This window comes from Diadema antillarum, unplaced genomic scaffold (genome assembly GCF_040938485.1).
Source record: "Diadema antillarum isolate AM-2024a unplaced genomic scaffold, OU_Dant_1.0 seq00001730_RagTag, whole genome shotgun sequence".
NCBI classification, from domain to species: domain Eukaryota; kingdom Metazoa; phylum Echinodermata; class Echinoidea; order Diadematoida; family Diadematidae; genus Diadema; species Diadema antillarum.
The window spans coordinates 274933-347021 of NW_027272416.1; the positions used below are offsets into that span (position 1 = coordinate 274933).

General features: G+C 38.8%; 4 protein-coding genes across 4 annotated transcripts; all 4 read left to right on the top strand.

Moving 5' to 3' along the window:
* Positions 1-14999: 14999 nt before the first annotated feature.
* LOC139711927 (heat shock 70 kDa protein IV-like) lies at positions 15000-16999 on the top strand. Its single transcript, XM_071623773.1, has one exon. It carries the CDS (start codon positions 15087-15089, stop codon positions 16680-16682), a length of 1596 nt encoding a protein of 531 aa, XP_071479874.1. The 5' UTR covers positions 15000-15086; the 3' UTR covers positions 16683-16999.
* Positions 17000-22358: 5359 nt separating this feature from the next.
* On the top strand, positions 22359-30848 carry LOC139711914 (heat shock 70 kDa protein IV-like). The gene is made up of 2 exons (XM_071623759.1): positions 22359-22705; positions 29105-30848. The coding sequence occupies exons 1-2, from the start codon at positions 22518-22520 to the stop codon at positions 30846-30848; spliced, it is 1932 nt and encodes a 643-aa protein (XP_071479860.1). The 5' UTR covers positions 22359-22517.
* Positions 30849-35518: 4670 nt separating this feature from the next.
* On the top strand, positions 35519-39212 carry LOC139711915 (heat shock 70 kDa protein IV-like). The gene is made up of 2 exons (XM_071623760.1): positions 35519-35706; positions 37544-39212. Exons 1-2 carry the CDS (start codon positions 35519-35521, stop codon positions 39210-39212), a joined length of 1857 nt encoding a protein of 618 aa, XP_071479861.1.
* An 8202-nt stretch (positions 39213-47414) lies between these two features.
* LOC139711916 (heat shock 70 kDa protein IV-like) lies at positions 47415-57168 on the top strand. Its single transcript, XM_071623762.1, has 2 exons — positions 47415-47602; positions 54517-57168. Exons 1-2 carry the CDS (start codon positions 47415-47417, stop codon positions 56180-56182), a joined length of 1854 nt encoding a protein of 617 aa, XP_071479863.1. The 3' UTR covers positions 56183-57168.
* The last annotated feature ends 14921 nt before the right edge of the window (positions 57169-72089 follow it).

Below are 72089 nucleotides of genomic sequence, written 5' to 3' on the forward strand. Positions count from 1 at the left end.
TTCAACATTTATTTGATGAAAATTGGTCTTGAAATGGCTGAGAAAACAAAGCAATCCTACTAGGATCCCTTTGTTTTTATACTCTGTTTTTGGATATCTCACCCACTTCAAAACTGATTTCCATGAAATAAACTTTGAATTCCTCTCAAAATTGTATGCACTTTTACATATCATACAGAATTAATACATGTAGATATCTTGCAAAAAGTGCGTTTACTCTAGCTGAATCCTTGACTCAACTAATACTGTACCATCCCTTTAAAGAGAGAGAGAGAGATTTGGAAAAGAAGAGATAGAGAGGGGGAGAGAGAGAGAGAGAGAGAGACAGACTGATAGATAGGCCTATAGATAAAGGGTGGGGGACATGGAGCAATGCAAGGAGTAATTATTCTCAAACATCTCCCAAACCTAGGAACCAGCCCCCCCAAAAAACAAAAACAAAAACAAAAACCAACAACTAACAAACAAACAAACAAACATCAAACAAACTTGCCAGTCTTAAGCTGAGAATATGTAAATTACAGTTTGGTGCCTCAAAAATAAAAGTACAACTACCAGGTACCTTGCCTCTTACCAAAAAAACAACAACAAAAAACAACAAACATACAGTATTTAAATGAGTAGGCACCCTATTTCCTTTTTGGGATAATTGTAAAACTGTATTCCTGTAACCTATTTCCCACACATTGACTACTGCCTCACGAATATATTGAACTCTAGATATTTGGATACAATCACTAATTCTCAATCCCTTCAGCTCATTCACCACTAGATTCATTATTCTTTTTGTTTCATCAAAGAAATAACATGCAAACCCAGAAAAATGGCAGATGCTACTTATGCTAAGTCATCATCATGCAATATTCCAACAGCTTCAAAATTGGGAATGTATACTCACTAGGATCCACTGCACTGCACAGCAACTAATTACTGTAGGTCCTATACAAGTCATTCCGAGTTGAAAATAGGGAAAAGTCTTCAATCAAAATGAACGAGGTTCTTATTCTAGCTCCACAGTAGAGCAGCCCTACCTTCTTTTCGCTCACAGGTGACAGAGAGTACACACAGTGTGATGTATAGGTCTTCAACCGCGGCAATGGAAAGGGGAAGGGTCCACAAAATCAGAAAATCACCTCAATTCAAGTCAGCGGATTATTCCTTTTATCGAGAAAATGCAGATTATGATGATGTGATGCTCCTCAAAGTAATCCTCCAAGAACGTTGAAGAAAGGACGAAAAGAAAAGAAGGAGAATTTCACATTCTCGAAGTCCACGTCGCGACTAGTGGTTTCCCACCTCCCTATATCCAGGTTTTACGGTTCATCCAAAGACGTCAAACTCCCCTCAGGGTCTCTCTTGGTGTGAATGGTGCCGATACCGTTTCACTGTCGCTGTAGGGCCTACACAAGTTTCGCACGGCGTCTATAGTCGGGCAAAACAAACGCGAATGTTGTCAATGCTAGCAGTCTCAATCCAGAATCCAGATTTAAAAGATAACAGAAGTTTCGTTTCACCAAAATGTTGTAGACTCCCCGATCACATATAAACGTTTTGTTGTTGTTGTTGTTGTTGTTGTTTCCATTCAATCTACCGCGGGCTGCAATTGGTTCGAAGTTTTCCCAGGTAACTCAGTCTCACCACGTCGCATCCACCACTGCACCAGGATCGAACACGGTCGTTCGATTGATTGATCTACCTAGAGCTCGGGGCTAACTTCTTCCCGATTCTCTGTGTAAGCACACTTTTTTTTGAAGGTGACTGTGTCACTGACGCCGCATTAACAACTAAAGTTTTCTCCGTTGGAAAAAAAAAAATCGTCCAATCACTCGGATGGTAAGTCACCTCATACACCGCCTGTCTAGAATGGATCCATTAGAATACGATGCGATGTAATACTAGTCGATGTACACATGCATCACCAGACTACTCAGTACATGCAGCTGTACGGGTCAGTCCTTTACCTCGCCACCCTACCTCCCACTGAAACCACAGCACAAGTTTGAAAGTACAATACCGTGGGCCAGTGTAACACGTGGGATGTAACACGAGTAATCAGGAAGGTGGGAACAAACCTCCCTGATATAGGGCCTACAGACAGATGATGAAGAACTATCCGATAGATCTGTGCACACGGGAGAGGCGATCGAGGCACCTACCAGGCTCTGGTGTCGGGTGACCCCTATGGCATCACCCAGAAGCATGGCAGGGATGAGGGGATACAGTCTCTGCGTACCGGTGCCACCAATAACTTTGGCAATCAAAACACTGGTGTTGGGAGCCAGCCGACAGCCAATGAGATGGCGCTATACCATCTTCAGAGTACGAGACCAAAGCGCCGTGATCAAAAGTGTCATCCTAAAGCTAAGATTAGGCAATAAAGATCTATGTAGGATGTCTGCGACCTTGCCAAACTGCAGCCAGGAGACACAAACAAGAGTAAGACCTCGTGCTTGATAGTCGGTGACCGTATGCAATAAGTCACAACTGTTATGACACCTCAAATGGTCCTCTTAAATAATTCACTTAATCCTGTTGTATGCTTTACATTGTTTACATTGCTGGACATTTATACACTCTATAACAATTTCAGAAAACAGTAGAATCAAAGGCAAATTGAAATCTGCAATAATGTCATCAAGTTTACCTCCATTCGTAATATCACCCTTGCAAAATTTTATAACATTATTATGTCAAGGTATGCCACCTTGGTTGATTCTGAAGGCAAGCTCTGTCCACTCACAAGCGTTTTCAAGCCACAATACTTTTTTAAAATTCGTTTTATATTTCATATTGCCACAAGCACAGGCTGTGAACATATAATATCTTACGCTCTTAATATGTTGCGTCAACTGCGAATTCAATATGAAGTCGCTGCTCACATCGAATGTAGCGTGACTATTATGTCATAACGAGGAAAAGTGGAAATCCTTTCCATAAAGTGACTTTTTTTTAATCACTGGAATACAGTCAAACATGTCCACTCGTAACAGTGCAGACTTCACCACACGGGACTTTTTTTTTCTCTCTCTCTTACATGAATGTAGAAAAAGGAATTTATGTCACTTATGTCACAATTTACAAGCATGCTTTTCAGTAGACCTCTAAATTCTTTTTTTTTCTCCCAACATAACTTTGCATTTTGCCGGTATGCATGTATAATTTTTATTTGCTAACCATTATCTATATCATGTAAAGTTGAATACATGCCCGTGTTATAGCTCCTGATTTATTCTGTGTTATGCTTTGCTGACAAAAAAAAAAGAAAGAATGAAATGAAATGAAATGAAATGAAATGAAATGAAATGAAATATACGATCCTTTCATATTTCCCCATACCAAATGAGTAACAGTCACACTTTTTTTTTATCTTGGCCATTGGCGCAAGAATGATTTTCGATTTTAGTGTGTAAAGCAGCAGCTGTGAGTTGTGGGTTCATGTTCATGGGGCCAAGGCCACGTCAGATTGTGAGGACGACCATAGTCTTAACTTAAACATCATTCAATTCAAAGCCAGAAAAAGCGTGAGATTTACTTTTCATTGATACAATCATGCCAAGGAAATATGTGACCGTGCACCTCAAAACGAACATAAAGTCGCACACACTGATTTTGCGTGAGGACTGAAAATAAGTGAAATGGGTCAACCCAGCCGAATTTGACTTTTTTATATTTTCTGAAAGAGCGGGTCTTCTTTTACATTATGCTAAAATTTGGTATCATAAAACGGGCAGGAAAGTGTGTGTGTTTTTTTTTTTTGCAGTTTATCTCGGACATTTTTGGTAGAATAGTGTGATTAGGTGTGTCTTTAGAATCCCTTTTTCATTTCTGAAAAACCTTGTACACACTCTTCACTTTCAACTCTAATAACTTTTGAAATGATAATGCTACTGCTTTGAAAGTTGGCATTAATTATGGACGGAATGTGTTAACGAGGCATGCTTAATTTTAGTTTAATCTGATAATCCCTTCATTGTATACTCTGATGGTTTACTTCCTGTTTTTTTTTCCCATTCATCACACAGCCAGCACGGTTTGGTAAAGATTAAGCCCTTGAATAGACACTGTACTTCAGAGCCTCTTTTCTCAGTTCACACTTCTCCTGAGTTTGTGCTTTCTTTCCAATATTTAGATAGGTTAGGAGAGTCCATTTGATTTGGGTTATACATCATTTTAAAGCTTAAAGTCTGCTCTTTCAGAATATGGTCTTAACTAAAAATTCATGTCTGGCGACTTTTTGTTTGTTTTGAGGTGCAGGGTCACATCATATAATCATGTTCGTTGGTGTCACTTTTCCGTGCCAAACATGCACCGCAAACTTCCTCAAAGCCTGTAATAACTACAGATATCCGGGTTAGTGCCAACACACACCTCCATATAGGGCTCACACCTGTAAATAAAATGGACTGTCCCAGACCCCTGCACAAATTCGTACCAAAGATACCAAGATAAATGAAGGAAAAAATAATCAAAAAATCAATGATGTAGTTTGGCAAAAAAACTGAATAGATGTAGATATTGAGTATGAATTCTTCTACAAACTACATTTTGGTTGAAAGATGAAAGCTTTTCTGATGGAATTTGAGGGGACTATATTTCATTGGGTACGTGTACGGAAAATAGGTGATTTTTTGAGTGACAAGAACTCGTAGTCTGGCTTTGCGGACCCTTGGACAGAATTTGAACAGAAGAACCTGCCCTGCAAATTTGATGGATGACAGGGTATATCTCACTTATCCAGGTTAGTGAAGATGAAACAACTCATTTCTCCTAGCTATTTTACAGAATTTTGTGACATTTGAATTTTAACACACGTCTCTATGGGGAATTATTTACGCGTGTGAGTCCTATTCTGTTCAACTTCGGCATTCGAATTGTTGCGGGTCTGTTCATTTCAGAGGGCGCTGTTTCGGTTATTGGATTCGATCCTTTCATAATCATCAGCAGCCGATAGTATCTATAGGATAAGGTCTCATCGACCTAGACAAAGATCATCTATGCATGGTTATTTTCCTTTTTTTTCTATCTAAATTTGACGTCACATGTAGACACATCTCCTTGCTCTGTCATCGTTTAAAGGTAGGGGATACCTTTTACAGAACTCCCAAAATGCAGCAAAACATTAAATATGAACCTCAGGGGACTTGTTTAGGCCACTACTTAGAAATTTGGAAGTCAACAGTTATCTGCAATTTGAATAATGCACAAAACTCAACCACTCAGTAGTTCTGTGTGTCAGCCACACTTAAGCCTTTTTGTTGCAGTCTTCTGTATTTTTTATCTATAAACACAAATCTAAAAGTATAAGAGCTGATGTAATAACATATAGAGTGTGTGGCAAGAATGTATATAGAAATGTTTGTAAGTTTTGATGAACTTTATTCACAAAATATACATGATGGACACACATGCAGTGCATGGGTCTGCAAAGGTAGCCTAGTAATGTACAGGAATTTACGGTGAGCCCCGAAAAGAATTCAATTCAAAATCTAACGGTCAATAAAAATGTACTAAATGTTACCTTCCACTTTCAATCCTTTATGGGAGTTTCTAAAATGATACTCTCTTCAACATACCACTGTGTTTATACAACTCTTCATTTAAGGCATGCAAATGGGATTCCCTACCTTTAAGGGGGGACGCAGTTGTCTCCATGAAAATGAAATGAAGGGAATTCCTGAGCTGGGTTTGGATGGGTTAATAATAATAATAGTTCACAACATTTATGTAGCGCATTATCACGTGAAATGTCTCTAAGCGCTACGGGAAAAAATAGAATTTTAGGGAAGAAGAAGAAAGGAAGAAAGAAGAAGAAGGTACAGTTTCAGAGACGGTAAGACATCATTCATAGTCATAAAACTACTCAATAAACAAATAAGTTTTTAACATGGATTTAAATTTGTCTAGCGAGTCTGTTTGCTTCAAACATTCAGGCAAACTGTTCCAGAGTTGAGGCGATGCTGACTGAAAATAGGGAGTTGGAAAGAGAGCTCTATAGAACCATAAGATTGTGTATTGACAGGAAGAGGTATTGAAAGGGTTTAGGGTGATCGGTCCCGCAGTCTCAGCTATACCAGTGCACTTACAAGGCATCCTGACCTGTTCCGTATCATTCTATCGATCATGAAATAATTATGATTATGGTATCGTTCAATTTGTATCAATGTTAGAAATATACTTCGTGTATCATGTACAAAAAGTATTTATGGATTACAAATGTTTCGCAATCGGTTATGTATTTTTTTTTGTTATCATTGTTTAGGATATCTAACAGGTCTAGATATTTCCCATGGTTTGTTATTTACGTCAGTGTCTACTGCCTTCTTTTAGGAAGATTGTATACAATATTATTGAGAAATAATTATGATTGCATTGATTGATGTCTTACAACGGGAGCTTTCAAAGAACTGATGCTATGAGAGAACGCTTATTAAGAGACCAAACACCGGGAGCCGATAGTCTTATTCGAATCAGGAAGACGCGAGTGCATAACATACAAACTGCGACGTCATCCTGGGTTTAGAAATGTGATTAAGATTGGCTAGAGACCTCTGTCCCTTTCCTAATCACCCCTCCCCTCCCCGAATAAAAAAGAGGAAGAAGAAGAAGAAGAAGAAGAAGAAGAAGAAGAAGAAGAAAAAGAGGGTTGGCACGGACAGCCGAAAACTGTAGTCGCGATATACGCACTGATCTCCACGGTAGTACTGACTTCAGCGTAGACTTCTTTGTAAAACCTTGCAGTTCGCCTTTAATATAGCGCCATCTATCGGAGAATCCCTGGAATGGACAGATTACGATTTGCGTGCTTCAATCTGTAATCATCTTCAGTGAACATGCATCGTAAAATTTTTGCAAAATATTGATGAAAGTTTTTCGTGACTGATTAGAGCCAGCTGTCCTCCAGTTCCTATACTGGAAAGAACGCAGTGTTCCACAGTGTATTCACAATGATCCACAATGACGGATTGTGTTCACATAGTCGACTATGTGAAAAGGCTCGAATTTAACAGTGTCAGTGAGTGTGAAGATGATTTTACTCTGGAGTGTGGTTTTGCACAGAGCGTTCACATAGTACTGCTTTGTTTCACACTGTGAAATGACTCACATGGGTTCACATTGTTAAACAGTGTGGAGGGATTACACACTACGTTCACAGTGTTTACACCGTGTTTCTCACAAGCAGGGGTGATCTGGTCTTTAAGTCCTACACAAATGAGCATTATTTCCCTGTTATGGCATTTATAAATCACATTTTAGTACATTGTATTTCATACTTCCCTCGGAAGAGATTCACCAACGGAGTTTACATGCAATGACACACAATAGTTATACCTCAGAGAATGGGATGACGGAAGAAGAATCAATTCATAGTTTGTATCAATCGACGCAGCAATTTGTTTAGATAATAAGGTACTAAAAGTAAACATTCAAACTTTGTTTTGCAAACCAGATTATCGCCTGTCTTTACTTTTTAACATAATGAACATAATAACCGAGTTCCATCATTTTGTGAAAATGGAAAAGACCAATAATCTATACGAAAATACAATGTCGGATGAAGTGATATGAAGGACATCGTGTCTGAAAGTGTTTGCTCATTGCTTTACAAGCACCCCACTGTCTATTCATGCGTATTTAATTCGTCAAGTGTTATTTATTGAGTTTTACAAAAAAAAAATGCTTTAAAAAATCATCATATTATCATTAAACTTTTGATAACTACTGCAACAATTGCTAGTAAGGATGTTGATTACGAAAAACAATGGAATTTATATTACCATTGTCAGGACTGGAGCCCCCTGACATATTATGATTATCATATTCGACGCACGAAGAAAGACAGACAAACAGACACACAGATTTGTGGCAGGATAGTTAGATGTCCCTGCTGGAAAAAACATTGTGTCTCACAGTGTGAAGCAAAATGTGAAATACAATGTGAACACACTGTGAACACACTGTGAAATCTTTTCACATTGTTAGATTCGAAAGCTTTTAAATATTGTGAACACATTGTAAATCATTCATTCACAATGTGAAACAGAACAATATACTGTGATGAGAGCACTGTGAAAAATCACACCACATCATGAAACCATCTTCTAGCGCGTTCACAGAGCTGACTATGTGAGGACATTGTTGACACACTAGTGGGATACTGTTACTTCCATCAAGGATAAAATGATGCATTCATACTGTTTTGGTGGATATGTATAAATAATGTTCGATTATCTTTTAAATTTCTTTTTACACAGAGAGGCAGATGAGAGCTTGATGGGTGTAACGGTCACCTCCGGAAAAACGAGGTCATGCATCAGGCCCGTAGCCAGGATTTTTCAAGGGGGGGTGCGGTCACTAAAAAAACGGACCTTCGGTACCAATACCAATGATGACACACACACACACACACACACACACACACACAATTATATATATATAAATATATATATATATTATATATATTCTTTGGACGACCGAACTATACAAAAGTTGTATAAGAATTTGCGCGCGAAGCGCGCCGCAAATTGTGAATTTTGACTGTTTTAATGACGTTTTAAAGTCTCGAGGAAATTTGTATTTTTGTCTGTTGCATGCAATCGCGTTACGGTATTTCATCTAGGAAATAGTAAAAACTCATTTTGCCAGGAAGTTGCAAAGTTTAATTGTGTTCGAGACTCTGCGCGCGTAGCGCGCCGCAAAATTGAGAATAGTGATTTTCCTGGTGTTGTTTTAACTTTTATTTTTTCTATTGTATACCCGCGTTAGCAGGCCTGAAGCCAGGATTTTTAAAGGAAGGGGGGATTGCGTTAATTAACAAAACGGTCCTTTGATACTGTCCCGGGAGGGGTAGCGACAATTAAAAGGTGGACACCATGCTCATACATGGACTTTCAAAATGGCCCCTAAACGAGTAATGATCATATGATTTTTTCGGGCCTTAAAAACAAGTATTCCTTAAATGTTTCCTGCACCCTAAAGAAGTACTTCATCATGATTGAACAATATACCATTTTCCCAAATTTCGGCCTTTTTGATACCCTTTGATTATATACGCTCGTACATACCACTTTCCATCTAATCCGTGAGAAAAAACGACCCCTATTACGCGTTTTCTTTAGCGAGTATGGTAACGGTGTCCACCTTTCAGTTGGAGTTTTCCATCCCATTGGATGCTGTTTGGAAGATGAAACATTCACTTTACTATACAGTATATCAGCCGTTGGTATGCGAGTTTGTCAAAAACGAAAATAAATAAGAAAATTTTTAAAACAAAATGAATTGTAAATGTGAACCATTTATATTTTGCCTCCTTGTGGTAGGATATTTCCAGCATGTCCGAACTTTCAAATAATCATTTTAGATTTAATAATATTAAAGGTAGTAGATCCGATTCGCAAACATCTCCAATATCAGTCAAATGTCATATTAACCATCATGCTAAGAAGGTTTTCTTTGTGAAATTTGGAAGTCAGTGAAATTCAAAAATTAAACATCCGTTAGCCATTGGAAGAAGTTGAGTGCAAATTCAGACCTCAGGCTTAGTGCTCAGATGTTTTCCTATTTGATTTGATCTGTCTTACTGTGCACACTAAGATACATACTGGAATGGTTATTTCTTATTTATTAAATCATAGTAGCATATTTGGTTACTAGCTGTCTCTAGGCATTTTCGAATTTGGGCTGCAAAGAGATCCACTATAAGTTAGAAGAGAGATAAGTAAATAATGATAAAATAAACAAACAAAAAAGAATGAGTTTCTTTTATAATACTATCTGACAAACTTTTTACTTTACCATTTTACTTCATAGCTCAGCACTTTCCATTCTCTCTCATACCCTCTTACCCATTACATTTAAATGAAATACAACTAAAATGAGTTTGCGTGCCTGCATACTCTTTGGAAATTATAAGTGAGAATGTTCTTAGGTTTTGGCTCACTTTAAAATGAGAACCAATAGAACTGTCACAACATGAGAAAATGTATAAGTAATAATCAACAGTACATTTCCGAATTTGGCCTGCAAAGAAATCCGCTACCTGTAAGTTAGAAAAGAGATTAGTAAATAATGATAAAATAAACAACAAAAAAGAATGAGTTTCTACCGCCGTATCCAGAACAGAGCCTGAAACGGTGCAGGCTCAAGAAATCGTTTGTACTAATACGTCTTGAAGTACTGTGTGATACTGTTGACTCAGACTTCTACAAAGCTGATAGTGAGAATTTTAACCCAATCCGGCTCATAACCTGTGTTTTTTATGAAAAATATGAATAAAGAATGTAAATTAAATAACGACGCGTCACAATGCAGTCTAACGCTCTCACAATGTTATCATACATAGGGTTTTTCCCTGACTGTTTTTACTCCGGAGCTCTTGCAATATTCAGGCTTTTGTAATACTATCTGACAAACTTTTTACTTTACCATTTTACTTCATAGCTCAGCATTCTCTCTCATACCCTCTTACCCACACATTTAAATGAAATACAACTAAATTGAGTTTGCGTGCCTGCATAATACTCTTTGGAAATTATAAGTGAGAATGTTCTTAGGTTTTGGCTCACTTCAAAATGAGAACCAATCGAACTGTCACAACATGAGAAAATGTATAACTAATAGAGAACTGGAGTAAGACAGGCCTTTCATTTTGTTTTGTCTCTCCTGATCGTTCGTAAGAAATGTTAATTCATGACCACCTTTTCACAATTTGATTGGAGCATGCATTCATAATGGAAAATAGTTGACATAATAATCTATCCCCAGGCATTATCATGCCAACATGTACTTATATATACATGTACTATATCTTTAAGAGACGTAGATATAAAATGTCTCAGGTTTTCGATTATAGTAATTTCGAGGAAATTTCTTTAATTTTTATCATATATGTAAACTTGAGGCTATTAGATTTTCATCCACTTACCTCTGTTCCTGTGAAAAAATGCAAGTGTCAACCTCAATGTCATCCACGAATCGCACGTACTCGGGCGGCCAATGGAAAAAAAAAAAAAAAAAACACCGGTCACACGCGCCAAGGGCCATGGCATGCAGTGCCGATATAATAGCTCGCACAAATTGATACATAACATTTGTGTTTGTGTACATGGGGACGATCCGGTGGTTCATACAACAAAAGGGTTTCGTACAATTATTTTTAACATTGTTAAACGTACTCTTCCACATTTACGTAGCATATAATGTGTCTTTATATTTATTTGGATTGTTATCTTGAGAATTGCTAAAAACCGTTATTATGAAAAAGTGGACCTTTCAGAATTTGGGGGGGGGGGGGGGGGTGCGTACGCACCCGACGCACCCCCCCTGGCTACGGGCCTGTGCATTGAACTAAGCGAGTATTGAGAGAGATTGTAAGATGTGAAAAATATATATCTACCTCTTGTCTGCTATGGATGCTGCCTCTATAGGGGTTTCTTTTTCCATTATAAACGAATATGGTTGGTACATGCGAACATATCACATAGTGCAAGAATTGATTAAAGTGATGAGAACTTTAATAGATCAGGGTAGTTTCCTGCTTGGCAGACGTGTACTAGTATGTTGCCTAGGTCTAGGTTGTGTTATGGTTGTCTGTGGCGGGACGAGGACGAATCCTGTAATATATTTAGAGGAACGGTACAGTTTCGGTTGAGATTGTGCTGCACGTTTCCAACGTTTTTTTTTTTTTTTTTTTTTTAAATGATGATGACTTTTTTTAAGATCATGAGAAACCTCTTACATGAAAGAACACAATGAGTCTAAATTCTAAGAGGAATTCAAAGTTTATTTGGTGAAAATTGGCTTTCAAACAAAGTAATCCTTATGAAAAGGTGGAAACCATGCACGTTTTATTTGGATCACTTTGTTTTACTCTGTTTTTGGATATCTCAGCCATTTCAAAACCGATTTTCACCGAATGAACTTCGAATTCCTCTCAGAATTGTGTGCTCTTTAACATTTTATAAAGTGGTTTCAAATTATCTTGCAAAAAAAGAAGCTAAACTCTAAATTCAATACCATACTAACCCTTCAATTCTTCTAATAATTATGATAAAAATGTTCGTTATGCCAATTGCATTCATGCCCATTTAACTGTCTTCCATCGTTTTATGTTTTGATGTCTTTATTTGTTTATTCATTTATATATTCAGTCTTATTTTAACAGGGTATAGCCCCATCAATGGGCCAAAATGTCGCCAAATATGTTCGAAAACTGTTATGTGGTAATCACGTTCAATCCATGATGTTCATTTTATCTTATTCTATCCTGCTTATTGTTTCGTGCAATGCTCAATATCTTTGCCCGATAAATGCACCTATCTATAGGTTAATTGTTCTTCTTTTTACCATGTTTATGTACAGAAAAACAAAGCTGAAGAAGACCAAGTGTCGAAAGCTTCAACTAATTCAGCTGGCATCCTGCGACATCTCCCTGTCAATTTGTCACGATTGTATTTATGGTTAGCTGGCTCAGTCGGTTATGGCACGTCTGCCTCACGATTTAAAGGACCCGGGTTCGATTCCCGAGTCTCACTGAGCAATGTGTGTGTAATCATACCGTCCCCTCTAGTAAGAAGCAAAACAATCTGTCCATCAAAAATGACATGAAATAGTGGTCCCGTGTGTGAGAGAGTAAAGACTCATGCACGTAAAAGATCCCACTTCATTAATTTATTCATCGCAAAGAGCAGGGTATTTAACCCGGTGAAGTGGCCTCACACCCACCTTGACCCAATGGAAGATCAGCGAGTGTAGCTGAATGTGGGCTATCCAGCCATCTTCTCAGTTGGAAAATAAAACAAACCAGCAAACAAAGAAACAAAAAAAAAAACGGTCCACAGAGGACAAAAGCGTCTAGTACTCAGTATCATACGATATAGAGTGGAACAGAAACTCCAAATTGTAATAACAAAAAAGAAGAAAAAAATATATTCCTTTGTGGCTCACATTTGAAGTTCACTTTGAATGAAATTGGCATTCAAGATGATTTACATAATTGCACATCTTATAAGGCATAAGTTAATAGTGCCATGTATCGATTTGTGAGTTTGATTGTGGTCCTTGAGCAGATAAACCAATACTCTAAAGACCCAAAACATAATACACTGAGAAAGGGTGATGGCATGGGAGGCCCATAAATGAAGCATGGAATTCGATGACATGTTAGACCATCACTGTAGGATTTATGCAGCGCTTCCTTCAGTACTAAGGCATGCATTCCACTGTAAAGCTGCTATATGTCATCATCCTCGTACATTATGATGTGTCATGAATTCTGAAAAACATTCGTATCCCTCTTTTCAAACACTATAAATTTTGAAACTCTGTAAAGTAGTACTAATGGTGCATGGCATATAGATAGATAGTTGTTCAAATGCATAAGTCAGCTAATCATCCGGAGGTCTCCTTTAACGGATGTCATTACCCACGTTCAGATACAAACGTCACAACCAATTAGTGCAGATCGGTGAAAACAAACAAATAAACAAACAAACAAAAAAACAAACTCCCACATATTAAATCCAGAATTACCAAAATCGCTATTGAGGCCGAAGGTTGAATTTTTGAATCGGTAGAGGAGATATTTTGCATTATTCAGAGCTGAATCATTGAGAAAAAGGGGCGTGGGGTCAGACTACCGGCTCGTGATAATAAGGATGCACACTCTGACATTCGTCGATTTGAAAATGCCCTCGCTTTGATTATCTGCATGTGTTGATAGCTTATCTATGACGTGGGGGTGGGGGCGGGGGCTTATAAAACAAACAAACAAACAAACAAACAAACAAACAAACAAACAAACAAAAAAGCTATCATGATAATGTCGCGAAGTTCAAGTCGCTCTGTCGAACATGACATGACCTGCATATAAGTGTTTTGTTACAGACACTCAAGCTTCTCGCTGTACCGGGGATTTCCACAGTCCTTATCGAGGCCTTGTTGACATTTCTGCCTCTGCGTCGCCAGAGTTACCTTTACGTGCTCGTCTACATTGCGGTTATCCTAATTTGTTCATTTTCTCTGTCGAATGTTCTCTCACAGCTGTTATTGAGCAAGATTGCTTTGGCAGCATTTTTATTAAATAGGTGGCAATTAGGTGGGTGACATAGTCCTTTTGTTGTTTTCTCCTTCTTTTGGCTTTGTTGCGTTGTTGATGTGTGTGTGTGTGTGTGTGTGTGTGTGTTTGAGAGTGATTGTGTTTGTTTGTTTTTCGTCGGGACCTATCCCGCATGCATCTGCGTTTCTGTATAGGTTCCTCTCCACATATAAACTTAATCATCTCATCTATGAATGGAACGTACATCTATTTAATCTGACCTCATCCATTTTTCTGCCGTGAACTATCATTCACAGTTTGTATTCAAGGACTTTTCAAATATGTGTTACTATTCATTGATCTCTTAATGTGTGTTACATAGGTAATCTGTGTGGAAATTCATGAAAAGTAATGACTTGTAATGAAGCTAACCGGTATGTTAGAATGCTACATGGGACACGCATAGGCCTACAAATCAATAACTGCATGACGCCAACTGTACACATTAGAGAACAGGTACACTTAACTTGAAGAGTTCCATGTTTGATGAACTCTTTCATTGACGAATTGTACTTGAGGGTTCCATGACATTGGCTAATGCTACAATATTTCTCCAATGAAATATCTGCACGCTAAGTCAAACATAAAACCAACCCACAAACATAACCCCACCCTAATCCTAATCCTCATACCAAAATGAAGCTAACACCCTATCAAAACCCTAACTCTAAGACCTTGGAAAAGATCTGGCCGGGCAATTGTCGCAGGATCAAATGTCGTGTTAAGAGGAGATATTGTAACATTATACTTGCAAGTATATTACGACAAACCGTTCGTTTCCACGAATATTCTTATCAAATACCTCAGGTCAAAATGGGGAAGGGGACAACCTCCTGATGACAGAAATTCTAGATATTGCAAACTGATCGGATTTCCTTCAATTTTCGAAATCCAACTTTCATTTTTCCCCCGCTACAGGAACCCCAAGAACACAATCTTTGATGTCAAGCGACTGATTGGTCGGCGATTCACAGACGAGAGTGTGCAAGCTGATATGAAGCACTGGCCGTTCAAGGTAATCAACCAAGGAGGCAAACCTTTGCTGCAGGCCGAGTACATGGGAGAGAATAAGACCCTCGCTCCAGAGGAAGTCAGTGCTATGGTTCTCACCAAGATGAAGGAGACGGCCGAGGCATATCTGGGTCAGAAAGTCACTGATGCTGTCGTCACCGTTCCCGCCTACTTCAATAACGCCCAGCGACAGGCCACTAAAGATGCGGGTATCATTGCGGGCCTGAAAATCCTTCGTATTGTCAATGAGCCAACGGCAGCTGCCTTGGCATACGGACTAGATAGGAATGTGCCAGGCGAGCAGCGTGTCCTGATCTTTGACCTCGGTGGAGGCACATTCGATGTGTCCATCCTGGCGATCGATGAGGGTATCTTCGAAGTCATGTCAACTGCTGGAGACACCCATCTTGGTGGTGAGGACTTTGACAACAGGCTTGCCAACTACCTTGCAGAGGAATTTGAGCGCAAACACAAGAAGGACCTCAGAAACAATCCACGAGCACTTCAGCGTCTCCGAATAGCAGCTGAGAGAGCTAAACGGACACTGTCTAGCAGCTCCTCAGCTAGCATTGATGTCGAATCACTCTTTGAGGGAGTTGATTTTTGCACAAAAGTCACCAGAACTCGCTTCGAAGAACTGTGCTCCGATCTCTTCAAGAAGTGCCTTGACCCAGTCAGGAGGGCCATCGTTGATGCAAAGATTGACAAGAACGATATCGGCATTGTGGTACTAGTGGGAGGATCAACCCGCATTCCCAAGATTCAGAAACTTCTGCGGGATTACCTAAACGACAAGAACCTCAACAAGTCCATCAATCCAGATGAAGCGGTGGCCTACGGTGCAGCAGTCCAGGCAGCCATCTTGTCGGGTGATATGGGCAAAGAACTCAAGAATGTAATCCTCGTCGACGTTGCTCCACTCTCTCTTGGGATTGAGACCGTTGGCGGAGCAATGACGACCCTAATCAAGAGAAATACGGTAATTCCAACCAAGGTAGCTGAGATCTTCAGTACAGCCTGTGACAACCAACCAATGGTGGAAATCAAAGTGTTTGAGGGAGAGAGGGCGCTCACCAAAGACAACAACCTGCTTGGAGATTTCATGCTGAGAGGGATTCCTCCTGCTCCCAGACAGGTGCCACAGATCAAAGTGACCTTTGACATCGACGCCAACTGCATCATGAATGTAACAGCCAAGGAACAGTTCACCGGACGCAGCAACAATATCACAATCTCCAGTGACAGTGGTCGTCTCTCCACAGAAGAAATTGATCGCATGGTCAACGATGCTGAGAAGTTCAAAGCTGAGGATGACCTCCAGAGGAAAAGAATTGCAGCCAGGAACCAACTGGAGAACTACGCCTTCAGCGCCAAAACCGTTGTCAACGAACCATCAGCTGAGAGGAAGCTGACTGCTGATGAAAAAGAGGCAATCATCAGGGCTGCAGATGATGTCATTCAGTGGCTGGATTTCAACTCCATGGCAACCATAGAAGAGTTCACTCACCAACTGGAAGAACTTCAGAAGACGTGCTCACCAATCATGTTTGAGGTGCATGCCTGGAGTGGACAACTGTAGCTACCATCCAACAAGCCTCACTGTGGTAGCACTAGACTCCCTGTGGAAGAGATGGAGTAAATTAGCCAAATTCATGAAAGAGAAGTCGATAGCGATATGTATACCGGTGTTGTTCAGGTGATACAGCAACGCGCGAGCCAAACAGCTTTGCTAGCATCAGTGTGAATGTATTTCACGCTGTCATAATTACAAAGGGTACTGATAAACATGGATGAACGAGTGCATTGCATTGTTGGTCAAGAGCAAACCAATGGCCACCCTATGGACGTTGTATGATCTATAGTTGCAAGGGTTGGAACTAACATTAAGCAAGAATTTTCATCAATATATTTGGCTAAGTTCTACAAATCACATGATAGAGAATATCAAACGATGAGTTGACATTAGCCTAGTTACGTTATATTAAAGAAAATGATGAAAAAAGCAAACTTGCATGACATTACATTTGACACTTGTTAGCTTAGAATTTGGACTTTTTGTGGGATACCAAGAAACCAATAGTACAAAGCATACCATTTAAAAAGGAATTCAAAGTACATTAGAAGAAAATCGATTTTAGAATCACTGAGACATCCAAAAACAAAGTAATACAAAACGATCCTAATAAAAGGTGGGTCCCGCTTTTTATTCGGAATGCTTTTTATTTTTGATATCTCAGCAATTTTAAAACCAATTTTTATCAAATAAATGTTGAATCCCTGTTGAAACTAAATTCTCTTTCATATTCCAGGCGAGGTTTCTCATTATCTCACCAAAAAAAAAAAAAATAATAAAAATAAATAGAAACCTGCAGTTAGGTCTCAACCAAAACTATACGCTCCCTTTAACATAGACTCGTCGTTTAGTACTATGCACCTCAGTAATTCAATTTGTGGCTGATTGCTTCCAGCTGGTTAAATTTTCAAGGGATTATACAGTGAAAACATTTGTCGTTCTATACCTGTACATACTCTATATATTTATACTGCATGTATATCCCGAAAAACACACAAAAGAACCATAAATGATTTATGATTACAGTTGGCTGGAAACCTGCGTTTCTTTTCTCTATCTCAAAAATATTGCAGCTGAAATCATTGATCCAGGGTAGAGTCCCACTTTTAATCACAGTCGATATAGTTTCGGATTTATAGTCAACCGTTTCTATACTGAATTCAGTCATCCATTCTCTTTTTTCTTGTATCATAAATTAGCATAGATGTTTCTTTAAGCAGTTAGAGCTTGTATGCTGCTCCTTCGATTTAAGCACATTTCTGTTGTTATTGTTGTTGTTGATATTGCGAAAAATAGTTGGCTTTGTATGTCCAGTCCGTTGGCTATAGTTACCTGTTTGTCCTGTGTATACGAATCTCCACGAATTTGCACAGACGGTATATTGCGTCATGTCACCCATTGATTTTTTTCCCCCCTTGGATATGAATGGGGTGTAATGTCACATTTTTCACTTTCTTCTGTTTGGCTTTCTTTTTGCCCCTTATTTACCTAAATTTCTCTTGAGACAAGCAGTCAATGACAAGAACAAGTTGTAGTCCGTTTGCAGATTCGTTGGTATTTTCATGATCTTATTTCTTGTTTGGTCAGCGATTCTTTTCCGTTAATAATCACTATAAGCTGCAAACTTAGCGTATTTCTCTTGTCATTATTATTTTTATTATTATTTCCATTCTCATCATCTCAATGGTTTACAAGTCTTCTCTGCTTGTTTTTCTTGAATTTGTGTGGCTTGTACATATTCTGAGAACGTGAAATACGACTCGAAATAAACTAAACATACAAAGTAGTATATAGATCCCTATCATATTGAGGGTTTTCTTTCATACACATAAGAAAGGTATACTGTGTAAAAGTTTGTGTTCTATATGCGCTTTGTATTGCCATTGAAGCGGCCTATACACCGGAATGCAATAGGAACATCTATTTCTTTACTTTGCCTTATGTATATTTTTTTATCCTAGTCTAAGATCCACCTTCTAAACCTCTCATCCTATCTTTGGTAATCGGCAAACTTGCAAAGACAATTACAGGAACAGACGTGATAAGCATTAAAACCCACACTTTGCAGTGTACAACTGTAACTCTTTTTCAAAACGCAACAGGCGGACAGGCATTCTAAGTTGTGCACTTTTCTGGGACATAAGTAACGACTGATTGGTATTGTTTTAATCAATTCATTTCCATGAATACATAATAAGAGTAGGGCGAGAGAGAATTCATTGTACTTGCTGGCTATATCAAGCATTGATTCATTGTCATGTTGTGTTTTTTATTTTCAATTTGCTTTTATTTTCTTCCTCTCGTGAACCAGTGTTGGGAAAATAATAAAGAAGAAGAAACTGACTACTCTGAGGGGCATAGTTTTCTCATCCATTGAGTTTTGCATAGATAAGATTCGAGTGATAGACAAGACGTTCAGAAGTCATTGTTCGTCCCCCACCCCACACCCCCTTTTTTTTGGGGGGGGGGGGTGGGGATAAGGTACTCTAATGCAATGGCAATTATGAATACAATACATACTGCATTATACATTGTGTGAATGACCCTTTCGAAATCACCGCAGGAGATGTATTGTGTGGGGGTAGAAAAGAGTGGGACCACTGATGTCTTTGCAGATCCTTCCCTCCCGTCTTTCGGGCATAATAGGGAGCTTTAGATTTTAGACGCGCGGACGTTCAAAGGGAAAAAAAAAACATGGTCTGAGCGTGCGCAGAAGAGCGGCGTCAACTTGACGTGCGCTTCTGCGCACGCTCAGATCATGTTTTTTTTTTTTTCCCCCTTTGAACGTCCGCGCGTCTAAAATCTAAAGCTCCCTAATGATATACCGGAGAGTAATACGACAGTCAAGAGTAATAAGTTTCATGATGTGACAAAATGACAGGTTTTAATCGATTCAGAAGCAGTCAAGGAGATAGAATTAAACATTTTGTTTTGTGATTGCGTATATAACTCGGTTTGCGAGAGAGCGCAGCCAGCGAGCTCTATTAACATGATTAAAGACCTTTGTTTTTGCAAAAAGCAAAGTAACCTTTTCAGTCCTTTATTAACCCACTTGTGAAATATAGTGAGGACTGTATGAAAGACATTGAGGCAGCGTAGAGTTTGAGACAGAGAGAGAAAGAGAGAGAATGATAAAAGAACGTGTTATAGCCCTATTTATCACAATGATTTTTCTATATGGAAAAAGTAAACAACACTTCGAGGGAGGGTCACACACACACACACACACACACAAACACAAACTAATTCCATTCACGACATTGGCATATCAAATCCTTAAAGGGAGCAATTAGCGAAGAAATGGGTCTCTTTTTTTGGGGGGGGGGGGGGGGGGGGTAGCCCCTCTCTCCCATTCCTTTTACACGACCGGGAAGGGGGGGGGGGCATTTCATAAAGCATTTTGTCCGACAAAGTTGTCGGACAAATTTGCTCTAAGCCAATCAGGTGCGATGCAGGGATTTCGGTATAGCTTGTAACAGTTTGTCAGAAAAATATCCGACCAAAATGCTTCATTAACTGCCCCCCTGGTTGATAACGATAAATCTGCGTAGAAACAATTCCTATAAATCACAGGACTACTGTAGTCCACAGAAGCGGATCTAGAGGGGGTGGGGGTGGGGTTGCAACCCCCACCCCCCCCCCCCCAAAAAAAAAAAAAAATCAGGGGACCATTTTTTTTTATCTTATCTTTTTTTAAAAACTTTTTTCTATTTATGTATTGCACATGGCAATGACCTCTATACCAAAAATAGTGGTGTTTTAGATGCAAGAAAACGCCATTTTCACATACGGATTTTCAAAAATTCTCCCTACTGCGGGAGGGGGGACACCCCCCTCCAAAACCCTCCCCCCCCCCCTCGCTCGCTCCGCTCGCTCGGGCTCGGTCGCTACGCTCCCTCGCATACCGCTCCCACCCCCCCTTTACAAAAAGCTAGATCCGCCCCTGGTCCATAACGAATGTATTCCCTGTTTGCACCAACTGTAACCTCAATATTCCCTTATCAAACGAACAAACAAACACGACCCGCTACGGGCCCCATCACTTCGCCTTACAAAGTTTTTCTAAAATATAGGTTGAAAGCCAAAGAGAAGTTTTATGAAAAGAAGTAGGTTCGAGTCTCATGAGTTTAAGTTGTTGTTGTTGTTGTTGTTGTTGTTGTTGTTGTTCATTTTCCATCTGTGAAGATGGCTGGATAGCCCATATTCAGCTACACTAAGCTGGTCTTCCATGGGGTCCAGTTGGATGTGGGGTGGGACCACTTCACCGGGTTAGACACCCTGCTCTTTGCGATGAATGAATGAAGCGGGATCTTTTACGTGCATGGGCTGTGACTCTCTCATACACGGGACCTCCATTTTATGTCCTATCCGAGGGACAGAGTGTTTTGCCTCTCGCTAGAGGGGACGGTATGTTTACACACAACATTGCTCAGTCCAGACTCGGGTTCGAACCCGGGCCGCGTGATCGTGAGGCAGACGCGCTACCGACTGAGCCAACTCACCACCGTCTCTAAAGAGACTATACCTTTAATAAGTGAAACGGTTGTTTTTATACTTTCCTAGAAAACAGTAAATATACTCTAAATTATTCTTGATTAGCACACTCCTCTCTGTCACGAGAACTATATCAGTAAAACTCGACGCGCCTTGTGTGTAATTCTGAAAATGTAATAAAACAGATATACAGAAACACTGATGTGTCCTTTCATTTTTTTTTATTTCGTTACGATGGTTTATCCCTGTCACGGATGACTTGGTCTGTGGTGAGCTGTCGATGTGCGCGACCCTATACCGGGTGTCCCAAAAAAAGCGGAACGGTGGATTTTCAGTACCTTGCGGTCTAAAAGTTATATATCCTTTGACATCATTAGAAAGAGCATCTCCCGCAGAAGACTATGATACCAAAATCATTAAATTTGGTTCAGTACTTTTTATTCTACGCCAATTTCTGAAAATGCAGTCATTGTCAAATTTCGCCGGATTTTTGCGACTTATGAGATAATAATTTGAGTGCGACAAGCGATCCATACGGTGAATATTGTGTAAGCTCGGTGATCCATGTCAACAAAAGATACAGCTTTCACATTGTGTGTGTGTGTGTGTGTGTGTGTTTGTGCGCGCTCCCAATATGAAAGCGTTATCTTTTGCTGACATGGATCAACGAGCTTACACAATTCACCGTATGGAACGCGTGTCGCACCCAAATTATTATCTCATAAGTCGCAAAAAATTGAAAATGACTGCATTTATAGAAATTGGCGTAGAACAAAAAGTACTGAACCAAATTTAATGATTTTGGTATCATGGTCTTCTGCGGAAGATGTTCTTTCTAATGATGTCAAAAAATATATCACTTTTAGAATGCAAGGTACTGAAAATCCACCGTTCCGCTTTTTTTTGGGACACCCGGTATAGCTATCGCATGTTTCTGGACTTTGCCTTTGCACTGACTTACTTGTTATTCCTGCCCCTATAAATGACGATTATTCGATGGCAAGTTTGTCTAATAATCGGTTACCTTCATTTCCTCATCTTTTGTCTGCTGGGTTCTCTCAGGACAAATCTTGCGCAAGATTCCATTGGCGAGTTGCCATAAATTGAAATATTGTTGTATGTGAGGATTTAGCTGAGTGTTCGAAGCTGCTAATCAAGTTAACGGCTCAGAGCAGAACAGAACATCAACTTTACAAAATAACCAGTGAAGGAAGAAAGAATGTTGTTGAGTATTAATTAAGCAAGCAGGAAAATAAACAGTGAATTCCTTGTAGGCATAACACCATCAAGGGTGACTATTTTCCGGAATTGTTATAACTACTGCGAATTTGGACGATAAGCAAGAATATGGAACCAGGAAAAGTACCAGCTATTGGAATCGACTTGGGAACGACCTACTCGTGTGTCGGTGTCTTCCGGAACGACAAAGTCGAGATAATCGCCAACGAGTATGGAAGCCGGACCACACCGAGTTGCGTCGCCTTCACCGACGCGCAGCGGCTCATCGGAGAGGCTGCTAAGAACCAAGTAGCCACGTAAGAAAACTTTCAACGCCAAGATAGTTTGAGTGTGTTTGTGTGTGTCTATATTTTAACCTCAACCAATGAGGTTATGTTTTTACCGGCGTTCGTTTGTTTCCCTGTTTGTTTGCGAAATAACTAAAAAAAAGTAAAGGGATTTGGATGAAATTTTCAGGAAAAGTTGAGAATGATACAAGGAAGAGATGATACAATCTTTGCAGTAATTCTCATAATCGTCTGGATCCACGATTTTTTCTCACTTTGCGATTTTCCGCTACCATACGAAGACATAAACTCCCCAACGATCCGACTTCGCTGCTCAAATGTTCGTAAGAATTCCGAAATTTACGTTTAGGCCTATTTGAGGGACTATGTCCTTCTAGATTTATGAAAGTTCGTTCTCCGTCATCACAAACTGGCCCGTATTTTGATGATTTTTCATTGATTGTTTTTTTCGTTGGAGGAGCATTTTGCTCGGTCACAGTCACACTGCACGATATGCGTGCTCAATGTCAATGCGTGTGCAAGGCCGCTGAAAATGCATCGCGCTCTACACTGTTGGTGCAAAATTGCACCGGGGACGTTGCGGCGCTCGTTGGTGGCCGAATACTGGTGCAGTAGACATTTGCATTCAACCCTTGCATTGAATAATTCCCGTAGACACTAATCATAGGGGTAATTGCCTTGGGGGTACGTAAATTTTGTTTTTCTTTTTTGCTTTTGTGGATACCATCAAAGATCGTACACTCATACGACCTTTGATATTTGATGATTTTTCAAATTAACATTGATTGTTTTTTTCGTTGGAGGAGCATTTTGCTCGGTCGCAGTCACACTGCACGATATGCGTGCTCAATGTCAATGCGTGTGCAAGGCCGCTGAAAATGCATCGCGCTCTACACTGTTGGTGCAAAATTGCACCGGGGACGTTGCGGCGCTCGTTGGTGGCCGAATACTGGTGCAGTAGACATTTGCATTCAACCCTTGCATTGAATAATTCCCGTAGACACTAATCATAGGGGTAATTGCCTAGGGGGTACGTAAATTTTGTTTTTCTTTTTTGCTTTTGTCGATACCATCAAAGATCGTACACTCATACGACCTTTGATATCATCACACTCTCGGCTTGCTATAATCAAAATATCCCGCAAGAAAACGGCGTATTTCTCGATTTTTAGCGCTTTTTCCGCGACCCGTCGCTGCTCAAATGTTCGTAAGAATTCCGAAATTTACGTTTAGGCCTATTTGAGGGACTATGTCCTTCTAGATTTATGAAAGTTCGTTCTCCGTCATCACAAACTGGCCCGTATTTTGATGATTTTTCATTGATTGTTTTTTTCGTTGGAGGAGCATTTTGCTCGGTCACAGTCACACTGCACGATATGCGTGCTCAATGTCAATGCGTGTGCAAGGCCGCTGAAAATGCATCGCGCTCTACACTGTTGGTGCAAAATTGCACCGGGGACGTTGCGGCGCTCGTTGGTGGCCGAATACTGGTGCAGTAGACATTTGCATTCAACCCTTGCATTGAATAATTCCCGTAGACACTAATCATAGGGGTAATTGCCTTGGGGGTACGTAAATTTTGTTTTTCTTTTTTGCTTTTGTGGATACCATCAACGATCGTACACTCATACGACCTTTGATATTTGATGATTTTTCAAATTAACATTGATTGTTTTTTTCGTTGGAGGAGCATTTTGCTCGGTCGCAGTCACACTGCACGATATGCGTGCTCAATGTCAATGCGTGTGCAAGGCCGCTGAAAATGCATCGCGCTCTACACTGTTGGTGCAAAATTGCACCGGGGACGTTGCGGCGCTCGTTGGTGGCCGAATACTGGTGCAGTAGACATTTGCATTCAACCCTTGCATTGAATAATTCCCGTAGACACTAATCATAGGGGTAATTGCCTAGGGGGTACGTAAATTTTGTTTTTCTTTTTTGCTTTTGTAGATACCATCAAAGATCGTACACTCATACGACCTTTGATATCATCACACTCTCGGCTTGCTATAATCAAAATATCCCGCAAGAAAACGGCGTATTTCTCGATTTTTAGCGCTTTTTCCGCGACCCGTCGCGTAGACAATACTCTTAAAACTGGACTTAATTCGCGCGCGCTTGGAAAAGTTCCGATTCTGCACTTTTGACGGTGGAATTTGGGATTTTCGATGGATTTTTGGAGGAGACTTAAGGACTTTCCTGTACGTGAATGAATGTTAATACCGTATGTGTAATTATGTGATTTGCGTGTGATGTGACTGTAGAACCAAAGATCGTACACTTCAGTGTACGATCTTTGGTAGAACTCACTGGCTGGTGATAAAGCACACTGGCAATTAAGTGGCCGAATTCTGGTAGATGACCGAATTCACATTATGTTTACCCCGACTTTGTACTCAGGCGTGGGTCTGCCGCCTTTGACGGCCCCTCTCTAGTTTCTGAATTAATTTGATGAAGGATTATTTGTCATAGAAATTTAGGGCCACGTGTATATAACTTCCCAATAAATAACCAGATAACCAAGCATTTTCATCATTCGTAAAAATGTGTACACAATATCATCATGATAACCGTTGTTTATCTTTGTTGTTGTTGTTGTTGTATTTGCGCAGTGAGAAACTTCATTGATTTCCACCACGCTATGCTAGACGCAGCAGACAGTGGGGAATTCCAAAGCGGGAAAGATGCCGTGGGGAAAACCCAGCATTTGCATATCGCCGTTGTAGACATAACAGACACTATAGCAATCGAATGATATGAATGAAGGACTATGGTGATTATGGGGTGAAAGTCAGCTGTTCGGCGGCGGGCTGCGCTCTCAGAGTGCTTTTCCAGTCTATAATACTAGTCTACACTTTATACCCTATTTTACATGTTTTCACAAGGGGTCTTTGTCATGATCAGTGTTGTTATTTTTCATCCACGCCCTTCCGAAATCTTTGTAGATTCTTTCCTTTATATTTTGTTTGCTGATGACTCCAAACTGTTTTTGTTTTATACACTTTACCTCCATTACTACCATCATTACAATAAATTAAGAACTGAAATTTGCCTTGTATGACAATACTTCATACACGTCGATAGATTATCACTCACTATTGATAAAACTCATTGTAGGTCTATGTTTTTAGTATAACATACTAGAACAGTTCCTTATTGAATGATAGCGCATTAAACCAAGTTGAGCGTAAAAATTTATCGTTGATGGTGTATCTTGGAAATCCCATTGGTGTATATCCCAACTAAACAAAAAAAAAAATGTTTTTCCTTGTCAAACTCTTCTCAATGTTAGTTTATTCTACCTTAATAGCTCCTACCGTAAAAATGAAATTTCTTGTGTGGAAAAATGTTTCTCTCAATGCACGTTTTCTTACCCATAAGGCAGCTGTGAGAAGAACCACAGTTTATAGGCTACCTGCCTCATTATACCAAGGAGGCCTCACCTCCCTGCTCATACCAACAACTTATTCTTTTATGTACAATGAAAAAATAGATTTGTTTAGCTACAATGTCGGCACAAACATGTGTCAGTTTTTCTGCCATGGTTACGGTATAATTTAACTATAAAGATTATGATTTGGAGGTCATTCATATCTACGTGAATCCTACATGCCAACATGACGCATTCCACCTTCCCTTCTGCTTAAATTAATCCATACGTGAATTAAGGCTTCATTCCCTGTAAAGACCTAGTCGCATGGGGATCCGGGAAACTTAAAGGGGATGGCTAGTAACTGATCAGTGGGAATCAGTGGGAATGCTGGGGGACGATTGTTCCAATCCTTGTGGGATTCATTTAAGAGTCCATTATATACCTATTGTTGTGTGAAAATTATTTGCTTCAGAATAGTCTCAGAATAATCAAGTAATGTGCAGTTCAATCCAGGTTAGCATGCGATCGGTAACGGCCCGTTAACGATCGCCCCGTCACTGTACAGGCATGCTAACCTTGAAACATTGAACTGCACATTACCTGAACATGAGACCATTATGAAGTAAATAATTTTCACACAACAAGTACTCTTAAATGAATCACACAAGGATTGGAGCAATCATCCCCAAGCATTCCCACTGATTCCCACTGATCAGTTACTCGTCATCCCCTTTAAGGCTTCATTCCCTGTAAAGACCTAGTAGCGTGGGGATCCGGGATACTTAAGTAGCCATGGAGTGGGGAGGCTGGCCTCAGAAGTGGATACATCTGGGAATCCCCGTTATGAACAATCTTCAGCTTTATCACTGATCTCTATGTACGTACTAGTCTGGTTTCCAGACCCTTTGTCAACTGTACCCCCCCTTTTTTTTTATAAAATGCGCCCTCCATATAGGCAAATGGACCATCCAGCTAAACCAGCTACTTCTTTTGTCGTAGAGGGCGTTAGTAATATTCTGGGAGGAAAAATTAGCACTAGCAGAAGGTCTGAAAGCCAGACTACGTAAGCACAAACACAAACACACAGGCGTAAATATTCATAACTGAATGACATACGCCTTAAAATTAAAACAACAACAACAACAACAACAACAACAACAACAACAAAGACGAAGCATCTCGCCGAAGTCGCCCATCACCGATGAGCACGCTTCGATGCACATTTTCGCTGCTGGCGCTGTTCGTGGTTTTGCACGTGGGTGGGGGGGGGGGGGGGGCAGCGTAGGAAGATCGATTCAATCGGGGGCCCGTTTCATAAAACTTGTCATTAGTGACAACTGCCACATTTCTATGAAAAATTTGCTGTCAGCCAATCAGATGCAAGTAATTCAGTAGCTTGTCACATCTATGACAACTTGTCACTGATGACAAGTTTTATGAAACGGGCCCCGGGTCACCCATCCCTACCTTCATGATAGGCCTACATTTGAATTGGGAGAAGACAATACTATTAACAGGAGACGCCAGTTACAGTTTGAGAAAAATTGGACAATCCGTTCAAAAGATACGAATTTTTAAAGTTTCAATGCTGTCATCGTTGGATAAAAAGACTACTTCGAATTGTGACGTCGCACGCGTAAAACGATATACAGTTAGTATAAAGAAAATTCAACATATTTTGACTTTCTCGCAATTAAAGAACACTTGACCTGCCTCTTTCAGAAGGCAGAGGCAATAATATTAACCTCACTATACGTAAGTGACAAGTAAATAGAATGCATACTTTGCAGGGTTTGAAATAGTAAAATTTACTTCAAACGTCAAAGAGGAGGTACTGGTTGATGAATTATCGATCCAAAGTTCATTTTGTGCTGACGTAAGTTGTAAGGTATTATCACGTCACTGTGTTTGCTTACATGCTTATCAATCGATATCGCTGCCTTGTGAAAATATGAACTGTGTGATTCCCCAGCATTCTTTCTATATGTGTAATTTAAGGCAATCTCCGCATTCACGTGAACGCCAACTTAAAAAAATTGAATTTTACTGTCACGTCAATAAAGAACACAGACTAACAATGCATCGTGAACACGACAAGTTCCCATAGAGCTCGTTCAACAACAACAAAAAAAAAAATAAAAAATAAAGATTACTACTCGGTAGTCTTAACTACCACCTATGCTAGTGAATATCTCAGCATAAATATCTAGAAACCGAAAATTGAGACTCATTTTTTTTTTTATCATTGGTATGTCCTGCTATTCCTATTTCTAATAACGACACCAGCATATTGTGTGATCACCCCTTCTCCAAATTTCATATTCCTCGCAAATTATAATGCTATCTATTGCGTTATTGCGCACAAAGGCCTGAATAGGGGAAGATGACACGTTCTTTGAGATATCTAGGTTGGCCCGTTGGTTAAAATGACCGAGTCATTTCCTACAAAGTGCATTCCGATGAAATTGGACAGGAATGGTAGTTATGGATATAGATTGGAAAGTTATTCAAAAGACACACGGGGTCCGCATACCCTACTGGATTGAGCACAATGTCGCACAGTGTGTTCACAATGTGTTCACATAGTCGGCTATGTGAAAACGCTCAAATCTAGCAGTGTGAAGATGTTTTCACACTATGACGTGCTTTTTCACAGAGTGTTCACATAGTAGGTCTGATGTTTTGTTGCACACTTTCATACTACAGATTGAAAACATCTTCACACTATTAGATTCGAGCGTTTTCATATAGCCGACTATTCGATCACATTGTTAACACACTGTCAGACTGTGGGACACTGTGTTCTTTCCCGCAGGAAGGGTAGAGACTGACCTTCATCCATCGAGTATAACGATTAACTTGAATTGTATGTAGTGGATATTGCCTATATTTGTGCAGAATAATACACTGTAATTGTTTGATACGCGGTCCTCAACGATTCAAGAGAAGGAAGTTGTATTGAGGTGAAAATTATGTTTGGAGTAATTATACAATCAATAAAATTAATGCCATGTCCATTTCCTGTCTTTATACAGAAATCCAAAGAACACAATCTTCGATGTCAAGCGACTGATTGGTCGGCGGTTCACAGACCAGAGTGTACAAGCGGACATGAGGCACTGGCCATTCAAGGTGATCAACCAAGGAGGCAAACCTGCTCTAGAGGTTTGGTACATGGGGGAGAATAAGATCCTCGCCCCAGAGGAAGTCAGCTCCATGGTTCTCAGTAAGATGAAGGAGACGGCCGAGGCATATCTGGGTCAGAAAGTCAGAGATGCTGTCATCACCGTTCCCGCCTACTTCAATGATGCTCAGCGACAGGCCACGAAAGATGCAGGCGTAATTGCAGGGCTGAATGTTCTACGCATCATCAACGAACCGACAGCAGCTGCCCTCGCATATGGACTAGATAAGAAGTTGCAAGGTGTGCAGCATGTCCTGATCTTTGACCTCGGCGGAGGCACATTTGATGTATCCATCTTGCTTGTCGATGATGGACTCTTTGAAGTCAAATCAACTGCTGGAGACACCCACCTTGGTGGTGAAGACTTTGACAACAGACTAGTCAACCATCTTGCGAGGGAATTCAAGCGCAAACATGAGAAGGACCTCAGAAACAGCCCACGGGCACTTCAGCGTCTCCGCGCTGCAGCTGAACGAGCTAAACGGATTCTATCTAGCAGTGCAGAAGCAAGTATTGAATTAGATTCGCTCTTCGAAGGAGTCGATTTCTGCACAAACATCACCAGAGCTCGCTTTGAAGAAATGTGCTCTGATCTCTTCAAGAAATGCCTTGATCCAGTGGAGAGGGCAATCGTCGATGCAAAGATCGATAAGACAGGCATTAACACCGTTGTAATGGTTGGAGGTTCAACCCGTATTCCCAAGATCCAGAAGCTCCTGCAGGAGTACCTGAATGGCAAGGACCTCAACAAGTCCATCAACCCAGATGAAGCTGTGGCCTATGGTGCAGCTGTCCAGGCAGCCATCTTGTCTGGTGATATGAGTGAAGAAATCAGGGAGGTCTTACTGGTTGACGTTGCCCCACTCTCACTTGGAATCGAGACAATTGGTTGCGCAATGACAGCTCTGGTCAAGAGAAACACGAGGATTCCCGTAAAGGTCGCTGAGATCTTCAGCACATGTACCGACAACCAACCAGGTGTGGACATTCAAGTGTACGAAGGAGAGAGGGCGCTCACCAAAGACAACAACCAACTCGGGCAGTTTAGATTGAGTGGCATTCTCCCAGCTCCAAGGGGTGTGCCGAAGATAAAAGTGACCTTTAATATCGACGCCAACGGCATTATGAATGTAACAGCCAAAGACCAGAGCACAGGTAGCAGCAACAACATCACGATAACCAACGACAGCGGTCGTCTATCCAAGGAAGACATTGATCGCATGGTCCACGATGCTGATAAGTTCAGAGCTGAGGATGACCGCCAGCGGAAGAGAATCGCAGCCAGAAACCAACTCGACAGCTACGCCTTTGGCATCAAATCCGCTGTCAACGAACCATCAGTTCAAGGTCAGCTTACCGCTGATGACATAGACACTGTCATCAACGCCGCTGATGTCGTTTTACAGTGGCTGGATTTCAACTCCTTGGCTACAGAGGAAGAATACACATACCAACTGGAGGAGCTTCAAAATACGTGCTTACCAATCATGATCAAGATGCATGCTGACTATGGACAACAAGATAACTGCAATTCACCGGGACTTCAGGCGGGAGCCAGTGACAAGACTAGTCCTTCTGTGGAGGAGATGGACTAAATTGGTAACAGTACTTAAAGAAGAAAAGTTGAAATTATACATTGTTATTCATTGGTACAGATACCGGATATTTTAGCAGCTTGAGTAACTTGTATCAATGTTAGCTTTTAATTTTTGTATTACAAGGGCTATGATATTGGAAATAATGATGCCTACTGTGCGCACTGTAATATGTCTTACATTAATGGGGGGGGGGATACGTATAAATAAAAAAAATTGTATCATTTTAATTTCGGGTAGTTTCTATGTATATTGAACTTTGATTGATTGATATTATTCATAAATAAGTTTGGTCGAATACACAAGAGGAGAATAAATAGATATGAGGATATATAAATTAAATGCTAATGGCACTCTAAATGAGTACAATTTGAAAATTACCAAATCCTATTGTATATGATTTTATAATCATAAACTAGCATTCATTTTGTACTACTAGCTTAAATTTTATGCAATATGGTCCATTGAACACAGAGATATGAGCCTTCTTTCAGCACTCATCAGAAAACCTCTCAATCCAAGTTTCGTTATCACGTTGAATAAAGTACGTAGTCCAATTACGTGTGGAACGTTGTTTCTCCTGCAACTTTGTCGGGGTTTTTGAATGAGGCTTTGCCTCACGTGGTCCATGTCAATGTTTTCTTGTGTTCGAACTGTTACTCTTCTCCCGATCTGCCCTTGCAAAGGTTTTTGCATGTACCCGTTTCCCTGTATTTGAGCACATTTCTGAGTATTGTCACATTGCATGGTGCTCGTTGATTGAATTCCACCTCGAACTTATCTTAATTGTACCCTGTTCAGATTTTGATCAGATTTCGTCATGTTTCTCTGAACGTATGAGGGAGTACTCATCTAGAGCGCCATTAGCATTTTTTTTTTTTTTTTGGTGGGACACGCTGTATATTATATTGTGTGTATAAATAATCTAGTATGATGTATAATAATCTAGTATATTACTCCACGTGGTGACCATCTAAGTTGTGACTGTTGCGGGTCCCGAAGCTCCCTTTGTTTTAACCTGTACACCACCATCTGTCCTTGGCCATAGCGTCCCATACCAAATCCACTGTCCAGGTATCTCATTGGAAAGGTGTGTGAATTGATGATGCTTTGTTTCACGCAGGTGATAAGTAAGCAATGAATATATGCAATCCAGCAGTCGGATTGACCGTCCAGTCCGACGAACTAGGCATTGAGTATAAAGTGCCTTACCTTGGGGCACAACCTGTCTTGCTTCAGGACTCGAACTTGTGCCTATAATATGTCTCAAGTTTCCATGTTTGATATGCTACACACAGAATCACAGTCGGGAATTCATGGGGAATTATTAGCCACCATGTTACTCCAAAAACTCAAACTCCAAATTTTATTGTCCGAAAATGGAAATTCTTTTTTGCCCAATTGATCGTGGGCCCGGCAGTCACTGAGCAGCGCCAGATCGACGTTGCTCTAACCTTTTCAACTGTTGAACGGCAAACAAGGTAGCAGCAACTCCCATCTTTAACGTCTTTTGGTATGACACGGCCGGGGTTCGAACCCACGACCTCCCGATTGTGAAGCAGCCGCTCTACTTTCTGAGCCAACACAACACACTGAGCCAACTTACATTCGTAAGTCTCATGGCAAGAGAGTTGCGACTTGTAAATTATTTCAATTCAGTTTGCTCACCCGTTTGCTCATCATGTTACAAAAATATGTACACATCAGGGGCGGATCCAGGAATTCTGTAAAGGGGAGGCGCCTTTACAAAATTATAGGGGGCGCACGGCCCCCATTTTTTCTTTTTTCTTTTGTTTTTAATAACAAGATGCGCCCCCGATGCGCCCCCTCTGGATCCCCCACTACACATGAGTTGTTAAACGTATGCATTGGTTTGTTACTGTGCTCTTAAACTTATTTTTACATTATGTTGAACAAGTGAATCCATATAAGTTGCAATGTATGACCTTTGACCTTTAATGTTAAAGTGAACGTAGTCTGATGATGTAAGTAGCGTTTTACATCACCAGCTGTGTGGCTAATTGCTTCTGGCTTTGAATGAAGCTATGACTCATACAAAAACACTCGACTATACATTTACGCGGCACATCATACAACATAGTCCTTTTCAAAAAAAAAAAAAAAAAAAAAAGGAAAAAACAAACAAACCCCAAACCCAAGATATAACAACCCCCATGAACAAACAAGGGTGAAACAATCCAAACGACATGATTGCCGGTCGGAATATTATGTGGTATTTTTTTTATTTTGTTGTTGCTGAAAGGAGTTAAAAATTGAAAATAAAGATGCGTTTATGCAGCTGTCTGTTTTATGTTCGATGTTTTAGTGGTTCAATATCACCTAACAAAGATCAGTCCTATAATTCGACATTTCTGACATTATTTTGTCCAACACACTTATAATGAGGATTTTTTATTGAGATTCATACGCAGAACTTCATTATTGTAAAGGCCGAAGGAAATAACAATATGTTTCTTTTAGCATCATCCGAACCATATCTGTACTTTTCGTTTCATTTCAGAATATACGCATACATCTTTTTAAAAATATCTCTGTATTACATAAAAATGTATCACGGTTCGACACAACTTTTTTTTTCTCTGGTGTCCAATTCCGGCCATTGAAATTTTTAAATCTGAAGTTTTGGTGGTCCCAAAAAGAAATGTGGCCTCAAAATAAACGGAAACATAACAGCCCATTTAGAAACTTATGTGCCCAATTGGGCCATAATATTATGATAACCTTTTTTAAATTTGGTGGCCCGACATGAATTTTTAATAGCCTTGAGGCATCATTAATATCGATTTCAGTATGTATATATAGGTATATATATATATATATATATATATATATATATATATATATAATATATAAACAATCTGGTATAGTCCTTGTGAATTTTTGGCCAATAAACTTTATGTTAAAACTCCTGAAGAAGTCATGAGACACCTAAAATTTGAGTCAAACATAATTATAATTCATCGGCCAAAAAATGCATTTACGGTACCACTTTCTTTTTAAATTTTTTTTTTTGTGGAGCCAAGTGCAATTACAATGAAATTAACATAATATATATAATATATATACATAATATATATAATATATACATATATATATATATATATATATATATGTGTGTGTGTGTGTGTGTGTGTGTGTGTACTGTACATATATATATATATATATATATATGTATATATTTACATGTATACATATATATAAACATGGGCTATTCAACATGTATATAGTCGACAAAAGTGACATGGTAGAATAGCATATAGTGCTGAAGTTGCACATTACTATTTTCAGCAGGTCAGATTTATTCATATGTATACACAGATAGGTCCAAATTTTGATATCCACAAGCCACGCATATATGCCCTATTATGTCAATCGAACGGAAATAAAAACTGTTGAACTACGTTAATACTTCACTAAAAACTTGAATAACTCAAGGGAACACGTGACAAGGGAAGAGTGGCGCGACTTCCTGAAACTGGTGAAAGGATGAAGAAGAATAGTAACTTCCTGTCACCATGGTAACCATGGACGGACGTGAACAAATAGTAGGTAGCGACAGGAATCTGGCGACACGAGTTGCTTCTGTACCATCCAGTATGATACCGTAGCTGGAGACAAACAATTCAAAAAGCAATTTGCAAAGTGTCTCCGCAGCCTAAGCTCCCAGGGGCCTGATCTAGCTGAAGCAGGACTGAATCGGTCATTGGGTGGGCTTTCCCCTACTCGTATCTATAATAATCAACTATTTCTTACACTTCATTCCGCTCAATGAAGAATGCTGTGTCTTGAAACACCTAATGTGAAAGATAAGTATATTTCTCGGAAATACCGTCACCGACTGTCTGCTTGAGCTATTGTCAATGTAGATATCATTGTAATACTCATGCTCCCCCCCCCCACAGAAAGAAATTAAAAAAAAGTTATGTATAATAATCATGGTATACTCGTTCGAAAACTTCACGAATGCCAAATTCGAGGGCAAACGCTCTAGAGGTTCGACTACTTAAGTAACAGACAGCAATGGTCCTGTGCCACATCAATGGGGACAGTTTCTATCTTTTCAACGGTAGTCTTAAGACCCCATTCTAAAAAGAACGCATCTCTTTGTTGTCCACGTTAAATTTATTGTCAACACATCTCTCTTGTCTATTGCACTCTTCCTACGTCACTTGTGCATCATGTTGGCACGAATGTCACTTTTGTTGGCAAACGTCCAGTGGACCCTGGGATAATGTATATTTCTAGACTTTCCCTCGCCAGTAACATTGTGTTATATCTGCGTGCATTTCGCGCAAACGTTTCTCGCGGAGAGCTACATTTCATCACTTCCGCACTGAAAAAGTTATCTCAGAGCCTTTATTGCGCAAGATCGCATTGGCGAGTAATCATGATATAAACTAAAAGACTGACACAGGCGAGCTTAGTTTACTGTTTGACAGCTCCCTGTCAAGTCAATAGGTGAAACGAGCAAAGTCTTGTAACTTTACAATACAAATTAGAAGCTAGATTTTGCCGATATGATTAAAAGCCGAACTTTGTTTTACAAGTGGTAAACGAGCAAGTGAAGAGAAAAGCAATTTTCAGGTATAACTCCGGGGTGCTTATTTTCGGATCTATTAGAATCACCTGAAAAACATCGAGTAAGGAATATGGCACCGGACAAGGCACCCGCTATTGGAATTGACCTGGGAACGACCTACTCGGTTGTTGGTGTCTTCGAAAACGGCAAAGTCGAGATCATTGCCAACGACCAGGGAAACCGGACCACGCCGAGTTACGTCGCCTTCACCGATAAGGAGCGGCTCATCGGAGATGCAGCCAAGAACCAAATTGCCATGTAAGTAGATTTGCTGGTTTGTCATCTAGCTTTGATTCAAAGAACCGTATTCCGCATTTGTTTGACATCACTTTGCATGCCCAAACAATACATAAGTTAACATATTTAGCTGAAAAGAATTCAACGAAAGAGAAAATGAGGTGAAATGCTGGTTAGCATTTTAGTATTGGCGTTTAACGTCCCTAAAGGCCGTGTCACACCTTACCGTACAAACCTTGCGTGCGACTTGCGAAGAACAATTTTTTACTACCAGGAGGCCCCCCGCAGATAACCCGCAGATGAAAGTACCTAGCACGTATCTCACCCGCAGTTACCCGGAGTTGCTCACGCACGCAAGTCCTATTCACCCGAAGCCAAGTTTAGGCCCTGTCCCACCTTTCCGGGCAAGCTAGGCGGGCTTGCTGCGTGTGGGGATTTTCCAGCACGCAGGACATTACTTTTTTTTTTTTTTTTTGCAGGCGGACAAGGTTTTGGGCAAGTTTCGCATGCGTCTTACTTGCTGGACCCGTGCTACTTACGTTCTACTTCCGTGTGACCTGCGTGTCAGGCGCATGAGTGGCGAGTGAGGGCTGACAACTCGGTGAAGAAATCCCTCTGAAGGAATGGCAAAAGTCCTACAGAATGTCATTATCTTGGCCGCATACGGGTACTGCAAAGTGCCTGCGTGGGAGTTGCCTGCGAGGTGCTGCCGCTAAGGGCCTCCTACGGGCGTTGTGCGTGTACCTCCGCCGGCAATCCCCGTGACTCACCCGGAAAAAGTTTTGGTCATGCTCAAAACTGTCAGGTGCTGACCAACTGCTCGGAGGTCCGGGTAGCAAAAAATATTCCCCGCTAATCAACCCGTCAAGGCTCTCCAGACACGGTGAGAGAAGGCCTTGAGCATGCTTGAAACTCGTTCCTGGTGAGTCGCCGGGGTTTGCCAGCAGAGGTACACGCAGAACACCAGTAGGAGGCCCTTAGCGGCAGCACCTCGCCGGCAACTCCCACGCAGGTGCTTCGCAGCTGTAACGCAGGTACTTCGCAGTCCACGTATGTCGGTCGTAGCTGGAAATGGATCGGTTTCAAAGTTTTCACGCGGGTCACGTGGAATACACGCAAATAGGAGGTTAAATAGCACGCCTCTAGCAGTAAGACGCAAGTACGGAACTCGCCAACAAACAAAGGACAAATGACGAAGGATGAGGGCAATGGCATCAATTTTCCAGGGGGCTAATGCTTTATTACATGATATATATATATATATATATATATATAATATACAGTACACACAAATAATGTAGTACGACGTACATACGAAGTGTTCATAATTATACAAACATTATGACATACAATGTAAAAAGTACATGTGTTTCGCTGTGTACTGTCTTTATTCTAAAGGGGTGTTACAATCCTTGAAGGAACAATTACCTCAGACATTATGTGGATTCAATGAATGCAGAAATATCAGAAGAGCACATAACTTCGTGTTGATAGTGAAAGTATGTAAGGAAAACATCTTCATTTTATCGGCACGATACAAGAGTCCTTGAGTTTTAGTTTTGACTTAACTGTTTGACTAGTTTTAACTTTTAGTTTTGACTATTGACTAAAAGTCAAGAATTCTTTACTTTCTGTCAGAATTATATTATTACCTTTATAAGTCAGCTGCAAGTCTAACGCAATGTGTGTACTTTTATGGCAAAATAAATTTTATGTCATTCTCTTTTTATCGTTACACTTTTGTGCCATCAAGTATTGTTTCGGGGCGATCAACTTTAAAAGGAAAAATTTACAAAACTTTAAACAAACCTTTAAAAAAGTATTAGAATTCCTTTTCCTTATTTTCTCTTTACTGCAGGAACCCCAAGAACACAATCTTTGATGCAAAGCGACTAATAGGTCGACGATTAGCAGACCACAGCGTGCAAACCGACATGAGCCACTGGCCATTCACTGTCATTAGCCAAGAAGACAAACCTGCGATACAGGTCGAGTACATGGGGGAGAATAAGATCCTTGCTCCAGAGGAAGTCAGCTCCATGGTTCTCAGCAAGATGAAGGAGACGGCCGAGGCATATCTGGGTCAGAAAGTCAGAGATGCTGTCATCACCGTTCCCGCCTACTTCAATGATGCTCAGCGACAGGCCACCAAAGATGCTGGTGTCATTGCAGGGCTGAATGTCCTTCGCATTATCAACGAACCGACAGCAGCTGCCTTGGCATATGGACTAGATAAGGATTTGCAAGGTCAGCAGCATGTCCTGATCTTTGACCTCGGCGGAGGCACATTTGATGTGTCCATCCTGCTAATCAATGACGGTGTCTTCGAAGTCAAATCAACTGCTGGAGACACCCATCTTGGTGGTGAGGACTTTGACAACAGGCTGGTCAACTATCTTGCAGAGGAATTCAAACGTAGAAACAGGAAGGACCTCAAAAACAACCCACGAGCCCTTCGACGGCTCCACACAGCAGCTGAGCGTGCAAAGAGGACACTCTCAAGTAGTTCCTATGCCAGTATCGATGCAGAATCCCTGTTTGAAGGAATCGATTTCAACACTGAAATCACCAGAGCTCGCTTTGAAGACCTCTGCTCTGATCTCTTTAGAAAGTGCCTTGACCCAGTTGAGAGCGCTCTTGCTGATGCAAAGATCAAGAAGAAAGACATCGACACTGTTGTGCTGGTTGGAGGATCAACCCGTATTCCAAAAATCCAGAAGCTTCTGCAGGAGTTCCTGGATGGCAAGGACCTCAACAAGTCCATCCATCCCGATGAAGCTGTGGCTTACGGTGCAGCAATCCAGGCAGCCATCTTGTCTGGGGATCAGAGCAAGGAGATCCAGGACGTCTTGCTCGTCGACATTGCTCCACTCTCTCTCGGAATTGAGATCGTTGGTGGCGAAATGTCGACCATCATTAAGAGAAATACGACAATTCCAACGATGGCAACTGCATCCTACACCACAGTTTCCGATAACCAAACACGTTTAAATGTTCAAGTGTACGAGGGAGAGAGGGCGCTCACCAAAGACAACAACCTACTTGGAGAGTTCGTGCTACGTGGCATTCCACCAGCTCCCAGAGGAGTGGCAGATATCAAAGTAACCTTTGATGTTGACGCCAATGGCATCATGAATGTTACAGCCAAAGACCAGAGCACGGGTCGCAGCAACAAAATCACGATCACCAACGACAGCGGCCGTCTATCCAAGGAAGACATCGATCGCATGGTCAACGATGCAGAGAAGTTCAAAGCTGAGGATGAACTCCATCGGCAAAGAATCAGAGCCAGAAACAAATTGGAAAGCTACGCTTTTAGCGTCAAATCCGCCGTCAATGAACCATCAGCTGAGCGGAAGCTAACGGCTGATGAGAAACAGTCGGTCATCAAGGCTGCAGATGATGTCATTCAGTGGCTTGATTTGAACCCCAAGGCAACCAAAGAAGAGTTCACACACCAACTTGAGGAGCTTCAGAAAACTTGCTCACCAATCATGATGAAGATGCATGATGGCAGTGGACAATAAAGTGACTACCATCCTGCTATAGAAGAGACTGACTTTTGATTAGCCACAATCACTAAATAGGAATTAATGTTCAGTGTATAGTATACCCTTTTTACTCAGCGGTACTTTTACTCTCTTAGTGCTTTTGCATTTTTAAATTACAACGATGATTATGACTCTTGATGGCTGCATGAAGATTACTCATTTTACTAAATGTCGAGGGCGTAATAATTGGCACTTTGATTAAATTTTATTTTATTTACATATTTCATTTGACAGGATATATTTGGTGATTTCAAGTTCGGTGCTAGTGTTAGTGCTAGTGCTAGCCCCAAAATAACAGCGTTAAATCGAGCTCCAACACCGATACCGATCAAAATTATCGATCCCAGCACTGGGTGTTGGAATCGCACTACCGCGAGGACCGCGGAATTTGCGCGACGAAAAAAGTGATGGTGCGTGATTACAGTCAAATATTAAAATATGTAGCCATGACTGCTTAGTTTTAGACACGTAACGAGGAAGACTGATTAAAATGCCACAAATTTCATCCCTTCTTCAAAACACAATTATCCTAATTTTGCTCTAAGGCTCAGATTTATAAAGCCATGTCTTGAGGGTTCGTGTACGTTACGTGGGCGACCACTGCATTAGCATTGACTTTGCACGTGAAACGTGCATGTATTATATGTATTACGGACGTGGATAAGAGTCTCGCACGACAACGCTAACACCAGCACCGAACTTGAAATGACGAAAATGATAATCCCTAGGGGCTAGTGTTAGTCAATGGGGGGAAAGCACGTAAATCGCTAACGCAAAGTGTTAAACTAGGACTGAGCACGACTCTTTGTTATTGCACTCATTTATTTGCCTGAATGCAATAATTGAGATTTAGCATCAAATATAGCATCAAGATAAAATGGTGAGATGACTACTGATATGAGTTACATTAGATATGTCTTGAATTATGAGTATGCTAGTATGTATATACAAATTGTATCAAATGAGCTAAGGGAATTCGTTTGCGGAGAGAGTGTATCGTTGTAAAGGTACGTACACACTTTACTTCGTTTATGTACGGTTTCTTATGGAAAAAGAAATTCTCAACAAAGATAACCTTAAACACAGTTGGACGGAAACTGTCGGCAGTTTCTTTTATTTGTTATATATATATATATATATATATATATATATATATATTGGCATTCAGATAAAAGTGAAGCATAAATTATCCAGGTTACTGTTACGCGTCTGATGCAATGATTCCATGATGAAGTTTGCATGGATATTGTCAGACGATCTACGTATTGCGTTTCTCAATGCCACTTTGGTTGTTATGCATTCTAGCATCATCCTTAACATACTGTGGAATTACACACCCGTGTGTACAAACATGCAAACAACCACGAAATAAACATGTATAAATGTTTAAAAACAGGATTAAGGCCATTAGTCTCACAGAACAATCACGACATTAAAACAACAAGGTCGTAAAAGAATGAAGTGACAAGGGCCTGATTTGCATGTATTCTGTATTTCTATCGTCACAGGCATCTTTGGTTTAATCAGTGTATGCCTATTACATGAGTAATGCTGGCTTAGCCTCTGATTATCGTAGTTTCTGACTTATGTCGTCCGTAGTTCATTTTTATCCACAAATTGTAAAGATTTCTTTTTTTTATAGTCCCCACTCTACGCCTTGATGTGTCGAGTCTGAAACGTATTTGGAGTGATACTTATAAGTTATACTGTATCAGTAAACATGGTAAAAATACGTAAATGACGTTTGCGGAAAATCTGATTTTTCTTAAAGTTATGAATTTCTAAACTGTTGGTGCCTCTCTCTTAGATAAGAAGGCTGCTCATACAGTTTGTGATGTCGCAGAAAATGGACCGATATGAAATAAGTTGAGGGAATGAACCAATTTCTTCTAAAAATAAATTTTATCAAATAAATGCATATTTCTTTGCATCTATCCACGACAATGAAATCACGATTTTTTTGTAGCCCTCTAATCTAGCGATGACGGCTCATGGGATTCATCAAACTTTGAAAATTCATGGGTTTTGAATGAATAATTCGTATCGTCTTTGTTTCCCCTACTATATCGCATTTACTGGGTGTACATAATCTGTTTGGGGCACATTCCCTAAGCAGAATCTGTGGGAGAAATTAACCGTTGTTTATGTGAGACAAGACTAAATTTACTGAAAGAAACAAATGAATGAAATACGTAAAATGCCACGTTTGGTTACCTCGGTTAAGGAGACCCGGGATATTTCCTGTCACCAATGTTATAGTCTGCACAAATGGAGTCATGGGACGAGACCGACACCTACGAGTCATATAACCGACGGGTTCGACATTGGAAAAAAGGTCCATGATTCATACAGCCCACTACAGCACATGAGTTCTACACTATAGGCAAATAAAGCCTATGAGGTACAGAGAGCCCACGAGTTCGACATTACAACAGGGGGATTAATGTGTCGGTCTCGTGGGCCTTGTTTGCCTATTGTCGCACTCATGGGCTGTATGACTCGTGTCATGCGTGTTGGTCTCGTGACGTGCACCCATGCATTAATCATGTAGCTCCCCTTTTTTTTTTGCCGTTCTGTTGTAAGAGAAGCAGGCTGCTTTATAGCTCTTCAAGCTGAAACGTCCTGTTGAGGTCTTTGGGTGGGATTATCATTAGCATGCAAGCTTTCCATCTGCGACGCAAAAGTAAAGACTACACTAATTAGGCTAAAATGGTGATCTGCACATGCTCGAGGCAGCTGTTTCTATTGTTCAACCCTGGAGGCTGCGTTGTCTTCAGCGTTCTCGTCGCGGATCGAAAGCTTGCTATTCATGAACCAGGAGATTGCAAGATACGCCCATTGCTAGTAAGTATGTGTGGGCATAAGCTCCTTTGATCTTTAAGCTGATTTATTAAAATTTTTGTTACCAAATACTGGTATAAATAGAAATATTGCTATATCGCATTACTCTCCTAATCGGCCTACCTATCAGAAGATATAGCCAACGTGAGACAGCAGTTTTACATATTTAATTGGGAAATAATCACAATCTGGTAATACATAATTTGTCACGACAATGCTTTGAATTATTTTCGCAATCTTGACAAAAAAACTAGTGGAATTTTAACGCTTTGAAATATGGAGAAACTAGAAATGTCGCTATGGCGACTGGTATGCCTCCACCATAATGCAGGATTCTCCTAATGGGTCTATAGTACGTCTTGACAATGTGTGATGACAGTTTAACATAATAAGCAAAATATTAAAATGACATAATTGTCACAAATGTGTTGAAAGTTCACTTTCCTTGAACTAGGTTTGATTGGATGAATGGCTATATTTTCTAAGAGAGTATGTATTTGGGGATTTGAGGATTTTTACCTGACTTTTGACTCTTTTTATAAATTTTATATGCATTGAGTAATTTTCAAGATGTGGAGAAAAAGTATGATTTCAGTATTAAATAGTAAATTGTTTGAATTTTAACCTGACCTTTGACCCCTTGACCTTTGACCCTATGACCGTAATATTTCCAAGAGAATCACTGCCAGACAGAACATGCATTAATATGTATTAAGTGTCATGAAGATACCTTGAGCCACTTCCTAGATATGGAAGAATTGAAATTTACCACTTTCACGTGACCTTTGACTTTTTGACCTTTTACCTCTTTTTGCGAAAGATTTCCCAGAGAATCTCTATTGTGTAATACATGTCTACACTGAGTTTCAAGAAAAATCCCGCAGGTATTGCATGAATATGAGGAGAAAAAGTTAAGATTTGAGGAGGTAACCTTGATCTTCGATCCCTGACCTTTGACCCCATGACCCCACAATTCCCTAGATAATCACTGCCAGTCACTTCATGCATATGTACTAAGTTCCATGAAGATACCTTGAACCACTTCCGAGATATCAGGAATAAAATGAAATTTTAACATTTTCATTTGACCTTTGAACTCTGACCTCATGAGTTAATACTCTGTCTAGAGAATCTTCATTTAGTAGTACGTGTATATACTAAGTTTCAAGAAAATAACTTCAGGCATTGCATAGGTATGGGGAAAATAGTGAAATTTAGAGCATTTCACCTTTGACCTTTGACCTTGAGCATGTGCGCCCAAAAGTTGATAGGCGCAATTTCGCCCACTCATACATACACATGCCAAGTTTCATGAGGATACCTCAAAGTTTGTTTTTTTTTTTTTTAATGACGCTGTCCACAAAATCGATTACGGACGGACAACCCGAAAACATAATGCCTCCGTCGACACTTCGTGGCGGAGGCGTACAAAGGGTAAAATTTTACCGGACCCCCCCCCCCCCCCCCCCCGCCCCCCTCCCCCTCTCGAGGGGGGAGGGGGTGTTGATGGAATACCTTATGTAGACCATGAACGAAACTTGATCTTCTAGAATATGGAGCTTTAACTCCGAGGTCACAACAAGTATAGATACTATGCACCTTATACCTCCTTGGTCAAAAGAAGGTGCTATAGGTGCTCTGAAGATAATGAAAATGTAAATGCTGACAAAATATCTGGTCGGTAAAAAGGACAAGTCTCATTCCCCTGCCCCTTCATTACGCACATAATTATAATACACACACATAAGTCCTATACATGTTTTTGTACCTATCATTACGAAGTAATAGGGGTACAACGGTACATGATATATATATATATATATATATATATATATATATATATATACAGTATATATATATATATATATATATATATGACCCTGCACCTCACAACAAACAAAAAGTCGCCAGATATGAATTTTTAGTTAAGACCATATTCTGAAAGAGCAGACTTTAAGCTTTAAAATGATGTATAACTCAAATCAAATGGACTCTCCTAACCTATTTAAATATTGGAAAGAAAGCACAAACTCAGGAAAAGTGTGAACTGAGAAAAGAGGCTCTGTAGTACAGTGTCTATTAAAGCGCTTAATCTTTACCAAACCGTGCTGGCTGTGCGATGAATGGGACAAAAAACAGGAAGTAAACCACCAGAGTAACAACAATGAATGGATTATCAGATTAAAGTGAAATTAAGCATGCCTCATTCACACATTCTGTCCATAATCAATGCCAACTTTCAAAGCAGTAGCACTATCCTTTCAAAAGTTAGACAAGGTTTTTCATAAATGAAAAAGGGATTATAAAGACACACCTAATCACACTATTCTACCAAAAATGTTCGAGATAAACTGCTAAAAAAACACACTTTCCTGCCCGTTTTATGATACCAAATTTTAGCATAATGTAAAAGAAGACTCGCTCTTTTAGAAAATATGAAAAAGTCAAGTTCGGCTAGGTTGACCCATTTCACTTATTTTTAGTCCTCACGCAAAATCAGTGTGTGCGACTTTATTTTCGTTTTGAGGTGCACGGTCACATATATAAATAAATATATATAGATCTATTGCCATTTAGGTTTTTATCACATATGTATATATATGATTATATATATATATATTATGTTATATTATATAAGTCAATATCAGGAATAATTTTTCACACCAATCTATCCATTCCATTTTAAGACATGTTGTGTTGTATGTTTGTTTTAGTTTAACAGTTTAACAGTGCTGTTAAAAGATACGCACGTACACACACCAGCACACCCACATACATGCTTACATGTTTGCACATGACTCCACTCTCAATAATAATTTTCACGTGTATACGAAATGTAATTGTCACTCGCACCAGTGGTAACTCACACACGAAGTAATTGGAAAAAAAGACGAAAGATGTAGGTCTAATTGATCATACCTTTAGAATTAATATTGATAAAATGAATAAGCCTCAGTGAGCATTCAGGTAGGAACACAACAGATTATGAAACTTCTGTGAAATTGTGTCACATAGCCAACATTTGTGTATAATGAAGGCCCTATCCACTTCGTAAAACACAAGTAGCTTTGAGAAAATGTTGGCATACCTTTTATTGCAAGTACATGTTTTGAAAATCACTATACTACAGCGCGTCCCAGAAAAAAGAAAGAAACCGAGTTTCATTACACCGTTTTGCTGTATCAAAATCATAAATTTGTTTTATAAGATTCATGTACACCAATGGAAAGATACGCTTCTCTTCTTTCATTTGATGCACAACTCAAGTGTTCAATATTCATGCATGACTTAGTTAAAAAATGGACAGTGCATTGGTGCTACCGAATGTTCATTTTCAAGACTGGAAAACTCAAAGTCGCCATTTGCGCATGCAAATGAAAAATTGGTAGCGCCACTGTCCATTGTTCTGCTCAGTCTTGCATAAATATGAACGTTAAGTTCTGCATCAAAATAAAAGAAGAGAAGCATATTTCTCTATTGATATGGTATCTCACAAAGCATATTTATGATTTTCATAGCAAAATGTTGCAACAAATCTCGGTTTCGTTTTTTTTTTCTGGGACACGTTGTAAAGCCAATTGTTAAGTACACATATAATTTCAACTTTCCATTGATAATGTACTTAGCATGAATTCCTGACAAAGCATCAAATTAGAATATGTCACCAAGAAAAGGTCCAGTCATTAACCTCGGAACGAATTCCTCGTGTGTAGTCCTTTAAAACGGCAAAGTCGACATTATTGTTGTTGTTGTTGAGTTTTGAATTAAGAAGAGAGAGAAAGAAATGGTGCCCTATAAAACAAATAATTTGCCCCAAAAGATCATTGCCAACGACCAGGGAAACCGGATCATGCCGAGTTACGTCGCCTTCACCCAAAACGGAACGGCTCATATAGGATACGCAGTCAGAAGCCAAATTGCAAAGAAATGGATATTTTGATTAAATGTATTCTAAAACAAGGCTACAGTTGCATAAATCCATAGAATCCAGGACAGACAGGGGTATTTCATTCTGTAATCAACATTAAAATCCATCCAGGTTCCAGCACACTAAGATTGTTTAAAATGACTACATGAGGGATTACAGTTTACCTGGCTGAACGCAAAATAATAATGATAATAACAATGATAATTATGAACAACGCTTATATAGCGCACAACACACAGTGAATAATCATGTAGGCCTACCTATGCGCACAAGAAAAGGAAAGAAAGTTATGTACAATAAAAGATAAGGCACTGTGCATCACACACAAACCATTCTGGCAATAATATTGTTTTACAAAAACAGTCACTGTTCATTTTGGCTGAAGCAAGACTAAACCGTTCACTGGGTGGGTTTTCCCCACACACAATCCGCGATGAACTCCTGTCCACTTCCATTGCCGATTGGCATTGCACTGTGCACAGTGTACTTTGCCCTGCGTTTTGAGCCTGCACATCGAAAACTAAAGACAAGTATATTTCCCATGAAGTATCGTCAACAACCGCCTGCCTAGGATATACTGTATGTCTTGAGGTAATGTAGACATTTGATTTGGAAACAATGCTATATTAATACACTATTCGTTCAAACGCGTTAATGCTAAATTCGCGGGCGAAAGCTTTCTTGGTTCGACTGCTTTTGTAACAGATATCATTTACAGGCATACGCCATGCCCATGGCATATCTGTGGACACATTTAATTGTACAGCTTTTTAACGATAGTCCCGTAAGACTTTATTCTAAGAACGTGCCTCTCCTCTTAATACGTTAGCTATATATATTTTTCCTGTCAATTTTGTCTCCTGGTATTTGTGACTTGTGTGCGGTTGTAGTAATTGTCAGTTCTGATGACGAACGTCTGATGTATGCAGATGATCCTCGGATAATTCTAGACATTTTACCACTGATGATTTTGTGTTATTTCTACCTACATGTCCTCGCAGTGAGCTAGATTTCACCACTTCCCCTCTGTAAAGGTGACCCAGAGCCAATATTGTGCAAGATCGCATTTTCGAACAGCCATATGAATTACGAGGCTGCCATATAAATTACGAGGCTGGCATATACGGAAGCTCAGTTTAATATTTGACGACTCCTTGTCAAGCCATAGGTGATTAATCCAGCAAAACAATCTAACTTTACAGTACGAAGTAAGAGCAACATTATGCAGACCTGATTACAAAAATCGAAGTATGTTTTGTGAGTGGTTCAAGCAGTACGTGACGAAGAAACATTTTATCGAGCAGGAGAACTAGGAGGAGAAGTACAGTTTTCGGATTTTATCGGGGTAATGATTTCTTTTTGACTTTTTTTGAACTGTTAGAAAAACGTCGGGTCAAGAATACTGTAGTATGGCACCAGGCAAAGCAAAAGCTATTGGAATAGACTTGGGAACGACCTACTCGTGTGTTGGTGTCTTCCAGTACGGCAAAGTCGAGATCATTGCCAACGACCAGGGAAACCGGACCACGCCGAGTTGTGTGGCCTTCACCGATACGGAGAGGCTCATCGGAGATGCCGCCAAGAACCAAATTGCTATGTAAGTGAATTGACTCCTTTGGTTATCTAGCTTTGATTAGAATCGTCTTCTGCACTTTTAAGATATCACTTTGCATGCCAGGGCAAGTACCCCCAAGGGCCATTACCCTACACCCCCCCCCCCCCCCGGGCAATTACTCCCCAAGGGTAATTACCCCCCCCCCCCCCCCGGCTACATACGACCAAGTGGTAAGGTTAGATTAACGATTAGGTTTAGGGTTAGGAGTTTGGGTTAGGGTTAGGGTTACGATTAGGTTCAGGGTTAGGACTAGGATTAGGGCCAGGGGAAGGGTCCGGGGTAATTGCCAAAGGGGGTAATCTCGGGGGTTATTGCCCTACACCCCCTAACAACACATAAACTGAAAAAAGGACAAACTATGCAGAAAATGAAGCGAAATGCTGATCAGGATTATTGACATGTCACACATGCCAACATTTTGATTTGAGAAAGAGGTAAACTCCAGGCGACCAAACGGTTTGAGAGTTTATAGGGAGGGGGATTTCCCACCTCCCAGAGCAGGGAAATGTGAAATTTGAGAAGTAAATTGGCTTGGGCTATATTTTATAGATGTCCTGTTTCAATAATCATCAACACGATGAGACTCTTAGATGAATTTTGATGTCAGTTAATTTTACTTTAGGAATGGTATTAATCATGCAAGACGAGTAATACGTTAACATGTCCTCAAAAGCAGTCGTCTTGAAAAACTCAAATCCCTAAGGGATGCAAAAGTTGCATCATGCAGATTGGGTTTCAAAAACCATCAAATGTTCTCAATTTGAATGTCCGTTTGAAACGCGTTTGAAAACACGGTTGCGTTTATCGAACCCCTGGAAATGCCTCAAACGCGTTTACGATCGTGATTTTGGCTCAGAAAATTTTTAGATAAACGCAGCCTTAGTGTCACTTCTACAGTTTAATCATGAAGATTCTGATTCAGCACCTTCCAAACGCTATAGATCGAACCACGAATTGTTTTCAAATTTTCAGCAAGAAATATAAAAGATACAAGGGAACTGTCAGTTTTGGCAGCCATTTGGGGGGCTATTTTGAATATATCTTAATGCTCTCAAGGATGCAAGAATTGCATCATGCAGATTCGGATTCAGCACCCTCAAAATATGGTAAAACCACCAATTGTTTCTAATTTGTCACCATTGAGATGGAAATACATAGGTACTTCCTGCGTTTTTTTTTTTTGTGGCAGCCATTTTTTTTTTTTTGCGGGCACCTTAGATATATAAAACTCCTTATAGATGTAAGAAATGTATCATCCAGATTTGGTTTTAGCACCCTCAAAATAGATTCAATTTATCAATAGTTTTCAATTTTTCCTCATTTCGAAGGGAGTACATGGGGAATTCCATTTTTGGCGGCTATTTTGACGGCCATTTTGAATATTTCAAAATCCTCAAGGGTACAACAGTTGCAGATTCGGATTCAGCACCCCCGAAATAGGGTAACACACACACACACACACACACACACACACACACAGACACACACACACACAAAGCAAACAAACAAACAAACAAAACAAAAACAAAACAAAACAAAATACGACAAAGGTCAGCCTCTAGTACCCATACTAAAATGTAAACAGAGTGTTCGAATGCTTCAATATTTCCTGCTAAACCTAATCTTTTCTATGCATACTCGGGAAGAAAAAGAATTTAAAAGATAACTCCCGCCTCATGGTAAACGTTAAAGGTAAAATTTACCACTAGAAGAAGTGATTTTAAAAATATTCGAATTATCAAATTTGATGCATATTATGTAGGTCAGTTGTATCACAAAACATCCTACCATATAAAAATTGTGCAATAAAACCTAAACATTATGAAAAGATAACACTATTTTTCTCACTTAACAATAACTTTAGACGGTTTAGTCTAGAAACACCCTTATTGTAACTATCGCTAACACTTTGTACATTTAACAATACGTGCATTGATTATTCTGATTAAAATTTTTACATGGGTTGTTGTATCCCGAACTCACTTTTAGAACTATTTTGAAGCACTTAAGCTGGGTTTTTGTTTCATCTGCAAATGGTAAATAATGCCTTAAAGGGTGACAATGGGGAGGGAATATCTCCCTCTGTATCACAATGGATGTCTGTTTAATTGTTACAAAGACTCGTGATACAACGTCATATTTTATATTCTCTTCTTCATGCTATATCTTTCAGATATATGAAAAGCATTTGATTAGTTTTCATCTGTTAACCGTGCATTCGCTACCTGGCAGTCTGGTACCCACTGTCTCGATAGTCCAACTTACTTTGTCACTACCACAAACTTTCGATATTTATAACATGAAAAGGGTATAAAGTACCCGACCCTTATTACGATTAATATATCATATCATCCCTCGGTGCTATTTGTGCTTGGCTCAGTGAGAAGATAGCACGGGTCATTTTGCGAAATTCTGGTAAACCCTAACTTCATTTTTTTTTTCGTTCATGTTATCAGAAAGAAACAAAATCCAACTCCAAAGCCTATTGATATATTCTTTGCAACTCATACATGATGGGCAAACGCACATAATGTAACACACTCACAAACACGCACGCACATACACATACATACACACATATATATACTCTCTAAAAAAAAAATCGAGTGAAACTTTTCACTCTAAAAAGAGTGAATACAAAAAAGAGTGAATTTCGAGTGAAATTGGAGTGAATTTTGAGTGAAAATGCTCGTTTTCACTCATTTTGGAGTGACGTCAGGGATCACTCGAAGATTTTGGAGTGATCCCTGACGTCACTCCAGGTATATAAATATAAATAATACAAAGATTAGAATGGGTTAGAATGTTTCCACAGCCAATACCATGCTGTCCTTTTAAGAGCCCTTTAAAATACATAATGTTTTGTCTATTGTCAGTGATGATAGACATTGCGACCTGGTGCCGATTTATCACGCGTATTTCCTCCCCACGATGATTTCGGACAATGTCTGTTTATTCAAAACTTCAGTCGCAATGTTCATACATTTTCTGGGAACTTGCCAAGTTGAGTGTGGATGAAAGGACAAAAATATTTGGGGAAATCATAGTCTATACTGGATCATAAACAAGATCGTGGTGTGTAGAGCAGTATTTGTCTAATCTACTTACATAGGTTGCTGAGATGACATATCCAGAGAGAGCCTTCCACAAATTGGCAACTCTCTCTGTCTATGAACGAAAAAATATTTCCTCAAGTCAAGTTGATACTGCTGTTTGTCCAGTTGTCATACTATGGCCTCTATATTTCCTGTGAACAGAATCAATATATCATAATTTTGTAGCATGCATTCCAGTCAAATATTTAAAAACTTCAATTATTTCTCCCATCCTGTGCCAGTGAGCAAGAGTGCGTAATTTAGTTGCACTATCTGTTCGCGATATGACAAATTTCTAAATCCTGAATTCATTGTAGTTGTCCGTCTCGACATACTCCAATTTCCTCTGCTCGCCTTGCCCATAGGTATTATAGCGTCCGCACTGACTGATCGTATTCCAAAATGAGTCTTACTCCATTGGACGAATATAGCATTGTTATAATATCTGCATCAAGATTCACAAAAAGTCCTACCAAAATTCTTAACAATTCCAAGAACTGTACTATATTTTCACAATTTTGAATCTACTAAAACTCAAAGAAGTACACGTCTTGTAAGGAATTAATGAAGCGGCCACTTTGTAGCTAGTTCTTCAAGTTTCAATAAATCGTCTTGAACTTGCACAACAGTCTTTTCTTAATCTGAGAGAATATACACTGTCTAATGTCATCCGGGAAATCAATATCAAAGATTAAAAGAAAACTCGGTTCACGAGAGTGCAGACATATGGCGCGGCCGGGCAGTGTAATGACTTGTATTTTCATCTCAATTTTCTCTATCATTTGGCATGTTTGGTATGGTAACAAATTCGGCAAAAACTTTAGATTTCTTTTAAAATTCAGTAGGCTACTGGGATCTCTCAGAATGGTTAGTCTACCTCCAAAAGTGGTAGGGTTGACAAATATTACATTTAACAACCCTATATACCCGGCATACAGATCTCAAGCGTTGATGACTGTGTATCCGTCTTGATGAAACAATCGTCTTCTGCTCTTTTCAAGGTATTGTTTACCATTAGAAGCAGTGATTTGAAAAAAATGTTCGAGTTATTTCATTTGATGCATTTGTGTAGGTCAGTTATACCACAAAACATCCTACATATAAAAAAATCGCAATAAACCCTATAATATAAGGAAATGTCACTATTTTAATTAATAAGCCATATCTGAAGACGGTTTATCCCAGAAACAATTTTGTAATTCTTATGACTGTTGTTCACATTGCGTGTATTTAACAATACTTAACATTGATTATTCCGATTAACTTTTTTTTTAAACATTAGTTTCTATTCCTAATTCGCATTTTAAAACCATTCTGAAGCACTAAAGGTGGGTTTTTGTTTCATGAGCAAATGGTAAATATTACCGTTAAAGTACTACGAATAAAAACAACACGCTTTGAAATGGCTTACAAACAGCTCTCTAAAATCTTAATTCCTACAGGCGTATTTCACTGTCCCATCAAGATAGTAGGACATGTAATTGTGTTCATCCAAGGAGAAACCCAAGTTTCGAAAAAAATGATGGCGTGTGACAATGGCATCGATTGGGGGGGGGGGTGATTGGGGGTCAATGCGTATGTTGAGGAGCTGTGTGTTTGCTACATGGCCTGCTTTGGCGTGTGGTTGGATTGACACATTTTTTTTTTAATGAATAAACAAAGAGAGAGAGAGAGAGAGAGAGAGAGAAGGGCCATTTCAGAAAATATGTTAGGATAGCAACTAGTAGAAGAATAGCAAAAGCTTATCATGAATTACGTTTATGTCATTGCCATGACATTTAGTAATAAGCAAGAGTTTCTATCATACTGGGTGTCTAAAAAAAAACACACACAAAAAAAAACTATACAATCTTGAAATGGCTGCCAAAGAAGAAATATATGATTCTGGGGAAAAAAAAAAGTTTTTATGTATGGATAGCTTATGGACTCATCTTTCATATGACACCAAAAAGTTGAAAAAATAATTCAGGCTTGAATGAGTACTGCTCACTTTTGTAAAGGGTGTGAAAATTAGGCTGCGCAGGAATTAGCCTTTTAAATTTGCGACATGTGAGTCCGTTGGAGCTTACAAAACTGAAGTTGATATGATAAATTTATGATCAATTGCGATGAGAATGGGTTTGCTGAGTGTATTTTATGGTTTATTAAACCAAACTTTTATGCATGAGTAAACCCCAGTTGCATCTATTTTATTCATTGTAGCATTGCAAATTTTCCTGGTAGACTCAATGGTGTATTCATATGAGACAGGATGAGGGGATGGTACATGTTGCAATTTTCATGTTACACACTCTTATTTTTTTACATCTGTGACTTGAATGAAAACTTTAACCCCACATTGCAGTTATTTTCAGCTACTGGCTACTTTTATTCAGGTTACCCATTGAACTAAAGAATAAATAGCTGACACCTTTGATATTTTTTTTTTGACAATCCAGAATTGAATATTCAATGTTACATAATCCCTACCTGATTGCTAAGTAAATCAGTGAGATGTTCAATGTGGGTTGGAGGTTTTTATTCAAAGTCAGTGATGTTAAAAAATCTGACAGTGTGTAACAGTGTGTCACTTGATCATGATACATTAAGAATAAATCAAGAGCTGTAGGTTGTTACTCAGCCCTCATTCATCTTGGAGTCTTGGACTGACAACCAAAGATGGAGAGGCCTGAGTTCACACCGCAGCAGCGTTCTTTTATGGTAACAGAATACCACTTTGGTGTCATATGAAAGATGAAACCATATTGTAACTATCCTTACAAATAAATCTTTTCCCACAGACTGCAATTGATCATGAATTTATCATATAATGGACCTACGTAGGTCCATGATCATATCAACTTCAGTTTTGTAAGCTCCAATGGACTCAGCTCTCGTAAAATTGGAGGGCTAATTCCTGCGCATCCTAATTTTCATACTCTGTACAAAAGTGAGCAGTGCTCATCTAAGCATGAAATATTTTCAGACTTTTTGGTGTCATATGAAAGTTGAGTCAATAAGCTATCCATACATATAAACCTTTCTGTCAGAATTGTATATTTTTTTTTTAATCGGCGGGCATTTCAAAAGTGTATAGTTTCTTTTTTTTTTGTGAGACACACGGTAGTATCTTTTTGAATGTTGCCCATGATTCGTGTCGTGAAAAAGACAGCTTTGACATTGAAATTAATGTATTCTTGCGTCGAGTTGTTTTTATTCTAACAACAGGTGTAACTGCGATTCATTGACATAAATACACACCGATTTTCACTGTTTTGCGAAATAGCCATGATAAAAATCATGGGCATTGTACTTGGGTGAGATAGTCAGCCATAAATGGCAGAAGCTTAGTAGTCGAGTGAATTTGACATCTGTATTGCAATCAGGATGTCATGGCTTCGGATCTCACTCGAGTACGTTTTGAGATAAACTTGATTAATGATAAACTTGTAACAGATAAAAACAAAAATGGTATTAACACTTAAAAAAATAAATACACAGCCTCAAAAAACAAAAACAAAAACATGCAAGCAACAGATAATCGCCTCTAGTTGGTTCCGCAGTCATTGAAAGTGGGATTGTGCATAACACGCTAGTCGTTCTACGTTGCCACCACTACTAGAATTCTAGCCTGGATTGCAGGCTCTTATGTGGCCACCAAAGTTCGGGCCATGTTGAGCTCATAACGCTAGAAGGTGTTGTATTTGTAATATCTGTTTATGAAGACTTTGAAAATATCTTTATTCATTTCGATATGACGATCATTGCGACAGTTTTACTTCTTTACAAGTAGTTTCATTTTCATTTTCTCATGCACTACAGGAACCCTAAGAACACAATATTTGATGTCAAACGGCTGATTGGTCGCCGATTCACAGACGAGAGTGTACAAGCTGATATGAAGCACTGGCCATTCAAGGTGATCAACCAAGAAGGCAAACCTAAGCTAGAGGTGGAATACAAGGGGGAAAAGAAGATCCTCTCCCCAGTGGAAGTCAGCTCAATGGTTTTGACCAAGATGAAAGAGACGGCCGAGGCATATCTGGGTCAGAAAGTCACTGATGCTGTCATCACTGTTCCTGCTTACTTCAATGATGCTCAGCGACAGGCCACCAAAGATGCGGGTGTCATTGCAGGGCTTAATGTTCTCCGCATCATCAATGAACCGACGGCAGCTGCTCTGGCGTACGGACTAGATAAGAGGGTTGAAGATGAACAGCGTGTCCTGATCTTTGACCTTGGTGGAGGCACATTTGATGTGTCCATCTTGTCGATTGATGATATCTTCGAAGTCATGTCAACTGCGGGAGACACCCATCTTGGTGGTGAGGACTTTAACAACAGGCTGGTCAGCTATCTTTCTCAGGAATTCAAGCGCAAACACAAAAAGGACCTCACAAACAACCCACAAGCCATCCAACGTCTTCGCACAGTAGCTGAGCGTGCAAAAAGAACTCTCTCAGCTAGTCCCCATGCCACCATCGAGGAAGACTCTCTCTTCGAAGGAGTTGATTTCTACACAAGAATCACCAGAGCTCGTTTTGAAGACCTCTGCTATGATCTCTTTAGAAAGTGCCTTGACCCAGTTGAGAGGGCTATTACTGATGCAAATATCAACAAAAGAGACATCGACACTGTTGTGCTGGTTGGAGGATCAACTCGTATTCCCAAGGTCCGGAGGCTTCTACAGGAGGTTCTAGATGGCAAGGACCTTAACAAGTCCATCAATCCAGATGAAGCTGTGGCTTACGGTGCAGCAATCCAGGCAGCCATCTTGTCTGGAGATCGAAGCGCAGAAATTCAAGATGTAGTTCTAGTTGACGTAACCCCACTCTCTCTCGGAATTGAGGTCGAGGGTTTCGAAATGTCAACAGTAATCAAAAGAAATACGACAATTCCCACCGTGGCAACTGGGTCCTACACCACGGTTTCTGATAACCAAACTCGCCTGAGGGTTCAAGTGTATGAGGGAGAGAGGGCACACACCAAGTACAACAACCGACTTGGAGAGTTTATGCTGACAGGGATTCCACCAGCACCAAGAGGTGTTGCAGATATCAAAGTGACCTTTGACATTGATGCCAATGGCATCATGAATGTGACAGCCAAGGAACAGAGCACAGGTAGCAGCAACAATATCATGATTACCAACAACAGAGACCGTCTATCCACGGAAGAAATTGAACTCATGATCAGCGACGCTGAGGAGTTCAGACTTCAGGATGACCTTCACCGGAAAATCAATGCTTCCAGAAACAAACTGAAGGACTACGCGTACAGCGTTAAATCCGCTGTCAACGAAACATTAGCTGAGAGGAAGCTAACCGCTGGTGACAAAGAAATGGTCACCAAGGCTGTAGAAAAAGTTCTTCAGTGGTTGGATTCCAACTACAAGGCGACCGAGGGAGAATTAACTCAGCAGCTCGAGGAGCTTCAGAAAACCTGCTCACCAATCATGATGAAAATAAATGTTGCGAGAGGACGATAAAATAACTACCATCGAGTAGGACTACAGCAAGGACTACCTGATTATTGTCTAACTGATGTGGAAGAGATGGAATAAATTGGCCATACACCATTAATTTAGAATAAGCATTTCGATGTATACTCTTGTTTAATAGCCACTGCATAATGTATGAAGAGGTTTAGCTGCTGCCATGCGTAACCTTTCTCAATACTTTTTATTTTCATATTGCGGATACTTTTGATAAAGATATTGCATGAACAACGTGCAGTTTTGGGGGTAAGGAGCAGACTTAGTGTCACCCTGCATAAGGTCTGGTTATGCAAGGGTACAAACTCAAATTCAATTAATTTTCTGAAATGTTGGCTTGAACGCAGAAGTTTAAATTTTCCATCAACTTGCACAAAAAGAGAAATCGAGAGGAGAGTTAAAATGAAATGCTCGAACAAGATAGTGAATAAGACCATTTTTATTTTCATAGCTTTTATGTCCAGAAAGTTTAACTACTTTAAGACTTTTAGAAAATCCCTTTATTTGCAACATGCTTATTATCCTTCAAGATTTTCCAGGCAGCAACAATTTTCAGGATATATCAGATCCAGATTAATTGCCTTGATTATCCTCTTTACTGCACTATGAGGTAGAATATGACTTGCAGGTCGATAATTTGCACTTTTTTTTAATGAATTCATTTTTCTTGCATTCATTGTACAGCTTTACAATTAGACATGTATCAGATATGCACGCAGGAATGAAAATGCATAATTGCGATTACAAACTAGGAGGAAATAGTCAAAAAAGATAAGAGACTATTCTAGACTGAATACTTCACAAATAAATCCAAAAGCTTTCCGAGGCGAGATCGGCTTATTATTCCGCTTACAGGATGTACCAAGGAAACTGACATTCATCTAATACACATAATCTCGTTAATCTCGCAATGCCCTTCCATGGTATATAACGTTTTTAAATATATCATATTTACAGAATTTGAGTGTAGGAAATGAAGGTATAATATCACGAAACCTTGTTATAAAATCGGCCTCATGGATAAAGTCCTTTTGATTTCAGAACCATTGATAATCACGAATAAAAATCTACTCATTTTGGATTTTAAAAAAATGACATCTTGAATAGCCGTTCTGACATTCTTGCTTTAATTATAAACAGTACGATTTATGTTCTAGTGGTTCCATTGCGATTTTATAGAATGCATTTTCTGGTCGATGTACTCGATGGTTAATTAACTTTTGTCTTTTGCTTCTTGCTGTTGGTACGTCACTGAGATTTTCTTTTTCTTTTCTTTTTTCATGAGGAGGGGAGGACGAGGAGAACACAAAGGAAGATAACATTGCATATGACAATTAAAAGTATTATAGTACTCAAACATATAGCAGAAAATATGAAAAGTTTGAATACAAGTGTAATCATGTTGTATACCCAAAATATTTCACTTTTTTTCATCGTAATATATACATAATTATACCACGAGACGATCCGATTAATTTTATCTTCCATTTATGAGTTAATGAGAACTGTACATACTCAAATACGTTTGTGTATGTTGGACTCAGGTTTTGGAATACATGTACCTTAGTAGCAGTAGAAAAATCTGTTAACTTAATTACATTTAAATATTGTTGCTTTCCACGTGTACTAGATAATTGTGTTGTCTATAAAAAGTCTCTATTTATGGATTATATCCACCTGTCCTTCAGATTGAAATGCCTGCCCACAGACCTCTTTCCTTTTCCTTTCCATGCTTCTTTGCTCTTTTTTTTTTGCTCTTCGTTGCGCAGTAACTGCGTAAGCGTATTTTTCTTCATATCTGTTATTTCTGTGTTTTGTTGTTATTGTTGTTTTGCGTGACCGCATGTATGTTTTATGTTTTGGTCACGTTTTCTTGGTACACACGGCTAAATGTAATGAATAGTGTCTTTGCCATAACATTGTTATGTTACAATACACTTTGTTTGGATTCTTAAGCAAGTAGCGTTGATAGCAAGCTTGTACGATTTATCAGCATCATATGATTAATGTACAATGGTACATTAATACATTATTACCTATATTGGTATATTGGTGTGCAATATGGCTGTTTGTTTTCTTTTGAGTGTTTTAATGCAACATTCATTTTCATTGTTTTGATTACTTCTTCTTGTTTGTTAGCATATGACAAAGTATGCATTGTTCCTTTTTACTTCTTTCCTATTATTATGTATCGTGTCCAATGATCTGTCGTTCCAAACTTGATGAATCAAATTGACAAGTGTACCACATTTTATCATGTATTATTTTCTTGATGGAAATAAATAACAATTGATATTGAAATTGAAATTGAAAAATGGTTTATGCATATTCATCACATCTATGTTTTCGTAGCTATATCTACACTGCATTAGCAGCTTGATTAGCCTGGGTATATTGTATGAGTACAAGTACGTGTGCTATGGCAGGTGTTAACCTCTTACCTAGGGCCTTAGTTCCGTTCCATAATTCTTGTGTTTTCCATATGTTGAATTCAGAGAAAAGGTGCCACATGCCACAATTATTGATATACGCCCTTGCAGGTATTTTCCTGTATCTACAACGAATGTATAATACATAATTAGGTGTACACATACAGACTATTGATGGGAGTGCATCCCGTACCACATTGGACATGGATTCATTACCAAGATATTCTGGTTTATAAAATATTTACCACAAGTTTTGAATTGCACATTATTTTTTTGATAACATGCGTAAAATTCAAAAAATGGGGCATTTATACAATAAATGAGCATCCCTTCCACAATTATTAACATTCCCTATAATTCCTGTCATGCACCTATACACTCATAACTGTGTAAACGTAGACATATAAGATTGTCATTATACAACGGATGCGAATCGCGTAACAGCGGTGTGGGTTCGGTATCATAGTCAATAAGTATTCTTTCATGTCAACAACGAGCTAACATTTTCCAGTCATTTATACAAACACACACACACACATATGTATGAATGTATATATATATATGTATATATATATATATATATATATATATATAATTATCTATCATATAAACATGCGTGCTAGACTATATGATATATAGGTGGCCGTCCAGCTCAACAGCCACAAAAGGTAGTGATAGGCCAAAATGGATTTACATTTTTCTACATAGTTTAAAAGAGTAAGCTACAGTATAACCTGTAAGATGATAATAGCTGGTTAAAATTCGACTATCATAGCCCATTCAAAAAGTGATTAAAATTAGAGAGGTTAAGGAGGTGAATTTCACAGAAAGTGAAGAAAAGAGGCTTTTTGAGAAGATTCAAAGATTAGGGTCAGTACCTACTGACTCTACCTACTGTCAGATTTGACAGTAGGTAGAGAAAAGATCACTCTTTTAGGTAAGATAAACTTTTAGAATTGGAGTTGGTCCACTACAGAGAATCCTAATCTGCGACTGTGGGTTTTGAGATGGGCAGTTACATATATAATTATATATATATATATATATATATATATATATATATATATAACAGCAATAATTAGTTTCTGCTCGGAGTCCTAAGAAAGTATAGATTCACAACAGTCAGTCCAAGCAACTACCCTGTGAAGGATAACGCCGAAATACCCTATAGAGGATAAAACGGGAGAACCGAGCGAGCTCGCCGAACTTGGCTCAGTGCCAAGAGAATCGCCTTCACGTGTAAAGTCTATGGGAACCGACAAAACCGCTTCGACATGCGTGTGTTTAAACACACACCGTGTATTTTGCTCCCCGCGGATTGCGCTCGTTTTCCCTTAGAGAGAAGATTATTAGTCTTTCCTTTCATAGACCCTTTTTAAGGATAATCCGCGGGGAGCAAAATTCACACGCTCTCTGTCATAGCACAACATGTTCGAAAATTTTGTCCCCTTAGCCTCATTCAATCCGGCCTGAATTTTTCAGGCTATCGCTACTGAAACAGAAAAACGCGCACACACCGCGTGCCTCCGTGCAGTTAGCCCACGTGGAATGGTGATCGTATTGCTCTCTGGCTCGCCTTGCTTGCTTGGTTGCCACTTTCGTGGGCTAACGTTGGCTGCTGTACGAAGGAAGCTCGCTCATCTCACATTCGATATAATGTACATGTAATCACAACTGTAAATTTTGGAAACACATTATGTAGGATGAAATCAATGCTTACATCTTTATAGTATGATCTTCAGGGGACATTAAAAGATGGTATCAACGCAGTTTATCAGAAAAATCAAATGTGCATTGATTACGTCCCTGCGTCGATCTTGAGAAAGTGCTGTGACATTGCACTCTCGCTCGGCAGTGTCTGCTGTGGAAAATCACTGTGAAACACATACCTCCCTGCATACACATACCATCCAGGCCCTAATCAACCGGTTGGGGTGGGGGAGTAATGTTGTTTTTGTGTTTTTATATTAATTCCTTAGTCGGGTTTCCTCGATACCAGTCAGCTAGCTGCCACTGAGACCATACACGGTTCAGTTTATCCCTGTGCACTAACTAGGCAGAATTATTCAAATCTCTTTCCACCTCCCTGATGGTATGGAATATACGCTGTCATGACTGCATCGATAACATTTTTTTGAAGACTAAGATGGCGTTTTGTGTTATATCTACTTGGGACTGTGATAGTGTCATAACTGAAAATACAGCTGTAGTTCCAGTTGAGGAGATGTGTGATACCATCGTCTTTACAGTTCGGCGAGTGTACCGGCCACGGGCAGGTAGGAGAACGAAATCCATTCAGTTGCCAAAACTGGGTTTTGAAATTGCGTTTGATCGTCTATAGAAGATGTTCGTACTCTTATATTATAGATGCGTATATATTAATATGTCCACACTGCAGATGGCTGTTTTCTCAGTCACAGAGCGGTACGTTTTGATACTGGATGTGACTATTAAATACAGATTTAATAATTGATACATCATGGACATGATTTGAAAAGAAAAAAATGGTTATACGTTATTCTCAAGATACAAGTCACAACTGTATCTTGAAACTCGAAATCAACACGTTCTGAATGATGCCAGTTTTCGTTTTGTTTTTGCTTTTGATGTTGCTGACACCCTTGTTGTTTTTGCCGTGGGTGCTTGTGCTTGTATGCGTACGTGAGTGTGGGGGGGGGGGGGGACTGTGTATTTTGCTTATTTTTCGTGGCATCATCATGCAACGACTATGTGCACTTAGTGTGGTTTTCGATTTGTGCAAATTGTTGAAACCATCTTAGCGCGGGTTACTACAATACTTGGTGGATGTGAAGACTGTGTGTGGTATCTCCCCGGCTGGTATGTGACGCTGCGACTTGTCCGGCCTGCATGTGGGTGTACAAGGCCACCCAGCAGCGCTCGCACGAGCCAGCAAAATCCGCAGAATTTCCAGTCATAAATCGGAACGACCGGCAATGAGAATAGAGATAACGATCGCAACGCTTCGTTGAGCCGCTGAATAGCCCTGAGAGGGTATTTCAGGTTTATCCCTCACAGGGTACTTGCTTGGACTGACAGTAGGTCAATATAAAAACTCCGTTAGAGACGTAAATTCGACGAATTTTCGCCCATGTATAGGGCTTTGTCAAGTCAATACATTTGACACAAGTGTCAAATGTATTGACTTGACAAATTTACGTCTCTTACGGAGTTTTTATATTGACCTACTTTTGTGAATTTATATATATATATATGAAGAGTTTGTTCGCAAAAACCGATAAGTCCATATTCGCAAAATGGAGATATTTGCGATTAAAGGTCAAGAAAAATAAAGAGAATAATCAGAAAAATTTTGCTTCTTTTGACCATAACTTCAAAAATGTACCTTTATATGTAGTGACCAATATATCATTTAATAGGTATTAATTTTTACTTTATGACAAAGCCAGTACTTCAAAATCTTCAAAAATGGACTTATCGGTTTTTGCGAACAAACTCTTCATGTATACATACATATATGTTATAAAAACCTAAAATGACATTAGACTAAAAACGCTTTATCCTGGCGAGGAAAGCGCATGATAGAAACAAGACACCAAACAGGTTAGTCATCGCATTCTTCATCAGCGACCAGGATGCGATGTGATGTTAGATTAAAATCCGTTTCTGAAGCAGACATACACACAAGGCTATACGTCTGCTCCTGGTCGGACGGCTTTCAAAACTAACCTGCTTGTGATGGAATGCGTCTAGTCTGGTAGTTGCTGCCACAGTGCATGGTAACCGCGCAGTGCCTGTGCTCATTAGGCGTAGCAATGACGCATCCATGGACTGGTTCCCTCCATGAAGAGCCAAAGATGAAAGGATGAATTCGGTGTTAAAAAAAAAAAAAACATGACTAAAATGAACCCCTGATAGCTTTTCAATGGACTTACATTGCCAACGTCATGCTCCGATTTACTATCACGAAGATAAACGGTTCAGTATATACAGACGTATTTTTGTAGAAGATATCAGGGAAGTTTGATGAATTCTGATAAGCGACAAAAAAAAAAAGAAAAAAAAAACACCCTGTATTGACGAATTGGCAAAATCGCAATTACAGCTTGATGGAAAGGGTTCAACTGTATGTCATGTCAGAAATAGTAAGAAAAAACACGTGAAAATCTTATTTTTCTTAGGAAAGTGGACATTCCCTTAGATAGTAACTGTATTGAGAGGTAATATTCTTTCCGCTTTATTAAGGAGTAAAGACAACAGGTCTTTCATCTTGAAATGTGTCCGATTTACCTCGAATTTCATTTTGTACTCCTCACATTTGTAGCTTCACTGAAAGTAAGTTTATTTTGGTGTATATTCTCCTTTTTAAAGCTACAATTATTATAAGTACACGCTCCTGTGACAAATTACATGTATTTTCTTCCATGCAGTGAATGTAACTTCGTACAATGAGCATTTTTTTAAACAGCCACAGAATATCACATTACATATAAATGTACAAAGGAACATGTATATATCTTAAATATTATGATATTAATCACAGTTTCGAAGCGAATATATGTCAACAGTGTCCGTGGTAGCTTGTTCCATCTTACCTACTGTATGTATATTCCTCTTTCACACAGTTTCGTATTTCCTCATTTCAGACTCTTCCATAATGGATCTATGCATCCATTGGTTCATTCTATCTCAAATGTTCAAATTCTGATTAAGGGACATCTGACAATTCTTGCACATATATTTTTGTTCATTACATCAAGGCAAGTGTAGCTGTCTTGCTGGTTTATTACAAATCAAAGACTCCTTAGCGTAAAATAAAAATATCATGGCTGGTTAGCAAAATTTAAATATACCTGTCGGCTGAACATCGCAGTCTCTTATATCTCTTACGACCTGCCAAATTTAATCGATAACAACGTACGAGTGATTGTTCAAGCAGAAAGGCGTAGATATATATATATATATATATATATATATACATATATATATATATATATACATATATATATATATATACATATATATATATATATATATATATATATATACATATATATATATATATATATACATATATATATATATATACACACAAACACACACACACACACACACACCCTGTTGGCAAATAATTGTGTGTAATGTCATACTGTGGCTGTTTACGAGCAAAGGCTTATCAAGAGATAAATCCCTTGCCAAATAAATCAATTTGAAAAGTATGAGTAACTGTTTGGGTATACCTATAGATACGCCATTTTATTCCTGCAAAATTCGGAGATGTGCCTACAGATACGCCTTCGTGTCGTGTGAAGAAAAAGAATATTGCTGAAAGGTAGGAAATTGCCTAAAATATTTTGAAAAAAAAATCGAATTATTAGAATGGTTAAATCGAAGTGTGCAAATTGAAAAAAAAGAAGCAAATACACAAATTGTTTGTTCTTTCACCCTTAGACCCTATTATCAAAAAAAAAAACCAACAAAACAAAACAAAAACAAATCACCCCAAAACAAACAAACAAAAAAAGCAACAACAGCAGTGGACGAGAGTCCCCCAAATCTCATTTTGCCTGGCGACAACTACAACAGTTCTTACTCCAGAGTTGTCCTTTCCCTATGCCATGCTACCCAAGAGCAGTGTATGAAGAAGGAGGACTGAAGCAGTTGTGACAGCTTCAGCATAGTTTGTGGATGCCGAGGCAGCAGTCAATGCTAGAAAAGATAAGGAAGATGGTTGCAGCGGTGGAAAACAACATTGATTGTTACCTTGTCCGGAAACGTGTCGGACGCAGTCTTGGAGTCGCCTTGGCGAAAGCGCATTCTTTAATCTCTAGTAGCCCTAGTCGGTGCTACTACTCAGTCGCCGAGGTCGGGGTCACATCCTTGGCAATGAGAGCCCTTACGAAATGCTTTACTTTATGTTGCATAGACAACACTTTTCTCTGTGCTACATACTACTTCATGCATTTTATATTCCTTTACTTTTTTCATTTGAAGAGTAGACCTAACAATAATCATCGCTGCATTTTAACAACTGTTATTTTTATTTTCTACTTTTACTACTTTTTACAACAATGCCATGTTCTCACATCACTTAAACCAGACTCATCGACTTTCTATACAAAAGAAATAGAGTAATGAAATAACTTCATTCAATATTTCAGATTTTTTTCCCCGTTGTTTCTCAGCCAAGCTCAAAGTCTCATCTGCGTCATTTATGGTAGCATTTTTTAAATATTTTTTTTTTCACTCAAATGTTTGGTCCATTTCATTTCAATTCAATTCAATTCAATTCAATTCAATTCAAATCAAGTAAATACAATACAATTTTAAGTCCATCATCAACAAAAGTAATACATAAAAGTATGCATTTGTCGGTTTATGTTATTGAGCAGTAAAAAAAGAAAGAAATAAAAATCATGACAAAAAATTATATAATACAACATATATATATATATAAATATCGTCGGCCTCATGCCAAAAGGGCCTTAACACCAGAGACTTTGGACACTGTTAGGGCCCTTTTGGCATGAGGCTGACGATATACACTATATACAAACAAGTATATATCGGGAAGACAATGCACACTTTGCAATAGAGACCAAGAAAGAAATTGAAGCAAGGGAAAAGAGTGAGCTACTAGGAAGCAAAGCTTGTACATCGTAGAGTACAAAAAGAAATATGCAAATAACATATGTATCCAAATTTAATGTAAACTTGTTCCGTTCAATCATTTGATATATATATATGAAGAGTTTGTTCGCAAAACCCGATAAGTCCATATTTGCCAAATGGAGATATTTGCGATTAAAGGTCAAGAAAAATAAAGAGAATAATAAGAAAAATTTTGCTTCTTTTGACCATAACCTCAAAAATGTACCTTTATATGTAGTGACCAATATATTATTTAAAAGGTATTATTCTGTACTTTATGACAGAGACCGTACTTCAAAATCTTCATAAATGGACTTATCGGTTTTTGCGAACAATCTCTTCATGTATATATATATATATATATATATATATATATATATATACAAAAGCAACGTGCGCATAAAGAGTTGAAGGGTTGGTCCGTCGAAATTTCGAGCTTGGGTCTGCCTGAATCGCTATGACGTCTCCGTGGCCGAGCGGTTAAGGCGTTGGCGTTCCATGCCAAAGACCCGGGTTCGATCCCCGGCGGAGACCAATTTTTCAACTCTTGCGCTTTTCCAAAAAGGAGGAACAGTAAGAGGAATAATGATGTCAAAGCTACGCACCGATTTCTCCTTCCGTTCTCATATCTTACATATATATATATATATATATATATATATATATATATATATATGGTACTCTAATGATACAGTCTTTGTCTTCAGCGGTGCAGTCTTGATGGCGATGGGACCGATTCAGTTTTAATATTGTCGTACATTTCATCTCCTGGTGGGATACCATCAATACCAACACATGGGAAGGTGCAGCTGACAATCGTCAGCCTTGGAGAGGTACTATCAGGGAGTATATTTTTAGGTAGAATGAGCGCTTTATAAGAGTCTTTCTATTATCATTATATATATATATATATATATATATATATATATATATATATATATATATTTATATATATACAAATATATATATATATATATATATATATATATATATATATATATATATGGGTGAGAATTTTGAACGATGTACAATTGCCAATTTTGGCACCTTATGACACTCTTTCCCTTAGAACCTACCAGGATGATCTAAGAAACCAGATTCTTTCATGTCATCTCAAAGCCTGGTAAATTTCCTTTCAGGAAATGTATGGTTTGGTTGACTTTTGACTGATATTTTGCATCAAAGCCCTAAACAGACGAACGTCCGTGATGCTTTTATTTCTATCGCTGCTGCAAATTCTACCTTGTTGTCCAAACTGTAATGTATGCGAAAATTTGGTGTTTCACCTAACGAACATATCCTGCAAAAATTGTACGTCTGCTGGCTGTACATGGGACGTAACATTCTTTTATGCAAAAATTATACCTAGTTTTCGTCACGGACGTGCTTCCGCTATTTACTAATAAAGATCGCAGCCCATTTAACGTTATTTGGCGATATTGTTCTGAGTCGTAATCAACTAAGATCTAGCCACACGATAATATGTTTGTTTTGAGTTTCTGTCCATCCCTTGTCACAAATGCGAAGCGAAATTACATTTTTAGACGAACCTCCGAGAAAAAAAAAGAACGTCCGTGATGATTTAAACGTTATCGAGTGGTGCACCATCTTGCTTTGATGGCGAAGGTACATTTTTCCTTTGGCTCTCTAGCCGAGGAGTTGCATGTCACGTCTGGAGCGGACTGGGGCTCTTCTGCAGTTTTTTGACCATACGATTTACCGAAAACCAAGCAAAAAATTGATATTTTCTCTGAAAATACACCTCCTAATCCCCCTCTGAGCAATATATATGTTGAAAAGATGTCATTTTTTAAAAATAATTTGCATTGACATTTTACCTTTTCAAATTTTTGAAAGAGTTAGGAAGGCTACGTACTCTCTGTCGATTAGTCACCCGTCCTGGAACATGATCCTAGTGGTAGAACGAACGTCCGTGACAATTTCAGCGAACGTCCGTGACGTATGCAATCCGACCGATAGGGATAACTTGTCCCGAAAGTGTCTTTTTTTTCTTTAAAACTTTTAGCTCCAATAGCGACAAATAAAGTGTAACAAAGTAAACAATGAGTTTAGAGCAGTGGTTTCAGAATTTTTAAGGCGGTATGTGATCATGATGAACAAACAGTTCAAAATTTACTCGCAATTTTATACGCTTGTTTTCCCTCTAATTATACAAAAACAGCTTAACACTGAAAACCAAGTTATAGGAAAATGGAATTTTGCGTAATATGTAATTTCTGTGCATTTAAATTTATTTCTGATGAGATTTTGGAGACATTTTGCACTGTTATAACACTGAAAACCAAGTTATAGGAAAATGGAATTTTGCGTAATATGTAATTTCTGTGCATTTAAATTTCTTTCTGATGAGATTTTGGAGACATTTTGCACTGTTATAACTTCTGAAAGTTTAGCTCACGGACGTTCGGTCCGAGAAAGGAAATTTCTGGTAATTACAAATATATCACTGTACATTAAGTTCATTTTACTTGAAAATATTACCAAAATCACGGAGTCTCTCATACCCCAAAGTGAATAACGTTCAGCACTCAATTTACCTGTAATAACAAAAGGAAAACGTTTTGCTCACGGATGTTCGTTGGTAGCATAATTCCATAGATTACATAGTAGGAGATGGAGGAACAGTGCCACTTTTTAGTGACAGATACTCCCCGCGTATATCTTTTGAGTAAGGTAGCTGCCGTCTTAAACAGAAAACATCCAGTTTTAGTCTCCATCACGGACGTTCGCTGTAAATGTCATGATATTTTATGCCTTAATACGTTCTTATTTTTCACTGCACAACGATTTTTCTCTCATTCCCTAAGTAGCCTGAACATGCTGCGACCAAACTGAAAAAAAAAATAAAGCAAAACAAATCCGAAAAGTGCTACGCAGTCACATTCAGGATATATTGAAGCAAAAAGGATATGAAATGACGAAAGAAATCTGTAATGGGCATGTGTTACGAAGAAACGGAAAATTTTCAAAAGGACGGGGAAGCAGTTGAATGAAAATGAGAAGAAACAGAGAAGAGACCGAGCTCCAACACACAGAGAAAAGAATTGTCAGTGCACTCCCTTATACCGAATTCCTCTGGAGGAGTTTGTTTATTTATTTTCATTTATCGAAATGTCGTCATAAACGAACAAATATAATGCAGTATACGATTATTGTCTGATGAAAACACGCAAATCCTCCGTTTATCATGACATGATTTTTTTAATACTCATCAATGAAAAGCAATGCTAATTCTAATTTTTTACATTTAAGAGACAGAGAGATCGTGAAGTTGTTTGTGCTTTTGTGCTTACTTTGAAAACACATGTAAAAAAGTAATGATTTAGTAATAGGTTGAAGGTCGCACTTTGATACGTTCGCTCTTCCAAAGATTCGTTTCTCCGAATGTCCAAAGGTTTGTTATTCCGCAAATGAAAAAAAAAAAGGTTCGTGGTAGTTAATTTAGGAGGTGTCTTATTAAAAATGTTAATATTTCTAAAGTTTGTTAATCCGAAAATTAAGTATTAAGGTTCACCATTTTTTTAGGTCCATTGTTCTAAAAGTAGAATGGGCCTGATATTCGTTTAGGTGAAAACGATTATTATGAGGTTTTGAAATCTGGAGGATTTGGCTGCTTCTCCACATTTGGATAAACGAACCTGATATTTCATGTTCCAATTAACAAACTTTTCGATTAACCTTCGGAGATTCCTGTCATTTACCGAATAAAAAGCTTCACGATGAGCCTTTATCAATTTTCGGATTGACAAACTGTATAATGAATAACGAGCGTCCGAAATGACGCGCTACAAAATGTTTCTTATAACCAACCATCTTTTATAATATCGAAGTCACAAACATCAATCCAAGTTATATGGACTTACTGTGTCTTCTGTGTCTTCGAAACTTCGGAGTATCGAACCTAATATCATTTCTGACTATTAATATAACACAAATTCCCCTCGGTAACAGTGTGTAACACAAGGAGCGGAAGCAAAGGAATTTCTTCCTATACACATTGAAACGTATTCGTTGCCCTCCTCAGCTAAACTTCGTATTTCGATAACGGAGAAAATTTCTTTTGTTCTTCTGTGTCAATTCTTTGTCATATTTAGCTGTGACCATGTTTGTTATTAGCAAATTTTGCATTGCAGACTTTAGATAACAAATTTAGGACCTGAATCTTTACTTCATGATAAGGACATTTTGATAAATATATTCGTTCTTAAGGATGGACTACGTCACTGAGATTGCACGTATGTTTGTATACGTTCATTTACGAGAGATGGAAAAATTGTTTTCTTTGATTCATCAGCATGGGAAGATAAACAAGCTTTTCTAATTGAGAATTGGTAAAATTTATTCAGGATCTTGCAGAGGAGTTTGTTCTCGACATGAAATCGCTGTTTGTTGTGAATAGAATGCGTTTCCAACTCAAGAGAGCTGTATTGTTCAATATCTTATTTGTTCCAAACGTCCGTGAGATATATGCGAACCTCCGTGACGAAAACTATGCTATGTTTGTTGGGTTATAGAGACTGCCTAGATCAGATAAATCTTAAAAAAGTATCTTATTATCTGGGAGTAAGGATTGAAGTATGGGATAGTGAAATAAGAGGTCGAAATATTGAGTTTCTGTAAAATGCGCGTAAACTGGAGAAAGTGTTTAGCGGAAGAGTAATATTTCAACAGAAATGACGAATTTTGTGAAATCATCAGTTGTCTACCATTACGTACAGGTTAAGATTACAAGCTTAATATTCTGCCAACACATACACATGTCCCTTAAGATAATTCGTTACGAATTTAAACTGAACTAGATCGTTGCAAGCTATGTTAAATGGTATTCAAATTTACGTCCAGTACTATTCCTCACGGAAGTTCGCTGCTCTGGACATGGTAAATTCCGCGGTGAATAAAAACTTGTTCCTCTGGGAAAATTCCAGTATAATTGGGTTTATATTAAAGGTCTGACCCATATATATATATATATATATATATATATACATAATTATATATATATATATATATATATATATATATATATATATATATATTATATATATACCGGGTGTCCCCAAAAAAGCGGAACGGTGAATTTTCAGTACCTTGCGTTCTAAGAGTGATACATTTTTTGACACCATTACAAAGAACATCTTCCGCAGAAGGCAATGATGCTAAAATGATTAAATTTGGTTCAGTACTTTTTATTCTACGCCAATTTCTGTAAATGCAGTCATTTTCATTTTATGAGATAATAATTTGAGAGCGACACGCGATCCATACGGTGAATATTGTGTAAGCTCAGTGATCCATGTCACCAAAAGATACAGCTTTCACATTGGCGCGTGGGCCAGGAAAAAAAAAACAGTGTGTGTGTCTGTGTGTCTGTGTGTTCGTGTGCGCACCCAATGTGAAAGCTGTATCTTTTGTTGACATGGATCAACGAGCTTACACAATTCACTGTATGAAACGCGTGTCGCACCCAAATTATTATCTCATAAGTCGCAAAAATCCGGCGAAATTTGAAAATGACTGCATTTACAGAAATTAGCGTGGAATAAAAAGTACTCAACCAAATTTAATGATTTTGGTATCATTGTCTTCTGCGGAAGATGTTCTTTCTAATGATGTCAAAAAATATATCACTTTTAGAACGCAAGATACTGAAAATCCACCGTTCCGCTTTTTTTTTTTGGGACACCCGGTATATATATATATATATATATATATATATATATACAAATACATATGTAGTGATCCTATTGAACTCGAGGCACGTGCCTGCGAAGTTCAAGGACATCTTGCGATACAGAACCATGATTATTGCAATTTCTCTATACTCACTCTTAGAATATTAGGTCTGAACTTATGCGGTCTCAAGAGAAAATAATTAGCCTATGATTAGTGATTCTTTACAGCATACGTAAAGAATTTCTGTTTACCCGAAACTAAATCTGACCCCATCGATCCGGTTTACTTCCCTGAATTTCATTGCATAACCGCAATGAAAAAGAATTTGAAATGTTTCCAAACTTTTGGTGGTGTACATGGTCTCGCAATAATACAATTTCAGATAAATATAAAAGTAACTATGAGATATTGGATGAAACAAATTCAGATTCAGTTTTATGGATAGAATTTGTTTTACCTGGTTTTCAGCTCAATTAGGGGCAGTTTATATTCTGCATGAAGATTCAAAATATTTCAAAAGTGATATATTTGATATTATTATAAATGGTTGCATCAATATCCAAGCCAAGCATGATAATCCTTTGCTGTTGGCTGGTGACTTTAATTCTAGGACGGCTTGTCTCCAAGATTTTGTTACTGTTGAGGATGAAATCCAAAATGAAAGTGGTTTGCATTTTATGAATGATTCGATTTTCAATGCAAGAAATGAACTTGAATCTTTTGGCATTTGCACCGACAGATACAATATGGATCATTTTAAACAATAACAATGGATTTAAATTGATAGAACTGTGTAAATGTTTAGATCTACATATTGTAAAAAGTAGAGTTGGTGATGATAAAGGTAAAGGTAGCGATACATGTGCAGATGTTGTCACCATTGGCTATGCAATAGCCTCATCTGAACTGTTTATGACCTTCAGTAACTTTTACGTGGATATGTTTGATGAATTCTTAGCTAACAAACATTGCCCGATCGTCTTAAGTATCCATGCAAGAAACGTCACCAACTGTTCCTTGTTTAAATCTATGGACAATACAGTCAATAGTTCCGAAAAGGATGATAACAATAATAACAAAAACTGAGAAGGATTAAATGGAATAACGACAGAAAGTCGAATTAGATTCTTATATCGAGTCCATGAATG

Coding starts and splice junctions, on each gene's coding strand:
- LOC139711915 (XM_071623760.1), top strand. CDS start 35,519: ATGGCACCGGACAAGGCACCCGCTATTGGAATTGACCTGGGAACGACC. Junction 35,707..37,543: donor GCCAAGAACCAAATTGCCAT/GTAAGTAGATTT, acceptor TCTTTACTGCAG/GAACCCCAAGAACACAATCT.
- LOC139711927 (XM_071623773.1), top strand. CDS start 15,087: ATGAAGCACTGGCCGTTCAAGGTAATCAACCAAGGAGGCAAACCTTTG.
- LOC139711914 (XM_071623759.1), top strand. CDS start 22,518: ATGGAACCAGGAAAAGTACCAGCTATTGGAATCGACTTGGGAACGACC. Junction 22,706..29,104: donor GCTAAGAACCAAGTAGCCAC/GTAAGAAAACTT, acceptor GTCTTTATACAG/AAATCCAAAGAACACAATCT.
- LOC139711916 (XM_071623762.1), top strand. CDS start 47,415: ATGGCACCAGGCAAAGCAAAAGCTATTGGAATAGACTTGGGAACGACC. Junction 47,603..54,516: donor GCCAAGAACCAAATTGCTAT/GTAAGTGAATTG, acceptor CATGCACTACAG/GAACCCTAAGAACACAATAT.